Source organism: Vicia villosa, linkage group LG3 (genome assembly GCF_029867415.1).
Source record: "Vicia villosa cultivar HV-30 ecotype Madison, WI linkage group LG3, Vvil1.0, whole genome shotgun sequence".
Taxonomy (NCBI): Eukaryota; Viridiplantae; Streptophyta; class Magnoliopsida; order Fabales; family Fabaceae; genus Vicia; species Vicia villosa.
In genome coordinates, this window is record NC_081182.1 from 125,526,633 (window position 1) to 125,598,721 (window position 72,089).

The 72,089-nt window shown below is 34.6% G+C and overlaps 3 protein-coding genes across 3 annotated transcripts; 2 read left to right on the plus strand and 1 right to left on the minus strand.

Annotated features, from left to right (window-relative positions):
* Positions 1–13,856: 13,856 nt before the first annotated feature.
* LOC131662421 (calcium-dependent protein kinase 2-like) lies at positions 13,857–18,174 on the minus strand. Its single transcript, XM_058932207.1, has 8 exons — positions 17,099–18,174; positions 15,906–16,049; positions 15,656–15,808; positions 15,458–15,570; positions 15,213–15,380; positions 14,996–15,123; positions 14,219–14,339; positions 13,857–14,131 (listed from the first exon to the last, which is right to left on the minus strand). Exons 1-8 carry the CDS (start codon positions 17,868–17,870, stop codon positions 14,057–14,059), a joined length of 1,674 nt encoding a protein of 557 aa, XP_058788190.1. The 5' UTR covers positions 17,871–18,174; the 3' UTR covers positions 13,857–14,056.
* Positions 18,175–31,761: 13,587 nt separating this feature from the next.
* Positions 31,762–33,231, plus strand: LOC131656627 (xylose isomerase-like). Its single transcript, XM_058926291.1, has one exon. It carries the CDS (start codon positions 31,762–31,764, stop codon positions 33,196–33,198), a length of 1,437 nt encoding a protein of 478 aa, XP_058782274.1. The 3' UTR covers positions 33,199–33,231.
* Positions 33,232–55,523: 22,292 nt separating this feature from the next.
* On the plus strand, positions 55,524–56,993 carry LOC131656628 (xylose isomerase-like). The gene has a single exon (XM_058926292.1). It carries the CDS (start codon positions 55,524–55,526, stop codon positions 56,958–56,960), a length of 1,437 nt encoding a protein of 478 aa, XP_058782275.1. The 3' UTR covers positions 56,961–56,993.
* Positions 56,994–72,089: the final 15,096 nt, after the last annotated feature.

Below are 72,089 nucleotides of genomic sequence, written 5' to 3' on the forward strand. Positions count from 1 at the left end.
GTCGACTCTAACAACTCTATTGACAACTCTAACAACTTTATTGACAATTATATTAAATTATTATAATTTATTTATAAAGAATATTTGAACCAAACACAATTTCAGTCGATTCGTAAAATATCACAATTTCAACAAAATAACACCACCATGTTAATCTACTAATTAAATTTAGCTACCATGTAAATTTCCATCAAAATCCGGACAACTAATTATACCGTTTAATTTAGCTATTTCGGTCAAACGAGACTATTTTGTGTTCCATTGTAGCATACTACTGTTCCAATCTAACTTGATTTCCGTTTCATTTCAAGTTTAATACTAATATATCTTAATCCTTATAACTATTATATATATTATATATACTATAAATATCTATATATATTCTTTAATGAAAGAAAAGTATGTATATTTTCCAGTGAAATAGCATCAAATGAAAAATAAAAGTCATCAATATTATACTTTATGTTATTAAAATAATGTTATTATATACTAGTAATTAACCATATACTAGTAACCAAACCACACAAAATGAAGGAAGTTGAAACGAAATAAAAAAAACGTGTGCTGGTCATCATCATTGGTTTGACGTCATCGTGGCATGAGTCTGCCGTCCGTGCAGCAACATTAATGAACAACAAGCAGAAACTTTTAAACATTGGAATCCAATATTTTCAATTTCCAGAAGTAATTTAACATGGCAACTTCAAACAACAGTAGCAGCAATTAACACAAAATATCTCACAGGTTCTTAATTTTCCAGCAGCAATTTAACACAACAATTGCAATAAATTCACACATCCAATTCTCCACATACAAAATTTCATAAGCCCCATTATAGGAAGAGAACCCCACCCTTACCTTATCAATAGAAGCAACTCAATGGGTCTCTAATTGCATCTTTACTTGACACCATGGATGAAAATCTTCAAGCTTCTTATTCTTCTCCATAGTCTTGCCTCTTTCTCTTCTATTATTGTTTCTTCATTATGACAACTCTCTCTTTCCCCAAATCTCTAAAACCCTAATATAAAACCAATTGGGCTTAGTGTTTAAATCCTCTCTTTGTTTAATATTTCTTCAAAATCAATTTAGGCCCAATAAGAGATATAACTCAAATAATCAATTATATCACTTATAATAATAATTCCTTCAATATAATAATTCCGAATCATAAATAATATTATTCTTAATATTATTTTCCGACTATCCGACTTTAATTTAATAATTCCAAATATGCCCTTAAAATAATATCGGCCATCCAAATTCCACTAAATCCATATTTAAATCCTTCAATAATTTAATTAACCAATTTAATTAAATTTGGGGTGTTACACCGAGGGCCCAGGATTGCCTTGCGAAGCGCCATCACAATTAATTTTTATCCAATCCCACGGGGGCGGCTTCCAAATGACTTCAACAATCTTAGGAGCGGGAGGAGGTTGAATAATGACTTTGAACCTCTTCAAAACCTCAAACTCTTGAATGGAGATGAAGGAAGGAACTTTAAAGATATTGCCGGCCATACTACAAACCGAAACAATGCTCGCAATAGAAGAAGCGGTTAAATTAAACGATCTTTAAATCTCACACTATTGCGTGCATGCCAAATTGCATTCAACAGGTGAATAATAGCAACATTAAGAATAGCCTTACAGTGGGTGTGCCAAGATCTATTACCAATGCTCTAAATGTCTTCCCAAGACGAAATACGGGAATTGAAGTTGAAAGCGGAACTAAGCCAATTCCAAATTTTCGAAGCATAAGGACAATAATAAAAAAGGTGATGTATGCTCTCTTCAGCCTTGCTGCAGAGACTGCACATAGAAGGAAAAATAAAGGACCGCCGCTTAAGCTGATCGTCGGAAGGAACTTTGTTCAACAGAATTCTCCAAACTAAAAAGGATTTTGAAGGAGGAATGAATTTAGACCAAATCCATCTCCACCAACTAACAACAGTACCGTGACTTCTCTTGAAATCGTACGCCTCCTTGAGCGATAAATCTCCCGAAACCGAGTGGACCCAAACTCTCTTATCCGGCCTCAAGTCAAACGGAATGTGACAGTTCAAAATTCTGACTTGGATAGAAAAAGGAACAACATGATTACTAAAGGACCAGCCGGTATCCGATATGAAAGAGCTCACGAAAATATCTTCGGGCACGAAAGAATTTCCCATCTCCAAGCACAACGGCTCCCCACACCAAGAATCAGACCAGAACCGAATGGAAGCGCCATTCCCGAGCAGCCAAGTAGAATTATCAAATATCATTGGAATTTCCGCTTTGACACTAGACCAAACCGATGAATGAATATGATACTTTATTACCTTAGAATTCCTCATCACTCTATTCCTCAGGAGAACAGCCCAGGATTCTTCAGAAGTAACCAATTCCCAAGCAAGTTTCAAATTAGTCGCCGCATTCAAATCCAAAAGAGACCGAATGCCTAGACCTCCTTCCGAAAGCGGCTTGCAAAGGCTGTTCCAAGCGACCGTGACAGAGTTACACTTGGAGACATCCCCGCTCCAAATGAAATTACGCGCATCCCTCTCAATACGCTTTAAAAGAGAAATCGGCCAAGAGTAAACCGACATAGAGTGAACCAGCATACTTTGCAGAATACTCCAATGAAATTTCCATTAGAAAAAGACTATTTTCTCATTAAAGTACTACACCCAATATTAATTGTATAGCACCTCTATCATATGCCTTAAATAATACTGCTACTATTACTAATTTATTTATGAGTTATAATTTATTCATAAATAAAACTATATAATTAATTACTACACAGTGTATATATATATATATATATATATATATATATATATATATATATATATATATATATATATATATATATATATATATATATATATATATATATATATATATATATATAATATATATTAATAAACTGAAACTATATAATTAAGTTATAATTTTATATATAACTTATGTTCAAGACTTACTCCAAATCATAACCATTGATTATCATTAATCCAACGGTTTTAATTAAAATTTTATATAAAAAAATATTTCCAAAAATAATTAGATTAAATGATCAATTAAAACCGTTAGATTAATGAAAATCAATGGTTAAGATTTGGAATAAGTGTTCAACACTTACTCTTGGAGTAAATATATCCCTCCTCATATATATATATATATATATATATATATATATATATATATATATATATATATATATATATATATATATATATATATATATATATATATATATATATATATATAAAAAAAAAATTTATTCTCATAAATATATAATTTTATTCTCACAAATAAACTGAAACTATTTATAAATATTTAAATATTTAATAGTACAAGTAAATTTTAATATTTTATTTTACTGTATATATTGTCAAAAATAAAACTCAAAAGCATTTTAATATTAATTTATTATTAATATATCAAAAAAGTTTAATCATGTGATAGTATGTCAAAACAATACGTTTCTGAGCAAACATATCTTAACATGTGATGAACTATAATGAAATACAGCTTGGACTAGTGGTGAAGTGATCCCTTTAGAAAGCAAGGCTTGTGTGTTTGAATCTATCCCTAAGCAACTTTTTTTAGTGTATTTTAGAATGTTTTCTTAATTTAAGATTAAATTAATTCAAAAATAAAATGAATATTAAAATAATTCAAAATAAAAAATTATGTATTACATGTCAGCATAAAAAAAATAAAAAATCCATGTGTCATTTAAAAATAAAAAAAAATCCGGTCAGCAAGCCAATATGCATTGGGCGTCTGTCATTTTCTTCCAAGATCTAAACAAACGGAATCTTGAAATGGCAAGGGTGTTTTTTACAAAAATTTTTTTTAAGGGGGGTAAACCAAAACTCGACTATATAGCAGAGGGTGAAATGGTATTAACCCTTAATAGTATTATAGATTATTTTAAAATAATATATAGTATATTTTCTTATTACTACAAACTTTATTAAAAGTATACCAATCCCCTATGATTTTAAAATTTTATTTACACTGTATAACAATATAATATTAATATTATTATATTAGTATCATATTTAAAGAAAAATTAAGTTAACTAGAATAAAAGTTAAAATGATGAAAGAGGCAACGATGGTAACGTTTATGTTTGTATCAAAGTTTCTTTCAATAAATATAGTTAACAACTAGGCTTAATTACACTTTTAGTCATCGGGTTTTAAGCAACTCACGAAAATGGTCCTGCCTCTTTGAAATCCACGAATTCGCTCCTAACCTCCACTCCCCCCTTCCAAAACGCTGATGTGTCATTAAAAAGGCTTATGTGGCATGGCTGACATGGTTTTTTACAATTTAAATCACTTTTCATTATTTGTAAAAATTCTGAAAATTTTTTTAATTGAATTAATGCTCAAATCCCTAATTCACCTTGCCCTAACTCAATTTCACGCCCTTGTTCCAATTCATCTTCGTTTTCCCTGTTTCCTTCAAGTAGTTCGTTTCACTCCAATCTCTTCATTTCTCCAACATCTTTGTCTTCAATCGTTTGTCCATAATCATCAATGTCACAAGCTAGTTACATGTCGACCTCTAGCTGTGCGTCACGAAGAAGAGAAGTATGTTGCTTCTGTGACCTTGACTCACCTCTCACTACTTCATGGACGACTGGGAATCCTGGGAGGAGGTTTAATGGGCGTGGGTTATTCAAGGCAAGTGAATTTCTCTTTCTGTTTGAATCTGTTTCAAGGTAAATGAAGTTCTCCTTCTCTTTCTGTTTTAATGGGACTGAGAAACCTTATTGTTTGTCAATGCAGTTGCAGGGAAGAAAGGGATGTGATTTCTTTAGTTGGTATGATGTTGAAATGTCCGTTCGTGCAAAGGAGGTTATTTTGTCACTAATAAAGAGAATTGATGAACATAAGCAGAAGGACAATACAAAGTTGAAACAAGATGAGGATTTGAGGAAGAAACTAAAGTTTTGGCAAGGAATGTTTGTTGCATCTGTTGTGGTCATAATAAGATTGTTCTGTTTTGTCAACTTCAAGAATTGAAGAATGTGATGAAATTAGTTGTTATGTTTAGGAGGTTATTTTGTCTTCTTTGTTAGGTATTATGTAAGGATGTCATGTTTTAGTGGTAATTTTCGGAATTGAAGGATGTCTGCCTTGTTGTTTTATTATCACTATAAACTTAATATGTTGTGGTGTACTACATATTGTTTGAATGAAAATGAATGTTGTTTTATTGTCATTGTAAACTTGAACCAGTTGTATTGAAAAAGTGTGTACTTAATTGTGTAAACATATAGCTGCACCAATTGTTAAAAATAGAGAAGCATAATATAACAGCACATATCCAAGAGATTGTAATTGTAATTGTAATTGTCATTACATATAGCTGCACCAATTGTTAAAAACAGTGAAGCATATAGCTGCACCAAGAGATTGTAATTGTCATTACATATCCAACACAGTCATTACATATCCAAAAAAGTCATTATATAACCAAGATGATTGTGGAGCATATCATACAGCACAACACAGTTAACAAAAAGTTGCTACCACACAAAACAGAACAAAAAGTAACTTAAGCCTAATCTACTACTGAGATGGTTGTGTTTGTGGAGCCTGTGATCCTTGAGGAATAACTTCAGCATCATTTGCCTTCTGCTTCTTATTATTCTGCTTGTTTCCTCCCTTTGGAATCTGCCTGTCAGCAGAACTTTTGCCTTTACAGGTCCTACTATTATGCCCATACTTTCCACAATGTGTGCATTTTACAGTCTTCAACTGCCTTGGTAGCACACCAGAATTTTTTGGCTCATCATTGCTCTTATATCAATATATATACAACTAATACTACACGTATAGTGGGGCATGAACCCACACTATGCATAACGTGGGTCCTTCCCACAGTGGCAGTCATTATAAAAGGGATACTTATACGTGATTTGAAGTTATGAGTATGTTTGTTTCAGTTTTAAAAAATGATTTTTTTTTATAATTTTAAAAAATGATTTTTTTAAAATTGATTTTTAAAATATTATAAGTTTTTTTATATTCGTTTTTTTAAAATGAAATATTAATTTTGACATCTTATAACATAAACACACATTATTGAAGACCAAAACTTAGTAAAAATCGCAATTTTTCAAAATGTTGTATTTCAAAAATGATTTTTATGAAAATCTATTTGAAATAGTTTCAAAATTAAGTGATTTTTTGAAATTTTGATATCCAATTTTTTTTCTCATAAATAGATGAAATAATTAAAATCACATTTTAAGAATATCTATTCAAACAAAATTTTTATTTGAAGTTTTTATAAAGAATTTCTTTGTAAATTTTATTTCACAAAATTATGTAACACTATAAAAATCATTTTTAAAAAAAAGCAAAAACAAACGGGCTCTATATACCCTACAACATAGGAATGGCAATAAAATCCATTAACACAATATCCATCTAATATATTCTATAATTTATTCATCCAATCCACCCATTAAACAAAAGAAATGATTTAATGGACTTATTCAATCCATCCATTAAATCATATGAATGGATTCAATCCATCCATCTCATTTTATAAATCCATTGGATATTATTTTATCATTTATTAAGTAAAACTTTTTAATAAAAAAATATATTAAACATTTAATTTCTTTTGTTAAATCACAATAAGAAAAAAAATTGAAAATTAAAAAAACATCTCAGATTCAATTTCTTGTTTCCAAATTTCTTCTTCCCCCAAACTTCACGAATCACGTTCTCTCCAAATGAAGAACCCTAATTTCGTATTCCCCCAATTTCTTGATGAAACCATTTAGCTAGCAATTCAACTCAATATTTTGGGGCTACGATCGCCATTCAACTCAATGTTTCGGTGCAACAATCTCAATTCATCTCAACATCGCAAATTTAAATCAGCATCGCAACTCAACGATGATATAGGTATAAGTGTGTCAGAGTACCTAAAAAAAACCTATTGTTAAATAATAATCATACAAATAATAATAAAAAAAATACTATATAAAAATAGTTGATTGGTCTTCAATTTTTTACATGACCTTAATTTACTTGCAAGCGGTTGTGATGAAGTGCTTTTTCTGACACACGTCAACTACTATATAAAAGGACTTTTGGCTATTTTTTTAGGGGTTCCAAATTTGAGAGAGAAAGTGAAGGCAATGAGTTTTGGAGCGCGAATTTGGAGAGCATATTTTCCATTGATTTCGATGAATAATTCTTATTAACTAATTGTTAATTTCATTACGAGTAGCTAAGTTTTTTTTTTGTTTAGGTCTTTTGATATGAACCTAATTGTACTCTATTGGATCATATGATTGTTTATTTTTTTTTTGAAATCTTGATATCCGAACTTACGACCGACTAATCCAAGGGGACAAATCCCACCGTTCACTTGTGGGGCCTCGTTTAAAGCTAGAGCAAAGCAATGTATGGACTTCCCCAACACATGAATTGTTTACACCCAGCAGGACTCAAACATAAGAGCTTGAGAGGAGCACACTCTCAAGACCCAAGCCTCAACTACTAGGTCAACCCATGCGAGTTATGATTGTTTGATATTATTTGAATTCCGTTATGTTATAGCCATTATTTATTTGTTCTCATGCTTAATATTGTTTGTGTTTTGATGAGCGCATAAATTGATATCAGATGAGTAGTGAATATTGATTATAAGTCTACCCTATCAAAATTAAGACAATTATTCAACTTAGTAATTAACTAAGAATAGTTAGTTATAAGTTGTGGCTTTTGAATTAACAAACTTAAAAACACTTGATTTAACTCTGAATTGACCTAAGGAATTGCGAATTATTGTGAAAATTAGTGAGTTTGTACACCAAAGAACTGGGTACATCGATCTTGTTAATTTATCGTTAGATTATAGCTTAATTGTAATTCATTTGACACACAATTTATCAACAGGTATAATATAATTAGGAGATTCAATAAAAAAAATTTAATCACTTTTCCGTATCAAATTTTACTCCAATAATTTCTCATCTTATTTGGTTCCAAATCACTATTAAAAATCACCACTTATTTAATTTAAATTGAATTGTAATTACCTTATTTTAATTCACAATATTTTATTACTTCAACGAATCTAATACACTTGCTAGTTTAGTCCATAAAATATATCGTTTACAACCATTTGAATTTAAATAACTCATTCAATCCATCTTTTTTAATTGAAGATGAAAAAAACAAAGCATCAAAATTGACTTAGGTGGACTTGCATACACAATTTTGATTTTTTTTTTATGAATCACCATGAATTCAATAGATATTCAACTTATCTCTTACACTAAAAGGTCCTATTCAAACTCAAATCTCACTTTCAATGTATTCGACATTGTTAGAACATAGTTTGGTTCTATATCTTCGAAAGAGTTTTGATGATAAGAAACACATAAATTTATATAAGAACAAATATGCACTCTAATCTTATGTTTTACTTTGCAGAAGTTTTGAAGTAGATAACAGTGATTTCTTAGAAGCAGAAGGCTGCACTGAGAAAAGCTTATAAGAAGAAGATGCTCTGAACCGTGATTTCTCAGAAGCAGAAGGCTGCATTAAGAGAGGTTATAAGAGTAAGAAGTTCAGAGATATTGAAGGGAGTATTCAAGAACAAAAAGTTCCGAAGACGAACAAGTTAGTCTCAAACTTCGAACGCTTCAAGCACCAAAGCTGCATCTAATACTCTAAAGATCAAAAGATCGAAACAACATTACAATAATCAAAGCACGATCATCATTGCAACGACTGGAAATTAAATTCAATGGACACAATCTCTATTTTTGGAAAAATCTTTAATTCAATTCATCATCCTTCCAAAACAAACAAACATGTCTCTCAACCGATAAAAAAACTCACTCTATATAAAGGAGACATTATTGAAGAATTTAGAAACAACTCTCACGCACGCACGAATTTGCAAGAGCTCTATTATTTTTCTATTATTCGCTATTAGAAAATTGTGTAAATATCACAGTTGTGATATAGCTTATTAGAAGCAAATTCTTAAACACATCAAAGTTGATATTTGTTAAAAAGTTGCCTTGAGATCACCGGAGTGTGGTGGTTCTTGAGAAGACTTAAACGGTTGTTTAAGTGGTTGTAATCAAAGTTTTGATTTAGTGGATTAAGACCTCGTAGGAGATAGGCAAAATCACCTTAGTCGGGTGGACTGAGGTAGTTTGAGTTAAAAGGAACAGGATAATCAATTGTGTATTTAATTTTTAATTTGTTTAAAAATCCAATCTAACTCCCCTATTGTGTTTTTCGTGGATTAAGACCTCTGATAAAGAATACTCATAAAAGAAGGGTGCACCAATAAAGAAAGATAAATTATGTCAAATAGCAGTTACGAAATCAAAAGGCAGCATTTATTATCATTACTAGAGTAACCATTATTATTAGGGGCAGTAACAAAACTTAGGCAGAATAGGGTTAAATAAGTTTTCGGTCCCTTTAAATATTGCAGTTTTCATTTTTAGTCCCTCCCTGCCTTTAGGCAACAATTTTTACAAAAAAAATCGTTGCCAAAACCAGCTAAAATCGTTGCCTAAAGGCAGGAAGGGACTAAAAATGAAATTCCAATATTTATAGGGACCAAAAACTTATTTAACCCAAGAAGGGAAATAGAGATGTGAGTGTTAGATACTTGGGAGGGAGAGAACTAAGTTCTCGAATCTTGGTATTAGGGAGGTGTAGATATTCGAAGTTCTGCGATACTATTTTGTAATTCAAGGGATTTTCCCTATCTACTTCTTCTATATCAATTGGTTTCTATCAACTGGGATCAAAGCACTTCTGATCTGGGAGAGGAAATAAAAAAAGAGAAGAAAAAAAAGAGTTATCATCAAGAATGGAAGGAATGTTTGACTTTGTTGATGAAGTGCTGAAAGAAAATAGATATTGGAGAAGAGAACTCAAAAAATTATGATTAAATACCAATCTTTGAAGGAAGCAGATATTCCAAAGACAACCATTATAACTCATTCAGTTCATTATGAGTTTGTTGTTATCCGTGGCGGAGTCAGAAATTTTAGACAGTTTAGACAAAAATTTTCCACTATTGATTATTTATCTGTTTTAATTTTCACACCATGTTTTTATTAATTTTGTCCCTAATTATGCCCCTGATTTTGTCTAAAAATCAACTATTAAATTGGGAGAGTACAAAAAAAAATAGGGGTCGAGCCCGGACACCTGCCCGGACTAGCTGGGCCTTGGCTCCGCCCCTGATTGTTATGCCGTTTGGACTTACTAACAATCCTTCTACATTTCAATCGTTTAATGAATGAAATGTTGAAGCCATATTTAAGATTTGTTTTGATTTTATTTGATGATATATTGGTCTATAGCAAATCTAATGAGGAACATCATAAGCATTTGCAAGCTATTCTAGAGCTACTGAAGGAGCACCAACTATTTGCGAACATGAAAAAGTGCACTTTTGGCCAAACTCAATTAGAGTATTTAGGTCACATTATTTTAGAGGAAGGACTAGCAGCTGATAAAAAAAACTAATTGTTATGATGGAGTGGCTCATTCCTAAAGATCTCACAGGTTATTATAGAAGGTCCGTGAAGGATTATGGCAAGATAGTTAGACCACTTACCCATTTGTTGAAAAAAGATTGTTCCCTTTGGAATGACGACGCCCAGAACGCTTTTGAGAAATTGAAGAAATTGATGGTTGAATTACCCATACTAATAATTCCAGATTTCTCCAAAATCTTCACTATAGAAACTGATGCTTCTAACAAAGGATTAGGGGCTGTTTTATCGCAATAAGATCGAAAATGGCTTTTCATAGTCAAACTTTATCAGATATAGCACATTCCAAGTCAGTGTGCGAGAGAGAATTGATGGCCATTGTGGTGCGTATTCAAAAATGGAGACATTACTTGATGGGGGGGGGAATTTCATCATCCTTACGGACCAAAAGAGCCTCAAATTTCTTTGGACCAAAGAGTTCTAGGAGAGACAAAATTCAAGTGGACTTCTAAGCTAGTGAGATTTGACTTTGAAATTCAATAGAAATCTGGACAACAAAACAGAGTGGCTTATGCACCGGGAAGGAATGAGGAAAGAATTCAGCACTATGTTGCCACTTGTGACGTTTGCCAATTGAACAAATATAAAACCTTGTCTCCTGTTGGTCTACTACAACCACTGCCAATTCCTACTCAGGTATGGATGATACCTCAATGGATTTTATAGAAGGGTTGCCTAAAGTACATGGCAAAAATGTGATTTTGGTCGTAGTAGATCGTTTTACCAAATATGCTCACTTCATGACTTTGTTAGACAACGTCAACGTATAGATCACCAAGCCAAAAAACACCAAATAAAATTTAGTTTTGATAGTTAATTGAAAAGAGTGCTAGTGGAAGGTATTCCTATAGATCGCACAAGTCGTCTATACGAACTACGTTATTGGAACTCATATATGCAATAAGTGATATGGAATTGATCAACACAATAAGATGAACTAATTGACTTTAATCAAGTAACACAGTATTATTTGTTTATACCAAGTTATTTGCAAGGTTATTTCCAATTCTAATAAGCAAAATGGTTAAGTTATGTATTTTATCAAACACTGGTGTGCGAACGAATTTCAAAAAAATTCTTTTGGTTTGTGTTTATATGAAAACCACTTCTAACTAAAGTGATTATAAGCTAATCAACACAACAATTTAAACAAAAAAAATTGCAGAAAAATTCTTACGAGTCAATCGATAAATCAATGATATCCAAAAAATTACGTAATAAAATTAAGCAAGTAAAGAGATAAAAGAGAGAGATCAATACGAGAATTTGTCTCGGCAGTTCCGCACATCGTCCTCCCGTGTGGGTACTTCGGCCCCTAATTCCAATTTCGAAATTAGGAAATTTCTTACTATGCAAAAAGTTGATTACAAGAGAAGTGTTCAAGAGCAAGCCTACAAACCCAACCATTTGATGTTGATTTAACCCCTTCTCTTCTTTTGATCTTGAGCAAGACCGAGACACAATAGATGCCAAATTATTATCAACTATTACTACTCCTTTGTGTTCTTTATCTCCAAAGCTTCCGCGCTCGATCAATTTCACCTACTATAACACAAGCTTTCAATTCGACTCGCCGTTCTCTCGCTACTCCTTTGCGAGTTACCAAAACTCCAAAGCTTTCACTTGGCCGTAATCCTCTCTTGATAGTCTTGCACGGAAACTCCAAAATCTACGAAAGATCTTGGAGGACAAACCCGCGGTTATTCTGGATGAAACCCCCTATAGATCTCATCCTAATATTATCGGCTACACGAGAACCTAATCTGACGTTATCAAACCTCATCTAGAGGCATCCCAACAAAAGATGATTATGTGTGATTTATCAGTGTGTATATGCATAGGTTGGAGGTTAAAGTTGAAGAGCAAATGCAGTAAGTGGTTATAGTTTCATCAAGTTGGAATGATATATTTATAGTTGTGGAAGTTTGGTGGCAAAAGGGAGAAATTCATAATTAAAAGAAATTAAAGAAACTGACTTATGAAACAGTATGTGTAGGCCTGTATGTCGCATGTGTCCACACATTGTGTTAAAAATCATAGTATGTGTCGGCCTGAATGTCGTATGTGTCTTTATATAAGCATATTTCTTTCAGTATGTGCCGGCCGAAGACGATGTATGTGTTGGCCCATGAAACAGAGCCTACAAGCTTCATTATTGAGTTTCATGAGCCGGCCTGAAGGTCGTATGTGTCGGCATGAAAACACATTTCTTTCGGTATGTGTCAGCCTGTGATCATGTATGTGTCGCCCTATGAGACAAAAGCTACAGGCTTCGTTATTGAGTTACATGTGTCGGCCTGAAAAGCGTATAAGTCGGCACATGCAATGCATTTTATATAAAAAGTTGTTTTCAAAGTGGTTTTTGATGATTCCTAAGACCTCTAATGCAATGGTGTCACGCAAACTCAGAGACACTATTTAGCATACATAAATACTAAATTTTCCTATAGTTTTGACATCATGCAAAACATCTAATAATAGGATGCACTCACAGACTTTAAGTTACCCTTTTTCTGCTAAGGAAGATGCTGAAATTTTCATCAAATTAGTGGTAAAGTTACATGGTTTTCCATCAAGCATTGTGTCTGATAGGGATAAAATATTTCTCTGCCATTTTCTGGTCTGAGTTGTTTAAAATGGATGGTATTGAGTTAAGGTTCAATTTCGTATATCATCCTCAAACTGATGGTCAAACTGAAGTAATAAATCAGTGTTTGGAAACCTATTTGAGGTGTCTCAGAGGGACTCAACCAAAGTGGTTAGGGTGGGCTGAATTTTGGTTCAACAACAACTATAACAACTATACTAGTTCCTTGAAATTAACTCCCTTAATTGAGGGAGAAGTTAATGAGTTAACTAAAGAGAAAGGTCAAATGTTACGTGAGATCAAGTCTAATATAGTGAAAGCCCAAGTTCAGATGAAATTATGCAGATCAGTCGAGAAGACCAATTACTTTCTCTGTCCGTGATTGGGTTTATCTTAAGCTACAGCCTTACCGATTGAAGTCTCTTGCTAAGAAGAGGAATTCCCAATATTCTGTACTATTTTCCTATAACTATTGTAAGCATAATATTATGGTCTTTTAATTGTCCACCAGAATTATTATCAGTGAAGTATTCCTATTCTACAAATTATTTCTGTTCAGTGCCACTTTCTATCACAATGTTCCTACAAAGACATGGTCATTTCCAGAATCCAACCCATTTAACTACTAGCATTTTGGTGTGGCATAGTCATAATCAATATCCAATCCTTTTGCATCATATTCTTAATAAACAACAGAAGCTGATGATTTCAAGTGCAAAAACTTGTCTAATCTTATTGAGGTATCAACTTTGCTATATGAGTTTATAATTCATGTCCAAGACAAATTTGAAGAGGACTCAGAAATAGAATATCTATGGAGAAACAAAAAGAGAATTCCAAAATCAAAAACTTTACATGTCTATCAAATTATATGATATTTCAGAAGCACTTCTCAGAAGTATTTTAGAATATCTTTACTTGTTGCTGGTTTCCACTTCTCATCATTGCACAGAATTCTTCATAGTTGATTCTACCATCCTGTGGAACCACAAAACTGAGTATTAAACTATTGAAATTGAAGAAAAACATGTAATGTAATGAGTGACCCCAAAAAAATAGGCTTACATGATCTGTGTCAACTTCAGATATGATTGTATCAACTTCTGATATGATTTCTTTGATTGTGGCATCATCTCCCATACCATATTCTTTCATGGCTGTTTCCAGTTCATCTCTTGTTATAAACCTATATTGAGATCAATTAGACTCTTCATCAATATGAATGACTCTTTGGTACGAAAAAACAGTCAGACACGAACACCAGACACGACACTAACACCCTGACACAGATAATAATTTGAAAAAATGAATAAATTGAACGTTATCACAAATGTCGGTGTCGGTGTCTAGCCCTGACACTGATACTGATGTCTTTTTTCAAATGTTTCGGTGCTACAGAGTGTTTGAATCAATAGTGAATTTGGCTAAGAAAAAATGGTAAATCGGGCATGAGGTCGGAATATTGACATAGGCAATGTCGTCAAGCATGAGATCTTAAGTAGGATCGATCGGCTTGTGAAAGATCGTAAAAATCAGATCGTTAGCACTTAAGGTCCTAATGAAGGGAAAAATGGTAATTTCATATATATTTATACAGACATACACAAAAACATGAAAAATATAATTCAGGCCCAAAAACAAAGGCCAAACACATTTTTTTTTTTACGATTTTGCTTCAAAAAGCTCGATCTTGACCATATCGGCCACAAAAACAATCTCAGGCATCCTTGGCACGTAAGATCATCTTACGATCCAGAACTTGGTCTTGACTACACTGGACATAGGTAAAAACTAATGGAGGAAGTAATTAGGATGGAGGAGAATGCAAAATGAAGGACTTACCCACTGCTGTCTTTATCAAAATATTGGAAGGCCTTGTAAAGATGATCATCTCTTTCTAACTTGTGTCTGTGCATTGTAGCAGTGATGAATTCAATGCAATCAATTGTGCCATTTCCATCTACATCAGCCTACATTTCATGCCAGGGAATGTCTGTTACGAAAAAATTTCGAAAAGAAAGAAAGAAAATATAGTGCACAAAACTTAAGAACTGCTTACAGCTTCCATGAGTTGCTTAACTTCAGCTTCTGATAGCTTTGAGCCAAGTCTTTGCAATCCTGCTTTAAGTTCTTCATAGGTGATTGTGCCACTGTTGTCAGTGTCCATATTCGTAAACATCGACTTCAAACCTCGGATCTCTTCTTCCGACATATTCTCAGCAATGACCTTAAAGAAGATTATAAAAGTTTATACTAAAAGTGCTTAATTAGTATGTTTATCCAAACAGTGTCTAAGAGGAATACCTTCAATGCAACTTTCTTTAGCTTATTCATAGCTCTGAATTGCTTCATTCGAGAGAGAACTGCACTGTCTATTGGCTTATCAGAAGCATTTCCATCTTTAATCCATGGATGCTCTAATCATTCATGCAACATATGAATCAGATTGCGAAGAAAATAAAATCAACTAATCAAGAAAATTCATATAAGAATGTTACACACCTAGAACCTGCGCGGAAGTGATGCGTTTCTTCGGATCCTGTATAAGCATTTTACGAACAAGATCCTTGGCGCTGTTCGATATTTTAGGCCACGGTTCACTTTCAAAATCGATATGACCTTCCAATATTGCATCAAATATTCCCTTTTCGGTCTCTGCGGAAAAATATGTGTCCAAAATATTAGACAAGCCTGAAAAACTAATTTCGATTTTCAGTTGTTCTATTGTATGAAAATCATAATCATAGTTTACCAGCCCAAAATGGAGGAACACCACTAAGTAAGATGTATAGTATTACTCCTGCACTCCATATATCTATTTCCTTTCCGCATCTGCGACGAAGAACTTCCGGAGCCACGTAATAAGCACTTCCAACTATATCGCGATACACCTTTCCTGCAAAGCATTAGTTTTGAGAAATTTAGTCACATGGAGTTGCCAAACTAAGTCTGATTTCCTACAAATCCTATTTCAACTGACGAAAACCTATATTGTTAGGTTGAACACAATACCAGGTTCGAACCCTGTACCTCACGGCTGAGTCTGAGTTTCTATTGGTTATTACTGTTTCGTCTATGTATTAGGCAAAAAAAGTCGGATTAATCCTTCATAAATGCAAGAAGGTCCATCGCATTAAAGGGTGTAAATTTCCATATCCATGCTAGTATTAATATAGTTCATTGGTGGTCATAGTTCAAATTTGATATAAAAGATGTCATAATTGCATACACATGGGAAGAACAAAAAACGTCATATAAAGCTACTGTTAAATTAACTGGCAGAAGTAAATTTCAACTTAAATCCAAACCAGCTTCTGAGAAAACAAAACTACCAATAACAAATATAGCCAATAACTCTACCAGAACTAAGGTATCTCGTACAACTGCATAGACTAATCCGTATTACGTATCAGTCAGAGATTCCAAGTCAGGTTTATACAAAACTAAGCTAACAATAATAAATATGGCAAACAAATCTACCAAAATTAAGGTATCTCGTGCAACTGCGAGGCTAATCCGTCTTACATATCGGTCCGGGATTCCAAGCCAAGTTCATACAAAACAGATTTACCAATACCAAATATGGCCAACAAAACCACCACAACTAACGTATCCCGTACAACTGCATAGGCTAATCCATCTTTCGTATCAGTCAGGGATTCCAAACCAGCTTCTGACAAAACAAAGCTACCAATAACTAATATGGCCAACAAATCGGCCAAAACTAAGATATCTCGTGCAATGCATAGGCCAATCCCTCTTACGTATCGGTCAGGTATTCATACAAAACAAAGCTACCAATAACAATTATGGCCAACAAATCTACCCGAACTAAGGTATCTCGTACAACTGCACAGACTAATAGACAAAAACAGAAATAGACAAATGGATGGATGGATCAAAAACAAACAAAAAAAAGACAAACAGATGGATCAAAAACTTTACCTTCTTCAATAAAAACAGACAAACCAAAATCTGTGGCCTTAAGAAGAGCACTTTCATCTTTACTAGACAACAAGAAATTCTCTGGCTTCAGATCCCTATGCATAACCCCCATAAAATGACAAATATGAACAACATTAACAATCTGTCTACATATAATAGCAGCAGCTTTTTCACTATAATGTCCTTTAGCAATAATCCTATCAAAAAGCTCCCCACCAGCACAAAGCTCCATAACAACATGAACCGAATTCTTATCCTCATAAGCTCCTTTAAACTCAACAATATTCGGTTGACCACTCAAATGCTGCATAATCTGAATCTCCCTCTTTATATCCTCCTTATCAGATTTACTCACAAGCTTCCTCTTCGAAATCGACTTACACGCGTAAAGCAACCGAGTCGAATTCTCAGTACATAGATATGTTACTCCAAATTGGCCCCTACCCAATTCCTTTCCAAGTGTGTAGAAATCTCTCACATCTTCAAAACCTTTTCCTAGGATTGTGTTTGTGTCTTGCTTGATCACAGGCTTTGGACTTGGAGCAGAAACTGATGAAGGCTTCAAAGGTGTCATCTGAGGAATCACATGAGATGATGCAGGTTGTTTTTGTTTTTCAGGTTGATGTGGTGTTCTTGAATGGTTGACTTGTTCATGGTTGTTCTTGTTCCTATGATTGTGTTGACCAGAAGATTCAGCATATCTATAACCATTGTTGTGTTCTGGTTCTGAATCTTTATCTTTATCTTTATCTTTACTTAGTAAACAACCCATTTTTTCAGAATCTCAAATTCAACTCTTGTAACTAAGAAACAATGAAAAAAAATGATTTTTTTTTAATCACTGTTTGGGATTGATTAAGGCAAAAACATAATCTTTTGATCATAAATATGTGAAAAACATTGAAAGAAAGGAAAAATGAAATGACCCTGATGATGATATTGAAGAAATATGTGCAGAGAATGTGGAAAATGGAAAGAGAAAAGACAAAGTTTGATAGTTTGATGAAGAAATGAAAAACCTATTAATATTATTATTGTAAAGGTAGAGAGTTGAATGAAAGAGTGTGAAAGAGTTGAATGAGGATTTAAAAAATGGGAAGTGTAGTTGTAAATTTGATGGAGTAATAATTGTGGAAAATGAATATTTATACAATTGAAAAAATGTTCAAAAATTAAAAAGAAGGTTTTTGAAGGAAGTTTTGTATCTTAATTTTTAAGAAACTTTGTGAGTAAGTAATATTTTAATGTTTCTATAAATGTTTAAAATATTAAATTTTGTCAGAAACAAATTCTTAAAATAAATTTTGTTTTCTTTTTCAAAAATTTATATCGACTTTTTTCTAGTAGTAAAAATTAAATTTAATATTTTGGAAACTTAAAAAACATATGTTTCATATCAATCATTTGCGATACATTTTGAGATATTACTCGCATTATTTTATATGATTAACTTTTTTTTTTAAGAAAAAAGAATGATTGATTTTTTAAACAAATTTAATATAATATTGAATATTTATTTTATTTATATTATTATTTTTTATATTTTTTAATTTATATGTATACTAAAAGTGAATATATAAAAATTATTTAATAAAAGATTATATTCCATATTTATTTTTAATTACATAAAATATTAAGCTAAGTCATTTTTAAATGGTAAAATATTACTTTTCTAATCCAACCCACAAGTTAATATTGTTTGGATCACTTTTGGAATTATTATAAATTTATCACAAAGATCACAATAAAAATTTTATTATAAAATCAAACACTCTTTAATTTATTTATAGTTTTTTAATCTATATAAGGAAATAAAAAAGCTATAATTATTTTTAACAAAAAGATAGAAGAAAACAAAAAAGGAGTTGGTAATGAAGAACAAGTCAACAAGATCCGTGTATTTTATTTATGGATTTTAAAGTTGAAAGTCATTGGTTTAATGGTTTTCACAAGAAAAGGAACAAGAGGGACAGTGAAGAGAAGCTTCCTTGACAAAGGGAGGGACAGCTTTCTCATCAAATGATGTTGAAAGCGTGTATCCAATAGAAATATGACACGTCATTCTTCTTTTTGACTAATGAAGTCATATTGATAAAATATTATTAAATACATAAAATAAAATTTTTAGAAAATATTTAAAAGGCTGTTTTTCCAAAGTTGGATCTTAGTGGCCACTAATCATTTGAAAAAAATTAGTATTTTAGCATTTTTTTTAATATTAAAAAAAATATTTGTCACAAATGTTTGTCTCCTAATAAATATTGTTGAAATTTGAAAATTGATATTTGTTGACGAATTTAAAATCAATTTTATAAATATTTTTCATAATTGTTTTAGTAAGAAAAATGTCTACTGTGAATTACATAACTGTTTGGAAATTTTTTTATGAAATATAGTTGAATAGTTAATAAGTTGTATGTAAAAAGTATTTAACCAATATTAGAAAAATAATTTATTTTGTTCATTTTTAGTAGTTGAGAAAATGTAATTGATTTTATACATATTTTAGTTAAAAAAATATTTTACTGAATTTAATTATAATTATTTTAATAAGAAAAGTGTAGTAAATAAATGTAAGGAAACAATATTTATGAATAATATAGTTAATTAGTTAGTAAAGTAGCTAACATATAGTAGAAAAGATTTAGAAATTTATTTAATTGATTTTTAATAGTTAGGAAAATGTAACTAGTTTTATATATATTAGTAATAAATGGTACTTAATTTAGTCATATTATTTACACCAAGTAATGTATCTGTTTTGGACTAAATAAATGTTAAAGAACAATTTTTATGAAATATATTTAATTAATAAATAAGTATTATTAAATAAGTAGTAATAAATATCAGAAAAAATAGTAAGTTATTTAGTTTGTGTATTTACAATAAGTGACAACCTATAGTGAGAAGTCATGTAAGTGATATTTTTGTAATCACATTGGTTTCTAAGGTTGGCATATTTATAGAAATTCCTAGGCTTACATCGGACTCCTAGGAAGTAGCAACTACTTCTAGGAGCGTCGGAAAGGGGGGCATTTAATCTATATTATTTAGGAGAACATGAATAATTTCCCCTTACTCCTTCTTTACATTTGTAGAGTGAGACATGTGACCTCCCACGTTCCCACGATTCAGAAGACGCATTTAGGGAGTGGGCAATGTATTTGAGAAATGGGCGTAATATGAGAATGATGGACGCTTGATCTAGTAAACAGTTGATTAGGAAGATGTTGTAGGTGACGTGTTACGTTGTTCACCTTCCACAACGGTTAGACAAACTTCACCTCAAGCACGTTCAGGACAAGATACTAAGATAAGCATGGCACATACTAAGTCAAGAATGTGAGAGTTCTTTCTTTAGATGCAATCGTTATATTGTGACTTATAAGGACAAGAAAAATCAGATACCCCGCTCACCAAGAAAAGGTAAGATTTTAGAATTATGATATTCTTTGAATTATCTCGGCGAAAAACCTTAATTGTTTCCGAAAAGTGAATTTTAATTATTTGTTAAGAGTTAATGTAAATTTGGGGAAGATCATGTCGATTTTCATCCTGAATATCCAAGTAAGTGAGAATAATCATCAGTAAATAGTACAAAGTATTGAGATCCTTCGATTATAGGGGGTGTGAACAGGACCCCAAAATATCATAATGCACAAAATAAAATGACGAAGGTGAAATAGAGATGATGTTATTAAATGATAAAGTTATTTATTCAGTAGTTTAACATACGGTAAAATCAAGATTCTCTTTTGTAATATATCATAAAATATCATAAGATGCAATAGGATTCATTTTTCTAATAGAACCATGATCAAGACGATGATGCCAAAGTCCAATGGAAGAATCTTTGGAAGTGGCACATGTGTTAGGCCTTTGAGGAACATGAAATTTAGTGAGCTCAAATGATCTTCTAATATTACATCCATTCCCTATTACTTTCCCTGTCTATGGATCTTGCACACAACATTTAGAGGAAGAGGAGGTAGCTTCGTAACCAAGACCAGGTAATTGGCCAATAGAGATAAAGTTAAAACTTAGTTTAGGAATGATATATATGTTAGGTAACCTTAAATAAGACAACAAGAGAAAACTTTTATGTTACTATCATAAGAGACCGCCAGCATTGTGAATAAAATGAGTGAAATGCATATATCACGTGATTACATAAAAAAAGACATTGTTATGTGAGAATATAAATACAACTTAGAATCATTTGGTGTGGTGGAATAAATGGTGGGATTATTACTGTTACCATCAGAGACATTATCTAACAAGAGGTTTAAGATCAACGATAAAGAAAGCATATTAAGCATATTCTATAGAATCATTGGCAACAACAACAATTGTAAATGCATGATTGAAAAAGTTGGGACACTGTATTCTTACTTTGATCAGTTTGTGAAGGACGAGTTCAAAAATTTTGAATAAAGTGTTTGGGTGTCTTACAGTATCAACAACAATTTGAAGCAATACGACTCTTTTTCTTGCAATTATGACATTCCACAACGAGACACTCAAAGAAATAATTTCTAGACTTACAATACCGACGGCAAGAACTTGTTGTTGTATTTGTAACTTTGAAGGCAAAATCATCTTCCTGACAAAGAATTTCTAATCTAGTTTCTTCATGCTTGAGTCAAGGAAGGGAATTTTATAGTGTAGGCAAAGGGTTTTACTGCAACAAAGATGCTCTAATCAATTCATAATCATTAGTGAGAGCCATAAAAATTTAATAAGCTGAATATGATTGTGATAAGTCTTATATGTTTTTAAGCCAGTTGTATCATTCAGAGAAGGCTCACACGAGACTAACTAATTCCATATTATTTCCATTTATGCTAAAACTCATAAAAAGGTTGATCAAATTATTGTTTGAAATCACTAAGATATTTCAACTATTGATATTGATGAGATAAACCAATGATATTATAATGTTGTTTTAAATGATCCTATATCTCCTTGGAATTTTTAAATCACCTAAATTGCATTTGGATACTTGGATTTCAACTATTGTGAAAACCAAGTAATGATCTGATGGTTCTTACTATATCGTTCCTCTAATTTATTTGCATGGGCTTATGGTTCTTCATTATCACCTATTGTGGGACACTTTTTATGACATGTCAGTTATCAAGAGAGTCGTCGACCTTTCAAAAATCCCCATATTGATTCAACTTATTGGTTATAATTAGAGCCATTAAGAGTTACCGTAATAGGAATCATAACTTCATACTTCTCCCTTGTATGTCAAAAGTTTCAATGTAAGCAATCACCAAAAAAGGATATGGTGGTGCCTTAATAAATCAGTGAAGCACCGATTAATAACAATAGTAATAAAATAGAATATCCGGAAGAAAAAATAAAAATATTGCAAAAAAAAACCTAAGCTCTTTATGCCATATAGAAACCTATAAGATATAGGAAAAAGCTTTTCATATTTTATATTTGTATCAAGTACAAGCATGTGATCCTTTTTATAATAATCATAACATAATAACAATATAAATTACAATAATGAAAAAATCAAAAAGTATCATAACATATGGTAACATCCTCTTTCATCATTATTTGGTAATAGAATTTTTAAATTTTTTTTTATAGATATAGGATCACGATAATTTAGTATAATAGACCAAGACCAATCCATTTATTCACGATAATGAGTGTGGTATCAAATTTGGAAGGGTAAAAAATATAAGGTGAAAAGTGAAAATAATATGCATACAAAATTGATGTCGGATTATGATGGCAGTCGTGATTGTGTGATTTGTACGAGCAATCTTGAATGAAATCAAAGGAACAATGAGAAAAAGTCATACCAAAGTGTGAAGAAGTGAGAAAAAATCTATCAAGAGGAAGAAATATGGACTTAACGGATTATTGAAAAATCATGAAGAAATTGTGAGTATTTTTCATCACAATTTAAATAATGACATATGTCCAGTAAATTGATCATATATGGAGTTTCGTAGATCATATTGAGATGGATTTTTTGCAAAAGAAATCTAAAAATGAGACTTAGCCACTTGAAAAAATGTGCCTGCATTGCTCCTCAACGTGCCTGTGTTTCATCATCATTACTCAGTGCGACCGTGTTGCTTTTTAATGCTCCCGTGTTGGGACACATGTCTGACACAAAAAATTGATTTTTAAAGGGCTATTTGGCTACTTTTTCAAGGGGGTTTAAATACGAAGTCCTGAAAGTAATATTTTAGAGCTTTTGGAGGCCATTGAAGCTATTGGAGAGCTTTTTATTCAAGGATTCTTCATGTTCTTCAAATCTACACTATTGGTATTGATTAATTTCAACATGAGTTGCTAGATTCCTTTTAGGTTAGGTTTTATTTGATGATGAACTTGTTTTTACTTGATTGGGACATATGATCAGATGATGTTAATGTAATTTCTTTGAATCTTTATTATGATTCAATTAACGTGCGCATTGCCTTTTGTTTGTATGAAATTCAAATTGATCTTGATAATAGTGACTATTAACCCTGAGTTTATTTATCTGACATACTTTAAATGTTTAATTCTCTATTTGACTCAGAATGGTATAATTGGGAATTTTGATTTAGGAATTAACGAGTTTTGTTGCCTAGTCTGGCGTGACAATTGGCCTGAGGGATCGGGGAGTTAACTTTTAGGATAATGAACTACATGCCAAGGTGTTGGGTGTAGTGGTAATGTTAATCCATCATGTAACTATGTATTAACAGCATTTTTGTTAATGCGTGTTTCATCAATCAAGTAGAAATAAAGGATTCTTACAATAAAACCTAATTAATTTTCTCATCATCGTTATAAAACTCTTTTCTCGCGTTTTCGACTAAATAATCTGAAAAACCTCTTGTTTACTAATTTTAAATTCAATCGCACAACGTACCTTGTTTTAATTTCGCAATCCCTATGGAGACGAATTTATTTGTATTACTTCGATAACAACGCTAGTACACTTGCTTGTAAATTGTCCATCAAGTTCTTAGTGTTGTTGTTGCAAATTATTGATATTTTCAACAAGGCATAGCGTGCGAGTTATTTTCTTTTAGTTCTTACTTTATTTTTATTTTTGGTAATTTATCGTTAATTTTTCTATTAATTGATAGTTTATAATTTATGTTCAATTATTTTCAAACATGTTTGCTTTGTGTTAAGTATTCTCTGTTTGTAGTGTATTTTGAATTTTCAATTGTTACGTATATATTTATTCTGTTAGTACATTACTACTAAAGTATTGTTGTTTGTGTTTGTGCGAGGTTTAGATTTGAAGCTTCTCACGTGGGATCTTGAAATCAAAGAGAAGATATATCACAAGGATTCCAACTGCGAATCCAGTGACATTTGACATCAAAACCTCGGTATTGTTAGGATTAAGAAAAAAACAGTTTGATGGATACACCATCAAGGATCCTTGGGACCATCAAGGCTCCTTAGGTTCTAAGAAACATGATCAATGTTCAACTCGGATAAGGTCACATCTTATCATATGAAACTACAGTTGTTCGATTTCTCTCTAATTGACTGGGTAAAGGAATGGTTGCAATGTATACCAAGGTACATAATTCAGAATTGGAAGGAGTTATAAGAGAGATTCCTTGGAAGATACTATTCAAATGATTAGTTTATGGAAAGAATAAATGAAATGAAAAATTTTAGTCAGGAGGAATATGAGCCATTGTCAGATGTGTGAGAAAGATTTAACTACTACTCTGCAAGTGCACTAACCATGACATGAACTACATGGTATAATTGACACACTTCAATAGCAGACTGATAACTCTTATGCAGATGTTTCTTGATACCTCGGATGGAGGTACATTGAGAACCAAAACAAATAATTAGGTCAAAACACTAATTGAGAATGCATGCCAAAATGAATATCGTTCTAGAAAGCAAGGTATAAAAGAAAAAAAATATATTCTTGCTACAAAGTCACAGACAACGCTTCTAGCTCAAATAGAAATGCTAACGAAGCAATTGATGGAAGCACAGTTGGCTCAAGCAAGTGTTAATTAGGTACAAACCCTTCGACGTGATTTATGTGGAGGTGACCATGCAAATGGGGGTTGTGTGCCTAAAGTGGAGAATGAGGAAGTACATTATTTAAACTTTCAGTCGAGTAACCTTTGCACACCAAGTTGGAGAGACCAACAATGCTTTAAGGTGGGTAATAATCCTACTTCCAAAGGCAGCCAAGGAATATCACCTCTAGAAGAAGCACTGACAAATTTCATGCAATACATTAAATCAAGTTTTAATAAAATGATTAAAAGCCAGAGAAAGATGAATCGGGGCTAGATCACCATAAACCAAAGTATTGCAGCATCAATCAAAAGTTTGAAGATGCAAGTAGGTCAGTTTTTTCAACAAATGGCGGCTCAGGCTAATTTGGAAAGAAGATTCAATGGTAACATTTTGGATAACCCAAAGAATGAAAATTGTAGTGCTATTGGATTGAGGAGTATATTGGTAGGTACACCCACACAAGCTTGTGGGGAGAAGAAAATGAGTAAAGATTATAATAAAGAGAGTGACAAGAAAGTGGTTGTTGAAGGTGATGCTGAGAATAAGAAAAATGAGAGAGAGAAAGGTGAGATTGAGAGTCATTATATGGTCAAGGGTTAGAATCTTGACCAATTTATATATAAGAACTCACTATGGAGGAGGACCAAGAAACATATTCTTAATGATCCTAACCCTGGGCTCACCGATTATATCAAAATACCATACCCTTTCTTGAAAAAGAAACATGAGAAGAGAGATGAAAAAGAAGAGAAGTTCAAAAATTTCAAGGAGATGTTGCAAAAAATTTAGGTCAACGTCCCCTTTTGTAAAGCCATGGACCGAATTTCGGTGTATGCTAAGTTTAAGGAAGAGCTACTCTCTAAAAAATGATGATTGAGAGATGATAAAAATGTCATTTTGGCTGAGGAGTATAGTGTTTTCATTCAAAGGAAGCTTACACCCAAACTTATCGATCCTAGTAGGTTCACTATCTCTTGTTCTACTGGGCCTGTAAAAGTTGACTAAGCCGTTTGTGATTTGGGGGAAAGCATTAATCTAATGTCGCTCTCAATGATGATAAGGTTGTGTCGTGGAGAGCCTAAGTCTACCCATATGAATCTCACATTAGTTGACCGGTCTATAATATATCCCTATGTAATCTTGGAGGATGTATTAATTAAGGTGGATGACCTTGCTTTTTTGGCCGACTATGTAATTCTGGACATGCCTAAAGACGCTGAAACCCCACTGATTCTTGGAAGGCCATTCCTGGAAACATAAAGGGCTTTGATTTATGTGGAGTTGGAAAATTTAGAATTGAGGTTCAATAAAGAACAAGTGGTCTTCAATTTGTTTGAAGCAACAAAGCACCAACATGAACCACTTTAATGCTACAAGGTGAGCAAAATGAGAAAACCACCTGAAAAGCAGAAGCTGACAATAACAGAATTGAAATTTGGACAGAGGGTCCATTGGTTGAAGTCTAGGATAAATGGATGGTTGGGCAAGTTTAGGTTTAAGGCATATGGGCCTTACACAATTCAAAAAAATTATGATGATGGAACTGTTGAAGTGAAGGATCCTGGAGACTCAAAGGTCTTCAATGTTAAAGGCAAGGAGCTTATAGCCTTTCAACCTACTGATAAATCATCGAAGAGGGTGTCTTTGGTGCTCATAGAACCTTAGACTCTTGATTCAAGCTCATAACCTTAAACAAGCGTTGGATGGGAGGCAACCCACGATTTGGTAAAACATTTTATATCTAGTCGAGTTAATTTAATTTTTGTCAATTTTAAATTTTAGCATGTTTTGAGGTTTTAGTGTTATGGTATTTTTAATGTGTGAAAAATGTGTAGAAACTCTAAAGGGAAGTGGGTGCAGCAATCGACGTCATGACTTTTGCCGCCCAAACGATAGTTTCTTATTTAGCAGTTTTAGTTGTATATCTTTTCATTTTGTTATGTGTCCCATATGTACCAATCTAATGAAGATGGGGAGCTCCTTAAAAAAATTTCTCTGCCTCAATTTTTTTACTTTCTTTCACCCCTGATTAATGAATTTGTTTGTGTCTATTTCTTTTTCACTTGAGTTACTACCTTACCATTGAATAGAAAAGCAGACACATAAAAAAGTGAATAAAGTGATCGAGGTTGAAATTTGCGAGGAGAGTGATGATTGATGAAGAAAAAGGACACCACTACTTGTACTCAACCTCCAAATATATAAGAAAGATAGGTTTGAGCCCAAATATTACCATTGTTTACTTATTTCTTTTTCTGGGTGTTTCCATGCAATTGTAATATCTAGAATTTGCATTTTATATGTTTTAATTAGTTGATGTGATAAACATACATAAAGGAAGTTGTTTGTGAAAACTTTACGGCCTTTTAAACCACCCTTGCATTACGATCCTTTGTTAACCATTTTGAGTCTTAGCCTTTCCTTCGGTGACTTAGCTTATTTTAAACCGTTGACTTAAAAGAGAAAAAAGTTTCCACCTTCCTTGAAGTTAGGTTGATGGGTGTTATTTTCAGTATAACCTAATCACTAAGTTTAGGGGTTTCTCTTGGAAGTTAGCAATATTTAAGTTTGAGGTTAGGGGTACTAGAGAAATTGGTCATATAAAATGAAAAAGAAAGAGAAATATAAGATGTCAAAAACATGACATTTTTAACACATAAAAAAAAAGAATAAAACCAAAAGTAAGAAAACTCTCTATTATCCAATATGAAAGGAATAAGATAACAAAAGAACAAAGAGGTACCTAAACCCAAGATTTAAGACGATTATCTAGAAAATTATCCAACCGTGACGTAAGCCAAGAAACAACCTTAAAAGTCCTCAAATGTATGTGTTTAAATATGATTTGATTGATTCTGCAGATTGATTACAGATTCACTTATTTCTACATTGGTATGTTGATTAAGTGACATTCATTTGGTAAAGTTTGTAATTTATTTATAACAAAGTTTTAGTGTGCAGACAAGTTACTTGAGGACAAACAACAGTTCAAATTTAAGGTTATGTTGAGAGTCATTATTGTGTGATTTATACAAGCAATCTTGAATGAAATCGAAAGAATAATGAGAAAAAGGCATACCAAAGTGTGAAGAAGTAAGCAAAAATCTAACAAGAGGAAGAAATAGGGACTTAGTGGATTATTAAAGAAATCGTGAAAAAATTGTGAAGAAACGAGTTTTCAGCATAATTTAAATCATGACGTCTGTCTGACAAATTAATCATATCTGGAGTTTCATAAGTTGGATTGAGACAAAATTATTTGAAAAGTAATCTAAAATAGAGATCTAGCCAATCTAAAAACGCGTCAGCATTGCTCCTCAGCGAGCTGCTATTTCCACACTATTACTCGACACACCCTCGTAGATTTTCATCGCGGCCGTGTTGGGACGCATGTCAGACACAAAAAATTCTTTTAAAAGGAATGTTTGGCTACTTTTTCAAGGGGATTTGACTACCTATACCTGAAAGTGACGTTTTAGAGCGATTTTGGAGCTTTTGGAGGCTATTAAAGTCATTGAAGAGCTTCTTCTTCGAGGATTCTTCATGTTTTTCGAATCTACATTATTGATATTGATTAATTTCAATATGAGCCACTGGATTCCTCTTAAGTTAGGTTTTATTTGATGATGAATTTTTGTTTAACTTTATTGTGACAATTGTAACACCCCAAATCTACCCAACATTTATATAAAAATCATAGTGCCAAAATTCCGACTTAACTTGAGGTATTACATTCAACTTTAAAACCAACAACTGAAACAACAATTTTTTTTAAACAGATACATAGCACTATAATAAAATAAAGAATTTTCAACAAGTATTTAGTCTCAATGATTCAACTTAAATTAAGTAACTGCAGCGGAAAACAAATCAACTTAAACTGCGAGTAATCATAGCATCTACCCAAGTGACCTCTTCACTTGCCACCTCCAATCTCTGGCGAGTCTCTAGCCACCAATCATCAGCTTCGACTGCTAGCATGTGAGTACCATAACGAACCTTTTGCGCTGGAGTGCAATCCATCACACGGAAGATCCTTTCAATCTCCTTCAACCATTCCAATGCGCCATCAGGGTCATGATTTCCTTTGAAGACCGGCAGATTCTCCCTCTAGAAGGTCACCAAACTACGCGATCCAGCATTCTCATCGGCATTTGGTTGATTTGCCAGAACCTGAGCCATAGCCTCCAAAGTAGCAGCAATCGCGACATCGTTTGTGAGTTGCAGGTACTGTTGGTTTTTGTCCCGAATGTGGACAAGTTTTGGTTGTAGGCTCAAATAGCCAAGGTTGAAAATTGTTTAAGTTGCGGTTAAGTTGCTGTTTTTATTGTTGTTCTGATTCCATTGTGATCTTGTTGATTTGATGTCGTTCATGTTGTTGCATAACATTTGCATTTGTTTAAGTTGGCCTGAATTGGCACCTGATTAAGTTGGCCTTGATGGCACCCTGTTAAAGTTGTTGAAAATGCCTCGATAACCTGGCATATGATTAAGTTGGGAGTTATACTCCGATGGATCCACATGCATTTGCATTAGTCGAGTTTTCTGTTGAGTTGCATTTTGTTGACGTTGTTGTTATTGCTCTGTTGTTTGGTTGATGGTTGTATTGTAGTTGTTTCTGAATGTGGTGAATATTGTATGACTCTATGTCTAATATATCAATTATCATACTCTTGCTTATGCTTTTCGATATCTCACCCTTTCTTTGTTTTCGTCGTTGCCTTATATTGGTAACGTGCAGGTAACGAGGAGTAAAGATTTAGTAGCTTTTGGGTGTCATTGCTCTGATACGTAGCACTCGGGGGGAAACGAACGCTTTTTTTGATTTATGTTGTTATTTAATTTCAAGTCGAATTCGGTTGTTATCTTGAGGATTTTGTTGTTGATTTAAGTTGTTGGAAGATGCTATGATTACTCGCAGTTTAAGTTGATTTGTTTTCCGCCGCAGTTACTTAATTTAAGTTGAATCATTGAGACTAAATACTTGTTGAAAATTCTTTATTTTATTATAGTGTTATGTATCTGTTTAAAAAAAATTGTTGTTTCCGTTGTTGGTTTTAAAGTTGAATGTAATACCTTAAGTTAAGTCGGAATTTTGGCACTCTGATTTTTATATAAACGTTGGGTAGATTTGGGGTGTTACAACAATGATCGGCTGATGCTAATGTAATTGCTTTGAATCTTTGTTAATACTCAATTAATGATTATGTACATAGCCTTTTATTTGTTACGGCATTCAAATTGATCTTGATAATTGTGACTATTGACCCTAGGGCTATTTATTTGACATACTTTAACTAATGAATTCCCTAATTGACAAGGGATATTATGATTAAGAATTGTGACTTAGGGATTAACGAGCTATGCTGTCTAGTCTGATATAACAATTGGCCTGAGGGATAGAAGAGTTGACGTTTAGGATAGTGAGTTACACGCCAAGGGATTGGGTGTAGTGGTAGTGTTAGTTTATCGTGTAGCTCTGTATTAACTACATGTCTGTTAATGCACGTTTCATTTATTAAGTAGAAATATGGGATTTTGACGATAAAACATGTCCGCTTTTCTCATCATTATTACTAAACTATTTTCTTGAGTTTTCGACGAAACAATCTGAAACACCCCCCCCCCCCCCCCCCTCATTTATTGTTTTTAAATTTCATGATACAATGTACTTTGTTTTAAGTTCGCAATCTATATGGAGACGCATTTATTTTTATTACTTCCATAACAAGACTAGTACACTTGCTAGTAAATTGTCCATGAAATTATATGTCCAAACTATATATTTTTGGTATTTTTTTGTCTATTACCATGATGACGATCATAATTTTACTCCTAAAGGGTGAATAAGTGAAATATTATAAATTCAAACTCGCGCTCGGCATTTAGATGTCTCTTTAATTATCAACTAAGTTGGATTAATGAGACAAAAGAAACACTTTCATTGGTTTAACAATTATAACTACTGTAGTTATTTTCTTAACTAAATACTATAATTTCTTACATAATTTTCTTGATTAGAAATAAATATTATGACCAAATATCTTTTATTTCTATTGATTTAACATGGAAAATAATTAAAATTTCAACAAATTTATTATTCCTTAATAACTAATTATAATTCTTGTAATTTAGTCAACGAATTTTATTGAAGAACAAAATCAGTATTATTTTGAAAAATAACATATAATTAATTTACTATTTAATATTTAAAAAATATTATATTCTTATTTTAAATTAAATCTAATAAATTGAAGTTGAGAAATTCAATTAATTTTTTTGATAATATGTTAATTTTTTTTAAAAGAAGGTGAGATAACTGATTTTGTTTTCTAAAAAAACAAACAGTTTTTGTTTACTAAGAAAAAAGATTTGTTGAAAAATCTTACCAAATAATCTTATTTGGAAACGCGTTTAGTTTTCTTTAAATGGAAAAACTGAAATAAACTTCAACGAAAATCGCGTAAACTGTTGGTTTTAAAAAGCACTATTACTAAATAAGGCTTGCATGCAGATTTCGTGTTATTTACTTCTAAAACAAACATATTATTATTTATTATTTATGGGAGCAGTATATCATAGTTTAGATTTCAAACTTTATAAAAAAATCTCATAAGGAGTTTCGTAAATCTATGAAGATGAAATTTGGGAAAATATCACAGTTTATTAGTTTCAGTGTTTTATGTTATGCAGTGATTGTTATACCTGAGACTTGTCCTGCTGCTAATGTCGGTAATTGCGGTGATTCGGATGATTGGGAAGGGGAGTTTTTCCCTGGCATTTCCAAAATTAAGTATGAGGGGCCTTCGAGTAAGAATCCACTTTCATTTAAATGGTATAATGCAGAAGAGGAAGTTCTTGGAAAGAAGATGAAGGATTGGTTCAGATTTAGTGTTGCATTTTGGCATACATTCCGTGGAACAGGCGGTGACCCATTCGGTGCACCTACCAAACATTGGCCATGGGAAGATGGTACCAATTCATTAAGCATGGCTAAAAGAAGGATGAGAGCGAATTTTGAGTTCATAAACAAACTTGGTGTCGACTTTTGGTGCTTTCACGATAGGGATATAGCACCTGATGCGCCTACTCTCGAGGAAACAAATGCAAACCTAGATGAAGTGGTGGCTCTTGCTCAAGAGCTTCAGACTAAGGGTAAAAAGAGCGTTTTGTGGGGAACAGCTCAGTTGTTCATGCATCCTCGCTATATGCATGGTGCTGCTACTAGCTCGGAGTTAGAGGTGTATGCATATGCTGCTGCTCAAGTGAAGAAAGCCATGGAGGTGACACATTATTTGGGAGGTGAAAATTATGTGTTTTGGGGCGGCCGTGAGGGTTACCAATCTCTTTTGAACACAGATATGGAACGAGAGCTTAATCACTTGGCTAGATTTTTTGAAGCTGCTATTGCACACAAAAAGAAGATTGGATTCAATGGGACACTTTTAATTGAACCAAAGCCACAAGAGCCTACAAAACACCAGTATGATTGGGATGCTGCAACTACAGCTAATTTCTTGCGAAAATATGGACTTATAGGGGAATTCAAACTTAACATTGAGTGCAACCATGCCACCCTATCTGGCCACAGTTGTCATCACGAGCTCGAAACTGCAAGGATTAATGGATTGTTGGGTAATATTGATGCAAATACTGGTGATCCTCAAGTTGGTTGGGACACAGATCAGTTTCTCGTAGATATCCAAGAGGCAACAATGATTATGCTCAGCGTTATCAGAAATGATGGAATTGCACCAGGTGGATTCAACTTTGATGCCAAATTGCGGAGAGAGAGCACAGATGTTGAAGACCTATTCATAGCTCATATTGTTGGAATGGATACAATGGCTCGAGGCCTCAGAAATGCTGCCAAGCTAGTTGAGGACGGTTCTCTAGCCGAGCTTGTCCGCAAGCGATATCAAAGTTTTGATACAGAAATTGGGGCTCAAATAGAGGCTGGAAAAGCTGACTTTGATTTCCTTGAGAAGAAGACCAAGGAATGGGGAGAGCCAGAGGTTGCTTCTGCAAAACAGGAGCTAGCTGAGATGATCTTCCAGTCTGCTATGTAGAAAGCATCATCTAGCTTTGCGTGGAAGTTGTGTTTCTTGCTTATGTGCTATATGAATGCGTGAGATTGTGACACATGATCATTTTAAATGAGCCATGCTTTGTTTACATCTGTAATTGACACAATATGCTATTGACACCGTATATATGAAAATGATTTAGTGATGCACGAATTTTAAAGTGTGAAAAAAACTATTAAAAAAAGGGTGAGTATGCATGCATGATATTTTATACGGTGTAAGTGTAAAATTAAGTGTCAAAGTAACATTTTCTTTTAAATTAGAGTTTCTCTAAATTACTAATTTTACATGGATGATATATATTGTAAGAAATGAGTTAATAATAAATAAAGGATACCCAAACAATAAGTTGTGCCACTATTTTTTTTAACGATAAAGTCAATCCTTTTAAAAATTATATTTATAAACCTAGAAGATATAACATTGTTATTCATAAATTTTTAGACTCTCTATAAAAGATCAACTGCTTCTTGTGATAGAAAATCAAAAGTTTTAAAAGCAAATGGATGAATGTGTGTTGATTGTCGAAACATGTATTCTAATGTTGGACCACTTTACTTGAAGCAGCTTTGAGAGCTGCTAGTCTCATAGTAAAAAATACAGTCCTCAATCCCATCAATGGAGAAACTCCATTCAAGTTTACACAAATATGTTTTCTTCCGACTCAGTCATACACTAGAGCATCTGGTAGCTTAAGTGTCGTTCGCCTCTCATTTGGATCAGTAAAAAAATTCATAGACGCATCTTTCTTCACAATACTCTAGCCCGCCGAAATATATCACACAAGACATCCCTAATAAGGCCATGTCAGTATTTGAAGCTTGGAAGCTCCCAACAATGAATCACGTGTTTCCCAAATGTATTCAAATACGCATTACGACAAACAGGGAAAATCTCATCGATAAGAAATAAAGGAACCATGATACTCCACCAGTGACATATGTTGGGTTAGCCCATCAATAGGAATATCAAGGAGAAAGTCTTGAGCATGTGCGACTTGCAAACGACCAAAAATTGCTTTTTGTCTAACGGTCATGGAAAAATTTATATCCATGTCCTTAATAGGTCTACTAAAAAGTTTATCGTCAAAGCATATTGTGCTTTAGGAGGGACGATGTCCTTGCTAGTAAAATTGTTAAGGTCAAAATCTGGAATCGCAAACCTAAGACCATCCAAAGCTCTATTGAAATCTGAGTCCATACCATATACAACATTGTCTCTCAATATATGATCCTGTAGCACGCAAGATGGGCCATAGAAGCCACAAAAGCATATGAGATAGCCTCAAAGAAGCAATGTAGATATCAAAGTGTTGTCGACATCAAAGTTGGATGATGATGATAATGCTCTAGATGAGGTACATGCTAAGGTAATATTTTCTTGCTTTGTAGATTGTAATGTGGTTATGAATTAGGTGCTTTATGTAAAAAAAATTGCCACATTGCATTTTGAAAATCTTGTTTATGTTTGAATCAAAAGTAGGATAAAACCATAAATGTGAGAGGACTTCCATTGTGTACAAAAATTGTGTGTTCTAGCAATTGGTGTTAACTCAGATATTTCATGTTTAATCTTACTTTATTGTGAAACTTTAGAACTTAGAAGTGATCGAGGCAAAAAAAAATTGTGTAGTGAGAGAAAAACCACCATCCAAAAGGCTACCCGTGAGAGTGTGATCATTTGAAACTAATTTTGGCCTAAAAAATTTTTGTCAAGTGAATCAAGTAGAAATACAACAAATTAATAAGTACACCACTTATTTAGTTTGTTGATGAAAAAGAAAAAAGTTTGATTCACTTGAAAGGTTTTCTTTGGTAAACACTTAACCCAATGATAATTGAACCTTGAATGGAGAGCATAATTGTTTGGATAGAATGAAATGTTTAGAGTTGGGGAGAGGGGTATACTAAAGAAAGAATATGGTGGTAGAATGCATTCTTTGAAAAAGAAAAGAAATGAAAAAGAAAAAGAAAAGAAAGAAAGAAAGAAAAAAGAAAAGAAATCAAAGTGATGTAAAGAAAGAAAAAGATGCATTGTGTTGAGGAACAAAAAGGTAACAAGAATGTATAAGTTTTGTAAGTAAATGAATGCTTTCCATGATTATTCACCCTCTTCATTTCAATGGCCGTGTATTTATTGCCACTTGTTTGGATCCCGAGCCAAGTTACAACCAGAAAAAGGCCTCTGTGATCTTTGTTTCTATTGTTTCTTGTACAAAGTATAGATGAATACATGAATTGTTTTGGATGTGCACAATTGCTAGCGAGTGTGATTGATCCTTTGTGCTATCATTGCACTTTGTCCGTCATGAATTGTGAAGTAAGATTAGGTGATTCAAGCATGAACATTATTTCACTAATGCATTTGTGTTGAGATGTTTTGTGTTTAGAACTTGATTCATACTCATGTTGTGATCTTGTACAAGCAAGGGATGGTTATCATGCATGCATGTAAGTCAAGTTTGAACCATTCACTTTGTGTTGCTAACCTTTTGTAAATACTAATTTTTGTGCTTGTGAGCTAGCTTTGTTTAAGGACAAACAACGGTCAAAGTTGGGGAGAGTTGTTAGAATCCAATTTGTATATATTTTATTCATACTTTTTGTGGTATTCTTGAACTCTTTTACCAAGTTTTGATTCAATTATGCATAATAATTTTGTAAATAAATAAAATTTTGTTTTGATTGTTAATATTAAGTTTCTTGACTTTTTAATTATTTTTTTAGGTCTTTAAGCTTTGGGAAAGATTGTAATGGAAAGTGTGGAAGGAATGCACTTAGGAGAGGTTTGGAAGCATAATGAAGAATTTGGAGATCATAAGGTCTGCTAAGCGAGCTCCAAGCGGGCTAATTGGAAAATGGCAGAACTGAAAGCAATTTAGAAGTTCGCTTAGCGGACCAATCCCGCTTAGCGGAGGTGAAGTGAATTCAACAACTCAGCTTCAAGCGCGCTAATTACAACATAAAACAGAAGCGAGCCAAATTTTTGTGTCCGCTTAGCGGACCAATCTCATTAAGCGGACGCTATTTACTTTTCAGATATTTTGTGTAGTCCGCTTAGCGGACCTAGTTTTTAGGAACTTGTAATTTTAGGCACTTGGAAGATATTTTGGTGATCTTATCCTCTTTTCCACCATACTTTCTCATAACACACATCTAGGGCAAGAAAAAAGAGAAGAGAAAAAACTAAGTTCAAGAGAAAACTTCAAGATATTACAAGCATCTTTCTTCATCTTCTTTGAAGTTTCCATGGCTATGGAGAGCTAAACCCCTTTTTGTGTAAAGATTAGAGGTAGTTAGTTTGTAAATATGTATTTCTTTTAATCTTTTGTGTATGAACTTGGTTGATGATTAATATATGGTGAATATCTTGTTATTCATGTTCTATTTATTATTTTGAATCACTATTGAGAGATATGTTTCAAACCTTGACCTAAAAGATATTCATCTATCAATAAACAAACTCTAGAGATAGATTTGTGAGTTGATAATCACTTGTATCAAGCTTTTAAGATTATCATGTTGATTATTGGCATGAGAGATCATCTAATGGTTAATATGATAATATTCACGATATTGATTTAGAGATAAACGGTATCGAGAGGATGCGTGGTTATATTAATCATTAATAAGTTCATATGCATGGTTAATCGAGTATATATGAAATAAGCTAACGAAAACTAATCTTGGCACAGTCTTCTCAAATCATTTTAAAATCCTAGTTTACTATCTTTGTTACTTTTTATGCAATCTAAATTTCATGTCACCAAACTCTAAACACATTTAACTGTAGAACGGCGGTAGTATCGCACTAATCCTTGTGGAAACGATAAAGGAAATACTTACCCTTTTAACAGAATGTGACTCGTTACAATCCACCTGCATGTGGTACCAATGAAGTAAAACTCCCAACTTAGAAACGGGGCAGAACTCCCAACTTAATAACTGCCAATTAAAATAGGCATTAACAAGGCATAAGCCTTCAACTTAAAATTTGCCAATCCAGGCCAACGTATTTGCCAATCCAGGCCATCGCAAATATGCAGCTATGTGACTCGATGAAATGCGACATCACAAAATTCAAGTTCAAAAACAACAACAACAACTTAACATCAACGAGGCAAAACCTCCAACTTATTTCTGCCAATAAATAGAGGGAAAATCATCATCATCACATCGTCGCAGGTTTATTATTATAAATTATTTCATCTTCTTCATAGCATCATTACAACAACAACACAATAATATAATTGCATCTCAACAATCAAAACAACATCGCAACAACTGATATACACCAATACGATTATTGACCAAATCTTACTAAGTTATTTCTACTAAATTATTCCACTAATAATCCTTATTAATAGTGTTCTACTAATTAATCAAACTACTAATTTTCTTATGCTATTTTCTTCACTTATTCTGTTACGTTAATATAAACTCTATTATAAATCAATTCTGCTATTTATTAATTCTCCCTTGTTGTTTTATTACTAATAACCTTATGCCAATATTCCCCATCTTAGTCTCTACTTACAACAGTTTGAACAATACACCGTATCAACCAAAGTAAATTACAAACACTCTGCGAAATTATTTGGACAATTCAACTAAAACCGTATAATTATCCGTCTACTAAAATTACTAATGTTTCTACTCTGCATTAATATTATTAAGACCATTATGATACTGCTATTATAATATTGTCTCATATACTACTTTTATTTAATTCCTACTAATATATATATATATATATATATATATATATATATATATATATATATATATATATATATATAGAGAGAGAGAGAGAGAGAGAGAGAGAGAGAGGAGGGTTATATTGACTCCAAGAGTAAGTTATAATAACTTACTCCACATCTTGACCATTAATTCTTTTCAATTTAATGGTTAAAAATAATAAGTCATTAAATGTGGAAAGAGAGAACTATTCCTTATTATTTTTAACCATTAGATTGAAAAGAATTAATGGTCAAGATGTGGAGTAAGTTATTATAACTTACTCTTGGAGTCAATATAACCCTCCTCATATATATATATATATATATATATATATATATATATATATATATATATATATATATATATATATATATATATATATATATATACACACACACATTAGTATATTATAATTGTCATTATATTAATGTTCATACTAAAGGAATTATGATACAAGCGTAACAGTAACATTTCTAGGCATACTGGGAGTGCCCCTCGGAACAAGAATGATTTAAATGCTAGTCTTTACAAGTGTGCCACTCGGCACACTTCTTTTTATGATGCCACTCACAGGGTTGTGCCACTCGGCACACCCTCCCTCGAAGCATGTGTCGATCGGCACCTATTCCATGACTCTGAACACACCTTTCCTTTGTATGCCCCTCGAAACACACCCTGTGTCATCGGGAACGGAATTTTCCATAACCTTTAACTTCCAGTCTGTTACGAGTTCAACATAGAATTCTTTCGGTCACCGTTTCAGACCAGCACAACATAATTACACAACAGCATAACAATCATATTAACCATGGAATAATTCCCAACAACAAATTCATCGATTGAATCGTTGCAACTTTAACAACAAAATATGACAGTGGCAACACAATTTCAGAAACAACAACTTTTCACACATAATTAAACATACAAACACGATAATCTCATTTACACCAATCCCCACATACTATTCATCAAATACTCTATTATAGAGTCAGAACCCCATCCTTACCTTGGATTGAAGGTTGCTCTATAATTTTTCTCCGATCGAATTTCTAGCTTTGCCTCTTTCTGCAACTTCTATGTACCTCTCTTCAAACCCTTATTCCTCTTTGATAGTAACCTAGCCATTCTACTGCTATCTCTAATTTTCTTTTTATTCTAATTAACCAATATAATATTACTTTACTACATTATTCTTATTGGTCCTAATTTCTACACCTCCACTATTACTACTTCCAACCATTAAAAGCCCATATAAATAACATAGTAGTATTCTAATACTATCTCGACAACTTAATCAACTAATTAATTCAACTAACGACAACACAACTCAAATCAACAATTCACAACTCGACAATTTAATCATAAATAATTCAAAAAAATTTATATTAATATTATTTCTAATATTAATAATACTAAATAATACTATTAGTAATCAACCGACTAGTCGACTAAATAATCAACTTAGCAACACAACGCAACATTTAACAACTTATCAACAAATAATCCGAAAATAATTTAATTAAATAGTTAATTAAATCACGGGTGTTACAGTTCCTATGGAGTACCATAGATTTGAGGGGTGCTTAAAACCTTTCCCTTGCATAAAAAATCCCCCTTACCCAAATCTCTGATAAGTTTATTAGTTTTGATTTTAAAAACTTTTGTGGGTTTTTTTCGCACTCTCTCCCATTTCCTTTGGAAACAATAAAGAGAGGTGGCGACTCTGTTAAAACATATGAGCTAAGTCAATTCAATTACTTTAGTCTCATAAATTTCAACTTTACAATGTTTCTCATTTGTTTCAATCAATTGTTCAGCTCCTTGTGGGCCATGCCTCCTCGACAACACTGGAACTCCTCGCGGTCCTTCCTTCTTGGGTAACCCAAAAAATGCCACATCTTCAGAACACAATCATCGTACCCGAACACTCTTCTTTGAATCAGGGCCTTCTCTTAAATCATCACTCCCATGCTCGAAGCAACGACTTGGGAGGCTCCTGTTCTAGACTAGCCTGATGGCTGAGCGTGGCCCAATCCATTTCTGCATCCAAATGGTCCAATAGCCCTGACCTAATCACCTAAGGGAAATGGTAACACCGTCTCTCCTGACCCTTTATCGAGAACGCTTATACCTCTGGTCCGAGGATAGTTCACCATCGCTGCACTCGACCAGATCAGTCTCGGTGCCAGCAGCAAGACATCCACCCTGCTCCCCATCGAGGACAAATGGTTCCTCTGCTTGCTAAGCACCCCCGTCTACCCGACCAACGAATAGTTTCAGGAAGCCTCCTAGGATTCCTAACTTTACTCCTAGAATTCTAGCAATCACGCGTTTTGGGCCTAGATCCACGTTCCAACCCAATGTTAGAACATAGTTTTGTTCTACATCTTTGAAAGAGTTTTGATGATAACAAACACATAATTTTCAATAAGAAGAAATATGCACTCTAATCGAATGGTTTAACTTGCAGAAATTTTGAAGCATATTAAAGTGATTTCTCAGAAGCAGAAGGTTGCATTGAGAGAAGGTTACAAGAATAAGAAGTTCTAGACGTTGAGTGAAGTGTACAAGAATAAGAAGTTCTAGAGATTAAAGGAAGTTTACAAGAACAAGAAGTTCTGAAGACAAACGAGAAGGTCTTAAACTCTGATACTTAAAACGCTTCAAGCACCAACAAAACAATAGCTGCAAAGCATACTCTGATGATCAGAAGATCTATAACGTTACAATATTTAATGTAAGATCAATTTGTAACGGCTGAAAATTAATTACAGTGGACAAAATCTTTATTTTTGGAAATAGCCTTAATCAACAATTCATCAACATTCCAAATCAAGAACACATGTTTTTCAACGGAACAAAAATCTCATCTTATATGAAGAAGTCACCGCTGAAGAAAACGTAGAACTTTATCTCACGCACGCACGAATTCAAAGAGCTCTCAAATTTTTATTATCATTCTATCTTATTCGTATTTGTATATTGTGCTAAAAATTGTTTACACATCACAATTGTGATATAGCTTATCAGAAGCAACTCTTTAAACACACAAAAGTTGTAATCTAGTAATAGTTACCTTGAGAAAATCAGATTGTGGTTGTTCTTGAGAAGATTTAAACAGCTGTTTAAGTGATTTTTTAATCAAAGATTTGATTAGGAGACTAAGACCTCGTAAGAGAGAGGCGAAATCACCTTAACAGGGTGGACTAGAGTAGTTTGAGTACAAACGAACCAGGATAACCAAACGTGTCATAAGTTTTTGATTTGTTTAAAAACCCAATCCAATCCCCCTTATTGTGTTTTTCGTTTCTTCACCCAAAGCGTGGGCCAATGGCCAAGCGCTGGGGGCAATATAAAAACCCTCTCATTTGAGAGTACCAGGTAACACAATTTTAGACCCTTGAAACACTAAAACATATCTGTGCGTCTACTTACTTGATCGTCGGAGTACCTTGCAAGTACACCCTATTCTTCCTCATCACCTATATTGTGCAAACATCTCTGACCCATTTCTAGTTATAATCAATATGTCAAATCAAAATCTATTATTTATTATCAATTTTTGTATTTGGCTCTACTTCCAATTCTATAAACTCAATATGGAAAAGTCTATAATTCTTTCGCACCTAACATTTCAAAGGCGTTTTACTAAATCATAATGAAAATGTGAAAATTTTGAGAAGATCCAATTGTAAATATGAATTATATATCATTATATATTTTAATTTTAGTTAATAAACATTAAAAGTAGTAGTTCTATTTAGTTTGATATATTTTTCAGTTAATTTAAAATTCAATTTTGCAATGATATCAAATGCTCCAATATATATGAAGAAGAACATCCTACTAAAATTATGATTTTTTTTTCTTTTGTTTTTTGTTTTAAACACTTGATTAATTGCCATTATTATAAAATAAACATTAACTAATAACCATTATTATAATTTAATTATACAATTAAAATAATGTTTACAATTATTAAGTTTTAAAGAAAAGGATATATATATATATATATATATATATATATATATATATATATATATATATATTAAATTTAGTTGAATATTAGTACGTTCTTTCAATTAAATGAAAATATTCTATGTCAAATTATTTTTTAATTTAACTAGTTGTTAGTTATAGTGGATATTTTAAATGGCTTACGAGTTCTGTGATTTTTTATTTTGACGGAGATTTTTCTATGCTAAAATTGTGTTGTGTTATTTGATGTATTTTTGTTGATTATTGTTGCATGTCATGTTAACGAGAATTTATCTTATTGAATTTTTTCGATGCGTTTTTGATTTCCTCCCAAACTCTTCTCATTAATATGTGAATTTTTTAATAGACTTACACATGTGTTGTATGATTATATGTTAAGCAATATATACAAATGTAAACCCTAATATTAATAGAAAAAAATTATACCTCACTCAAGTTTAAAAAAAAAGTCTGAAGGTAATATTTCTTAAAATCATATTTTATGAATGCTTGTAATGTATCCATCATATTAAAAAAACTTACATTATATATAAAATTTAATAATAATACTAATAATAAAATTATTTAATTTTATATATCACTCAATTTTATAATATTTATGACTAAAATACAACTTAATATTTATGATATATTTTAATTTAGTATTAGGAATATGCACGTTGAAGTTACACACAATTATATACCAGTGTAAATTATAATTTTTTTTAATGATAAAATGATAATATTTATATTGAAAATAGCTGTAAATATATGTTTTAATAAAAAACATGAAACACTTATGATATATGAAAAAAACCAATTTTCTAATGAAATACAAATTTGTCATTCTTTTTATTCAATTTATTTTATTATGTATTAAATATTTATAAGAAATATGGATAAATTATTTAATTTATTATTAATTTTTCAAATAGGTATTAGGTTATACAATTTTAATAATTTTTACTATTTTATTATATGATTAATAAATTTATTCATTTTGAAAAACATCTAATATTTATATCTTCACATATTTTGTTTGTCTTTTTTGTTAAATTATTTTTATTTATTATTATTATTCTTCATATTACTCGACCCATACGTTCATACGAGTCTATTAGGAGACTAAAATTGATAAACAACATTTTTCTTTTATTCTAATTATAATTCATCACATACTAACATAGAAAGATATGATATACTTTTAATTGTACTTCTTTACCCAAAGTTACAACCACATATCCAAAGTTTCATAACAGAAAGATAGAATGGTATATTTCTTTGCTCATAAGCTCCACATAAAGAAAACAAAAATCTAACAACTTCACACACAAAAACAACAATTTCTTATGTTTTTAATAGTAGATATATCAGTTTTGATAGACAATTGCATATCAACAACCATTTTTGTAATACCCCGTATTAAATATGCTCTAATATTATTAGCTGACACCGAGGTTTTATAAATTGGTACATTAGAGATACTTTTGGACATTCAGTTAGTAGTGTGACTTAAGATATTTTCTTATATCATTTTCCTTTTTGCTTTTCTTCTTCATTTTGCAACAAGAAGAGAAAGATAGAGAGAAGAAGTAGAGAGAAGGAAGAGCAAGAGGAGAAAAGAGGAAAAGGCTTGGATCTTCATCATCTCTCCGCCGAATCGACTCATCTTCGATATCAACGACTCGTAATCGAGGTGGGTTCTAGTTAGAAACTTATAGTTTTGATTTATGGATAAAATCATAAGTTTGAGAAATTGGGGTTTTTAGTAAAAATCTTAGGGTTTGACTCAATATGTGAAATTGATGTTTGTTGCTACTAATAAATCCTGAGTAGAGATCATATATGTTGTTCTATGCTTCAGTGTGAGTCTGGAACAGGTTTGAGTATGGAGATGATTGGTTTTATACTTTGTTGAATCAAAAACCAGAGCTGGAAATTCTGTTTTCGCGCACTTTGCGGCGCGAACAAGGGGGTGGCGGCGCGAACCTTGCAGATAATTCTGAGGCTTGGTTCTGCCATCAGTACGCGGCGCGTACAAGGGTTCTCGGCGCGAATACCATGAGATTTAGGTGAGGGTTGCTACTGCCAGAGGGTTCGCGGCGCGACCTAGCTGTTGCGCGGCGCGAACTGAAGCAATTTCTTAGCCAATTCTTTAGTTTAATGAGATAAACCGTTTCGATCATTGAAGGATAGAAAAACACTTAGAAAGGGGGGGGGGTTTGAATAAGTGTAGTCTTAAAAACTTGAACGATAAAAATAAATTGCACAGTTATTTTTATCCTGGTTCGTTGTTAACTAAACTACTCCAGTCCACCCCCACGGAGTGATTTACCTCACCTGAGGATTTAATCCACTAATCGCAACAGATTACAATGGTTTTCCACTTAGTCCGCGACTAAGTCTTCCAGAGTATCCTGATCACAACCTGATCACTCCAGGAACAACTGCTTAGACACAAGCTAAGACTTTCTTAGAGTATCCTGACCACCACGTGATCACTCTAATTACTTACAAATTAATGTAATCAATTCTAAGAGTATTACAATGCTTCTTAAAAGCTATAATCACAACAGTGATATTTCTCTTAACGTTTAAGCTTAATCTCACTAATATATTACAACAGCAATGTAGTGAGCTTTGATGAAGATGAAGTTTCTGAGTTTTGACTTGAACAGCGTTTCAGCAAGTTAATATTCACAGAATTTGGTTCAGAGTTGTTAACCTTGCTTCTCATCAGAACTTCATATTTATAGGCGTTTGAGAAGATGACCGTTGAACGCATTTAATGCTTTGCGTGTTCCGTACAGCTTTGCATTTAATGTTTCACGCTTTTGTCAACTACCTCGAGCCTTGTTCACGCTGTGTCTACTGACGTTGCCTTTAATAGCTTCCAACGTTCCTTTTGTCAGTCAGCGTAGCCTGCCACCTATACTTTCTTCTGATCTGATGTTTGAATATAATATTTGAATATCATCAGAGTCAAATAGCTTGGTGCATAGCATCTTCTTGTCTTCTGACCTTGAAGTGCTTCTGAGCGTGATACCATGAGAACTTCAGTGCTTCTGCTTCTGACCTCAAGTTCTTCTGATGCTTTCATAGACCCATGTTCTGATTCTGCCTTGACCATCTTCTGATGTCTTGCCAGACCATGTTCTGATGTTGCATGCTGAACCTTCTGAGACAAAGCTTCTGAGCGCTGATTTGTGCATACTCTTTATATATTTCATGAAATGGAAATTGCAATGTATTAGAGTACCACATTATCTCACACAAAATTCATATCCTTGTTATCATCAAAACTAAGAATATTGATCAGAACAAATCTTGTTCTAACAATCTCCCCCTTTTTGATGATGACAAAAACATATATAAATGATATGAATTTGCGATCAGAAAGAGCAGACGGCTAAAGACAAATTACACAGCTATAGCATAAGCATGTGAATATGTCTCCCCCTGAGATTAACAATCTCCCCCTGAGATGAATAATCTCCCCCTGAAATAAATACTCGAAGAACTTTAATAATCAAAGACTTCCCTGATTATTTCGGTAGAGACGATCACATAAGCTTCTTGCTTTTGATAATTCATAGCTTCTGACTTCTGCTTCCATTGGACAACTTCAGAACTTGAATTTCTTTAGATCCCTAGAACACTCACAGCTTCTGATTCCTGCTTCCATTTAGGACAGCTTCAGAACTTGAATTTCTTTGATCTTCAGAACATTCACAGCTTCTGATTTCTGCTTCCATTTAGGACAGCTTCAGAACTTGAATTTCTTTAATCTTCAGAACATTCACAGCTTCTGATTTCTGCTTCCCTCGGATAGCTTCAGAGCTTTGAATTTCTTCTTACATCACTTCATGCTAGATTGTATCAGAACATTGTTGAATGTACCAGAGCATCATCAGAGCATCTCTACATCCTGAAATGTTACAGAACAAAACTAAACGACAAAAGTCAGCATGAATGAGTTAGAACATAAGATGTGTATCAGAACACAAAATATGTATCAGAGCCATATAAGCCATATAGACTATATCAGATCTAATAGACAATGTATTAGAGCAAATAGACAATGATTTGGATCATATTCTACTATCAGAATTTCTGATCATTCTTCCTTCTGATTCTGAAGTTTCCTAGCACTCAGCTTGCTTCAAGAATCCAAGAGCTATCTCTCTAAAGAGTTGCTTCATTATCTCATTGCTCATCTCGTTGCTTCTTATGTTGATCTTGAATCTTCGATTCCTGCAACAACACAACTTAGAAACATAGAACTTTGCAAGTTCTGTTAGTAAAGCAACTGATTAAATCAAATCATTTATCACATATTTCTCCCCCTTTTTGTCATAACATCAAAAAGCATAAAAGATTCAGATGCAAAGCAAGAGACAAAAGGAAAGAAACACAAATAACTTTTCATTGATTTCAACAAGAAAGATTACAAAAGAGGAATACAGGAAAACAGATGCAACAAGGAAAGAAAACTACAAAGACTTAAGAGCTACAACCCTAGCCTAAGACTCTATCCTACGCAAAGACTGCGCAAACAACTCAAGAACCCTCTGGTCTTCAGTTTGTTCAGCCATGAAAGCTTGAAAACTCTTCATGCCTGTCCAGACTAGAACCTCCACTGTAGGAGAGATCCAAGAGACCAAAGAGGAAGTGAGGGACAGTTCATAGACAGAGAGCTAATGTTGCAAACGGGCTCCAGTGACTCAAGAAGGTCTTCTTCCTTTGGATAAATGTTGATAACAGCATTGAAGAAGAGATCTGTCTTGAAAGAGACTTGGAGAGCCATCCCAAGATATGCTTCACATCCTGTAACTGAATAACCCTTCCATCCGTTCTCATTGAGTTGAAAGGATTCATGATGAACGCTAGGTTAAAGATGAATGAACTAGGGTTTATGCCAAAGAAAAACTTTGTTGGACAAGAGAGAAAAAGAAGGAGAAAGAGAGCCAAGACTTATTTGAAAAAATGCAACGAAATGACGGAATAAATAGAGGAAAAAGAAGTGGAAACGTTCGAGGAATATAAAAAGAAAAGAAGGACAATAAAAGAAATGATGAATGGCGTTTAATGTTGCGTGACGTGAGGAGAGATAATAATGACAAAAGACGTGATTTTCACAGTTACCTAAGTAGACGTCCCCTCAACTGCACACACGCTTGTCCAAGAATAGTGAACACGTGTTTACCATCTGGATAGCCAGTTACAGCTGTTTTGCTTTTAAAGAGATTCTGAATCAACTTAGACAATGAAACGTTAGTAATAACTGAATCACAATTTCTAATTGATTTCAATCAGAACTTCTTATAAACAAAAAATCCAATTTCATTTCAGAAGATACTCATACATAAGATCTTCTCATCTTCTCATTCTGGGCATAAATCCATACTGATATTCTTCAGAATGAACTTAAACCTATCTTCAGCAAGGGGTTTTGTAAAGATATCAGCCCATTGATGGTCTGTATCCACAAAGTTTAAGGATATAACACCCTTCTGAACATAGTCCCTTATGAAATGATGTTTAATCTCAATATGTTTAGCTTTTGAATGTAAAGTAGGATTCTTGGATAAACATATAGCAGAAGTATTATCACAGAAAATAGGAATGTTACTCTCATATATCTGGTAATCTTCCAGCTGACTTCTCATCCAGAGCATTTGTGTGCTACAACCAGCAGCAGCAACATATTCTGCTTCTGTTGTTGAGAGGGCAATAGTAGCTTGCTTCTTGCTGTACCATGAGATCAGATGACTTCCAAGAAATTGACAACTTCCAGAAGTGCTCTTTCTTTCTATTCTATCTCCAGCATAGTCAGCATCACAGAATCCTACTAAGTTGTAATCTTTAGATCTTCTGTAAACTAAACCAACATTAGTAGTACCTTTCAGATACCTTAGAATTCTCTTAACCGCAGTTAAATGAGATTCTCTTGGATCTGATTGGAATCGAGCACACAAACAAACACTAAAGAGAATGTCAGGTCTAGAAGCAGTTAGATATAGAAGAGATCCAATCATACCTCTGTACAACTTCTGATCTACCTTCTTACTTACCTCATCCTTACCCAGTACACATGTTGGATGCATAGGAGTTTTGGCTTCTTTGCTTTCAGAAAGATTAAACTTCTTCAGAAGTTCTTTCACATACTTCGTTTGATGAACATAGGTTCCATCGGAAGTTTGGTTAATTTGAATCCCAAGGAAATACTTGAGTTCTCCCATCATGCTCATTTCAAATTCAGCCTGCATAGACTCAGCAAACTCCTTTCCAAGTGTAGCATTAGATGTTCCAAAAATAATATCATCAACATATATTTGACAAATTAAAATATCCTTTTTAAATGTTTTACAAAAGAGAGTAGTGTCCACTTTTCCTCTAGTGAAACCATTTTCCAGAAGGAAAGAACTCAAACGTTCATACCAAGCTCTGGGAGCTTGTTTCAATCCGTATAATGATTTCTTTAATTTAAAAACATGATTTGGAGACATGGAGTCTTCAAAACCAGGAGGTTGATGGACATAAACTTCTTCATCTATGTAACCATTTAAGAAGGCACTCTTGACATCCATCTGATAAAGAGTGATGTTGTGTTGAGTGGCAAAAGAAATTAATAGACGAATAGATTCTAACCTGGCCACTGGTGCAAAGGTTTCTGTGTAGTCAATTCCTTCTTGCTGACTATAACCTTGAGCAACCAGCCTGGCTTTGTTTCTTACCACTTCTCCTTTCTCACTTAGCTTGTTTCTGAAAACCCACTTAGTACCGATGATGTTAAATCCTTTTGGTCTAGGAACCAAGTCCCATACATCATTCCTTGTAAACTGATTTAGTTCTTCTTGCATGGCAATTATCCAGTCTAGATCTTCTAGAGCTTGGTCAACAGAAGTTGGCTCGATCAAAGAAACAAAACCTAATTGACATTCTGCATTGTTCTTAAGGAATGCCCTTGTTCTGATGGGATCATCTTTCTTCCCAAGGATCACATCTTCTGAGTGAGCTGAAGCAAGTCTAGGTGATCTTCTGACTGTTGGTTCTTCAGAGATTCTCAGATTCTCTAAAGATGCAGCAACTTGATCTTCTGATCCATTGCTTCTGAGACTGCCAGCTTCTGCAGCTTTGCTTCTTGGTTCTTCAACTTCTGATATATCAATATCAAAATCTGCAAAATTCTCAAACTGCTTTGGTTTTTCAAGACCAAGCTTATCATCAAATCTGATATTGATTGATTCTTCTACAATCAGTGTTTCAGTATTGTATACTCTGTAGCCTTTAGAGCGTTCAGAATATCCAAGAAGGAAACACTTTTGTGCTTTGGAATCAAACTTACCAAGATGATCTTTAGTATTCAGAATAAAACATACACATCCAAAAGGATGGAAATATGAAATGTTGGGCTTTCTATTCTTCCACAATTCATAAGGAGTCTTATTTAGAATAGGTCTGATAGAGATTCTATTCTGAATATAACACGCAGTGTTTATTGCTTCTGCCCAGAAATGCTTAGCCATATTGGTTTCATTGATCATGGTTCTGGCCATTTCTTGTAGAGTCCTATTCTTTCGCTCTACAACTCCATTTTGCTGTGGAGTTCTAGGACAAGAGAAATCATGGGCAATACCATTTTCTTTGAAGAACTCTTCAAAGAATCTGTTCTCAAATTCGCCACCATGATCACTTCTGACCTTTATGATTTCACACTCTTTCTCAGATTGAATCTGAGTGCAGAATTCAAAGAACACTAAATGAGACTCATCCTTGTGTTTCAAGAACTTTACCCATGTCCAGCGGCTATAATCATCAACGATGACTAATCCATATTTCTTCCCTCTGACAGATGCTGTTTTGACTGGGCCAAACAGATCAATGTGCAAGAGTTCTAACGGCCTTGAGGTAGAAACAACATTCTTAGACTTGAATGCAGGTCTGGAGAACTTGCCCTTCTGACACGCTTCACAAAGAGCATCTGATTTGTATTTCAGATTTGGGAGTCCTCTGACTAGATTTAGTTTGTTAATCTGAAAAATCTTTCTCAAACTAGCATGACCTAATCTTCTGTGCCAGACCCATTGCTCTTCAGAAACAGACATAAGACAAGTCACCTTCTGCTTCTCAAGATCAGAAAGATCAATCTTATAAATGTTGTTCTTCCTCTTGCCTGTAAATGGGATTGAGCCATCCTTCTGATTTACAGCCTTGCAAGACTTTTGATTAAAGATTATATCATAACCATTGTCACTTAATTGACTTATGGACAATAAGTTATGCGTTAATCCTTCTACAAGAAGTACATTCGTTATGGAAGGAGAGTTACCAAGACTTATGGTTCCAGAGCCAATGATTTTGCCCTTCTGATCTCCTCCAAACTTGACTTCTCCACCTGGTTTAAGCACCAGGTCTTGGAATGTAGACCTTCTTCCCGTCATGTGTCGCGAGCACCCAGAGTCCAGGTACCATGACATTTTGCTTTTTGTCCTCTTTTCCGCCAAGGATATCTGCAATAGGAATAATCTTTTCCTTAGGTACCCACAACTTCTTGGGTCCTTTCTTGTTAGTTCTCCTCAAGTTCTGATTGAACTTGGGTTTAGCAAAATATTTAACAGGAGGAACAACATGATATTTCTTATTCTGAGTTCCATGATATTTCTTAGGTTGTGTCACATGCTTCTTGGTGTGTGTTATGTGAAAACTTTGTGCATGTGATGTGTGCTTAATATCATGGGAGTGGCCAAATTTAAATTGGTTATACAGAGGCTTGTATGATATTTTCATATCATCCACAGATTCAAGCTTGTATGGGATTTCACCCTCATAACCAATGCCAACTCTCTTGTTTCCAGACACAGCATATATCATAGAAGCTAGCTGACTTCTGCCAATACTTCTAGATAAGAACTTCCTGAAACTTAAATCATATTCTTTCAGAATATGATTCATACTGGGAGTGGATTTTTCTGAATCAGAAGGAGATCCAACATTATTGGATAATTTTAAAACTTTTTCTTTTAATTCAGAATTTTCCAACTCAAGCTTCTTAGTTTCAAATTCAAATTGCTTTTTCAGCTTTTTGTATTTGATACTAAGATGAGCTTTTAATTCAAGAAGCTCTGTTAGACTGGAAACTAACTCTTCTCTAGATAGTTCAGAAAATACCTCTTCAGAATCTGATTCTGATGTAGATTCTGATCCATCATCTTCTGTCGCCATCAGCGCAAAGTTTGCCTGCTCTCTTTCAGAGTCTGATCCTGATTCTGATTCAGAATCATCCCATGTTGCCATAAGACCTTTCTTCTTATGAAACTTCTTCTTGGGATTCTCCTTCTGAAGTTTCGGACACTCATTCTTGTAATGTCCAGGCTCATTGCACTCATAGCAGACAACCTTCTTCTTGTCAGATCTTCTGTCACCAGAAGATTCTCCACGTTCAAATCTCTTTGAACTTCTGAAGCCTCTGAACTTCCTTTGCTTGCTCTTCCAGAGTTGGTTCACCCTTCTGGAGATCATGGACAGTTCATCTTCTTCTTCAGATTCTGATTCTTCAGGATCTTCTTCTCTAGCCTGAAAAGCGTTAGTGCATTTTTTAATATTAGATTTTAATGCAACAGACTTACCTTTCTTCTGAGGTTCATTAGCGTCAAGTTCAATCTCATGACTCCTCAGGGCACTGATCAGCTCTTCCAAAGAAACTTCATTCAGATTCCTCGCAATCTTGAATGCAGTCACCATTGGGCCCCATCTTCTGGGCAAACTTCTGATGATCTTCTTCACATGATCAGCCTTGGTGTAGCCTTTGTCGAGAACTCTCAATCCAGCAGTCAGAGTTTGAAATCTTGAAAACATCTTTTCAATGTCTTCATCATCCTCCATCTTGAAGGCTTCATACTTCTGGATTAGTGCAAGAGCTTTAGTCTCCTTGACTTGAGCATTTCCTTCACGAGTCATTTTCAAGGACTCATATATGTCATGGGCCGTTTCCCTGTTAGATATCTTCTCATACTCAGCATGAGAGATAGCATTCAGCAAAACAGTCCTGCATTTGTGATGATTCTTGAAATCTTTCTTTTGATCATCAGTCATTTCGCTTCTCGTGAGCCTTACACCAGTAGCTTTAACAGGATGTTTGTAACCATCCAACAGAAGATCCCATAGATCAGCATCTAGACCAAGAAAGTAACTTTCCAGTTTATCTTTCCAATATTCAAAGTTTTCACCATCGAATATTGGTGGTCTAGTATAACCATTGTTACCATTGTATTGCTCAGCAGAGCCAGATGTAGATGGAGTTGAATTTGTTGGAATTTCACCAGCCATCTTTTACTGAAGCGTTTTTCTCTTCCTGAATCTTTTCTAAACACGGTTAAGTGCTTGCACCTTAGAACCGGCGCTCTGATGCCAATTGAAGGATAGAAAAACACTTAGAAAGGGGGGGTTTGAATAAGTGTAGTCTTAAAAACTTGAACGATAAAAATAAATTGCACAGTTATTTTTATCCTGGTTCGTTGTTAACTAAACTACTCCAGTCCACCCCCACGGAGTGATTTACCTCACCTGAGGATTTAATCCACTAATCGCAACAGATTACAATGGTTTTCCACTTAGTCCGCGACTAAGTCTTCCAGAGTATCCTGATCACAACCTGATCACTCCAGGAACAACTGCTTAGACACAAGCTAAGACTTTCTTAGAGTATCCTGACCACCACGTGATCACTCTAATTACTTACAAATTAATGTAATCAATTCTAAGAGTATTACAATGCTTCTTAAAAGCTATAATCACAACAGTGATATTTCTCTTAACGTTTAAGCTTAATCTCACTAATATATTACAACAGCAATGTAGTGAGCTTTGATGAAGATGAAGTTTCTGAGTTTTGACTTGAACAGCGTTTCAGCAAGTTAATATTCACAGAATTTGGTTCAGAGTTGTTAACCTTGCTTCTCATCAGAACTTCATATTTATAGGCGTTTGAGAAGATGACCGTTGAACGCATTTAATGCTTTGCGTGTTCCGTATAGCTTTGCATTTAATGTTTCACGCTTTTGTCAACTACCTCGAGCCTTGTTCACGCTGTGTCTACTGACGTTGCCTTTAATAGCTTCCAACGTTCCTTTTGTCAGTCAGCGTAGCCTGCCACCTGTACTTTTTCTGATCTGATGTTTGAATATAATATTTGAATATCATCAGAGTCAAACAGCTTGGTGCATAGCATCTTCTTGTCTTCTGACCTTGAAGTGCTTCTGAGCGTGATACCATGAGAACTTCAGTGCTTCTGCTTCTGACCTCAAGTTCTTCTGATGCTTTCATAGACCCATGTTCTGATTCTGCCTTGACCATCTTCTGATGTCTTGCCAGACCATGTTCTGATGTTGCATGCTGAACCTTCTGAGACAAAGCTTCTGAGCGCTGATTTGTGCATACTCTTTATATATTTCCTGAAATGGAAATTGCAATGTATTAGAGTACCACATTATCTCACACAAAATTCATATCCTTGTTATCATCAAAACTAAGAATATTGATCAGAACAAATCTTGTTCTAACAATCTCCCCCTTTTTGATGATGACAAAAACATATATAAATGATATGAATTTGCGATCAGAAAGAGCAGACGGCTAAAGACAAATTACACAGCTATAGCATAAGCATGTGAATATGTCTCCCCCTGAGATTAACAATCTCCCCCTGAGATGAATAATCTCCCCCTGAAATAAATACTCGAAGAACTTTAATAATCAAAGACTTCCCTGATTATTTCGGTAGAGACGATCACATAAGCTTCTTGCTTCTGATAATTCATAGCTTCTGACTTCTGCTTCCATTGGACAGCTTCAGAACTTGAATTTCTTTAGATCCCTAGAACACTCACAGCTTCTGATTCCTGCTTCCATTTAGGACAGCTTCAGAACTTGAATTTCTTTGATCTTCAGAACATTCACAGCTTCTGATTTCTGCTTCCATTTAGGACAGCTTCAGAACTTGAATTTCTTTAATCTTCAGAACATTCACAGCTTCTGATTTCTGCTTCCCTCGGATAGCTTCAGAGCTTTGAATTTCTTCTTACATCACTTCATGCTAGATTGTATCAGAACATTGTTGAATGTACCAGAGCATCATCAGAGCATCTCTACATCCTGAAATGTTACAGAACAAAACTAAACGACAAAAGTCAGCATGAATGAGTTAGAACATAAGATGTGTATCAGAACACAAAATATGTATCAGAGCCATATAAGCCATATAGACTATATCAGATCTAATAGACAATGTATTAGAGCAAATAGACAATGATTTCGATCATATTCTACTATCAGAATTTCTGATCATTCTTCCTTCTGATTCTGAAGTTTCCTAGCACTCAGCTTGCTTCAAGAATCCAAGAGCTATCTCTCTAAAGAGTTGCTTCATTATCTCATTGCTCATCTCGTTGCTTCTTATGTTGATCTTGAATCTTCGATTCCTGCAACAACACAACTTAGAAACATAGAACTTTGCAAGTTCTGTTAGTAAAGCAACTGATTAAATCAAATCATTTATCACATATTTCTCCTCCTTTTTGTCATAACATCAAAAAGCATAAAAGATTCAGATGCAAAGCAAGAGACAAAAGGAAACTATACATATAACTTATTCATTCTCATAAGATATGATCACAATAATTTAGCATAATAGACCAAGACCAATTCATTGACTCGCCATAGTGAATGTGGTATCAAAAATGGAGACCAAAAACATATAAGTGAAAAGTGAAAACTATACGCATGCAAAAGTAATGTCAGAATATATGTCCAAAAATATATATTTTGATAATTCAAACTCGCTCTCATATATTGGAATGTCTCTTTAACTATCAACTAAGTTGAATTAGCAAGATAAGTAAACTACTTTCATTGTTCTAAAAATTATAACTACAGTAGTTATTTTCTTAACTAAATATTATAATTTCTTAAATTATTTTCTTGATTAGAAATAAATATTTTGACCAAATATCTTTTATTTCTATTGGTTTAGCATGGAAAATAATTTAAAATATCAGCAAATTTATAACTCCTTAATAACTAATTTTAATTCTCGTAATTTAATCGACGGAATTTTACTGAAAAAATAAAATATAATTAATTTACAATTTAATATTTAAAAAATTATAATTTTATTAAATAAATTCTAAAAAAATTAAAGTTAATAAATTTTTTTGTTAATATGGTAATTATTTTTTTATAAAATGTTAGATAACTGATTTTGTTTTCTAAAAAAAAACAATTTTTGTTTTCTAAAAAAACAAACAGTTTTTGTTTACTAAGAAAAAAGATTTGTTGAAAAATCTTACCAAATAATCTTATTTGAAAACGCATTTAGTTTTCTTTAAATGGAAAAACTGAAATAAACTTCAACGAAAATCGCGTAAACTGTTGGTTTTAAAAAGCACTATTACTAAATAAGGCTTGCATGCAGATTTCGTGTTATTTACTTCTAAAACAAACATATTATTATTTATTATTTATGGGATCAGTATATCATAGTTTAGATTTCAAACTTTGTAAAAAAAATCTCATAAGGAGTTTCGTAAATCTATGATGATGAAATTTGGGAAAATATCACAGTTTATTAGTTTCAGTGTTTTATGTTATGCAGTGATTGCTATACCTGAGACTTATCCTGCTGCTAATGTCGGTAATTGCGGTGATTCAGATGATTGGGAAGGGGAGTTTTTCCCTGGCATTTCCAAAATTAAGTATGAGGGGCCTTCGAGTAAGAATCCACTTTCATTTAAATGGTATAATGCAGAAGAGGAAGTTCTTGGAAAGAAGATGAAGGATTGGTTCAGATTTAGTGTTGCATTTTGGCATACATTCCGTGGAACAGGCGGTGACCCATTCGGTGCACCTACCAAACATTGGCCATGGGAAGATGGTACCAATTCATTAAGCATGGCTAAAAGAAGGATGAGAGCGAATTTTGAGTTCATAAACAAACTTGGTGTCGACTTTTGGTGCTTTCACGATAGGGATATAGCACCTGATGCGCTTACTCTCGAGGAAACAAATGCAAACCTGGATGAAGTGGTGGCTCTTGCTCAAGAGCTTCAGACTAAGGGTAAAAAGAGCGTTTTGTGGGGAACAGCTCAGTTGTTCATGCATCCTCGCTATATGCATGGTGCTGCTACTAGCTCGGAGTTAGAGGTGTATGCATATGCTGCTGCTCAAGTGAAGAAAGCCATGGAGGTGACACATTATTTGGGAGGTGAAAATTATGTGTTTTGGGGCGGCCGTGAGGGTTACCAATCTCTTTTGAACACAGATATGGAACGAGAGCTTAATCACTTGGCTAGATTTTTTGAAGCTGCTATTGCACACAAAAAGAAGATTGGATTCAATGGGACACTTTTAATTGAACCAAAGCCACAAGAGCCTACAAAACACCAGTATGATTGGGATGCTGCAACTACAGCTAATTTCTTGCGAAAATATGGACTTATAGGGGAATTCAAACTTAACATTGAGTGCAACCATGCCACCCTATCTGGCCACAGTTGTCATCACGAGCTCGAAACTGCAAGGATTAATGGATTGTTGGGTAATATTGATGCAAATACTGGTGATCCTCAAGTTGGTTGGGACACAGATCAGTTTCTCGTAGATATCCAAGAGGCAACAATGATTATGCTCAGCGTTATCAGAAATGATGGAATTGCACCAGGTGGATTCAACTTTGATGCCAAATTACGGAGAGAGAGCACAGATGTTGAAGACCTATTCATAGCTCATATTGTTGGAATGGATACAATGGCTCGAGGCCTCAGAAATGCTGCCAAGCTAGTTGAGGACGGTTCTCTAGCCGAGCTTGTCCGCAAGCGATATCAAAGTTTTGATACAGAAATTGGGGCTCAAATAGAGGCTGGAAAAGCTGACTTTGATTTCCTTGAGAAGAAGACCAAGGAATGGGGAGAGCCAGAGGTTGCTTCTGCAAAACAGGAGCTAGCTGAGATGATCTTCCAGTCTGCTATGTAGAAAGCATCATCTAGCTTTGCGTGGAAGTTGTGTTTCTTGCTTATGTGCTATATGAATGCGTGAGATTGTGACACATGATCATTTTAAATGAGCCATGCTTTGTTTACATATGTAATTGACACAATATGCTATTGACACCGTATATATGAAAATGATTTAGTGATGCACGAATTTTAAAGTGTGAAAAAAACTATTAAAAAAAAGGGTGAGTATGCATGCATGATATTTTATACGGTGTAAGTGTAAAATTAAGTGTCAAAGTAACATTTTCTTTTAAATTAGAGTTTCTCTAAATTACTAATTTTACATGGATGATATATATTGTAAGAAATGAGTTAATAATAAATAAAGGATACCCAAACAATAAGTTGTGCCACTATTTTTTTTAATGATAAAGTCAATCCTTTTAAAAATTATATTTATAAACCTAGAAGATATAACATTGTTATTCATAAATTTTTAGACTCTCTATAAAAGATCAACTGCTTCTTGTGATAGAAAATCAAAAGTTTTAAAAGCAAATGGCATGAATGTGTGTTGATTGTCGAAACATGTATTCTAATGTTGGACCACTTTACTTGAAGCAGCTTTGAGAGATGCTTGTCTCATAGTAAAAAATACAGTCCTCAATCCCATCAATGGAGAAACTCCATTCAAGTTTACACAAATATGTTTTCTTCCGACTCAGTCATACACTAGAGCATCCGGTAGCTTAAGTGTCGTTCGCCTCTCATTTGGATCAGTAAAAAAATTCATAGACGCATCTTTTTCACAAATACTCTAGCCCGCCGAAATATATCACACAAGACATCCCTAATAAGGCCATGTCGGTATTTGAAGCTTGGAAGCTCCCAACAATGAATCACGTGTTTCCCAAATGTATCCAAATACGCATTACGACAAACAGGGAAAATCTCATCGATAAGAAATAAAGGAACCATGATACTTCACCAGTGACATATGTTGGGTTAGCCCATCAATAGGAATATCAAGGAGAAAGTCTTGAGCATGTGCGACTTGCAAACGACCAAAAATTGCTTTTTGTCTAACGGTCATGGAAAAATTTATATCCATGTCCTTAATAGGTCTACTAAAAAGTTTATCGTCAAAGCATATTGTGCTTTAGGAGGTGTCGCTACCGCGAAAAAAGGAATCAGAGTCGCCACTAATATATTCATCCCATAAGGGAAAGGAATACCAGGAAACCTAACTCAGAATAAGAACAAGGTCTTGCGACCAGAGAATCAAGGTACGGGAGTCGGTTACGCAAGGGGAAGGTGTTAGCACCCCTCACGCCCATCGTACTCGATGGTATCCACCTATGTTTGTTTCTATCTAAAGGGTGTATCTATGTCTAAACCTAAATGCGAATGAATGCAAAAGAAAAACGGGGAAAAGAAGGAATTATTTACAAGTGGGTTCGCTTAGGCCCCGCGACCCAATGCCTACGTATCCTTTTCAGGAATCAGAACGACCGTAGTTCGGCTCCATAGTTTCCATTTGTTTTGTGTTTTTTAGTTGAACAGCGGTTAAGGTCACAATCCACGATGCTCGACCTTTGGAGACTTATACGCCTAATTTTGGAAAGGACTTAACTTGTTCTTAAGCGCCTAACAAGGCAAAAGAATGAACTTGGGTTTGTGTTTTTTTATGTAACTACATGGTGAACAAAACCCAATACAAGGTTTCGCACCACTTCGTCACTTTGTTTTAATTCGAGCCTTTATTAAGTATTTTAAATGTTTTTGGTTGAGTGTTTTTTAAGGGGAATTTACTTTGCGATTAGAATCACATAATAATGTATAATGATCGAGAAGAAGATTAGGGAATGAATCCCACTCACTTCTATCCCATTATATAATGTTCAAGAAACAGATTAGGGAATGAATCCCACTCATTTCTATCCCATTAATTAATGTTTGAGAAACAGATTAGGGAATGAATCCCACTCATTTCTCTCCCATTAAGTAGTGACCGAGAAATAGATTAGGGAATAAATCCCACTCATTTCTATGCCACTAAGTGATTGAGAAACAGATTAGGGAATGAATCCCACTCATTTCTCTATCACTTTCTTAATGTGATTCGCCTCTTTATTTATTAGTGTTTTAAAGTTGAAAAGAAAAAGAATGAACAAAGGGGAACTAACCTATTCTCTAATCTAAGTTATTCTAATTCCTACTTCTATTTCTAAAGGGGGCATTAAAATGGTATTAACAAGGTAGGCCAAAAATATGGCTAAAAACAAGTGACAAAAATCACATGACAATTACACAAAAATGACATGGAAATAGTACAAAAGCAATTCAAGCATTAGTGCAAAATTAAACTAAAAAATACTACTATTTTTATGGGTTTTTGTGAAGGAATTTAAATGTCAAAATTAACCTAAAAAATCTACTATTTTTATGAGTTTTTTAGTGTGTTAAGGGAATTATACTAAAAGACCTAAATTTTAACAAGACTAAACTAGTATTTCTATTGTTTTCTATGTCATTTTCTATGTATCAAAGTCTAAAAGATTTTAATAATTTTATTATCTAAAAAGAGATAGAAAAACTAATCAAAACCCAAAGTTATTAATTAAACAAAAAAGGAATCAGGGGGGTGCAAAGTGAAATTGGGGGGATGAATAGCAAATAGGCGCTGGGCCCAGGCAGGGAGGCCCACGGATATTTTTGTTATCAGACTTTGTTTACCAAAAAGGAACTATGGGCCCTGGGGGCGTAGAGGATTCAGGCCCAAACTAGTGTTTTCGTTGCTAGCAGAAAATGGAAGACTTGTGCTGGGCCAGGTGGTGTGTGATTAGTGATTTGTGGCCCAACGTTTGTTCTTGTTGCCAGATTTTTGTTCATACAAAAAAAAAGAGGATGGTGCGATGGGCCCTCGAGGGGAGAATAGTGAAGTTCGCATGGCCCAGGAGTATTGATCCATTTGATTTTATTATACAAAAATGATAAAAAAACAAGTAATTAATTAAAAAAAGAAAATAAATTGAAAGAGGGATTAGGGTTTTAGTATGTGCCGTTTCAACTCCTCTCACTCAGCTTCGTCCCCTTCTCGTTCTCTCACGAATGCGATTTCCGGCGAGCGATTTACGCCGCCGACCACCGTGAGCCACCATCTCTGACCTCTTCGTACCCCAAATCAAACTCAAACTCAAACTCTCTCTTCACAAACCTAAACTCGATCTCACCGAATCTACATGTTTAGAAACCCTAGGTCTGACACAAGTTTGATTAAATGTATATAGCGAAGGTTTTCGCCACGATACCTTAGGGGAAAGACTCAGGAACGCCTATTCTGTGCGATGCTAACAAGAACAATCGAAGAAGATGAAGAAATGAAAGCTCATAAATCTTACCTGAGGTGCAGATCGCGGTGGTGTAGCTGACGAAATAAACGCGTGGGGAACTTCAATTCAGGTGCATCTCTTTTCTTTTCCGCTTGCGCTATCTTCTTCTCCTCTTCTTTGATTCCGAACCTTTCTTTTTGCGTTTCTTGTGCGATGTAGTTTTATTCGGATGGTGTGAATTGTTGCGTTGAGCGGAGTTGTCGCGTTGAGCAGTGTTGTTGATTGATTGCAGATGAATTGCAGAGAAGTTGATTGAAGAATTGATGATGAGGCGATGAAGAACGATGAAGACGCTGAACGGCGGAGAACGATGGTTCAGAGAGAGAGGTTCTGAGATTGCAAAGTTCTTGTGGATTGGAGATAGGTCATTGGTGAAGATGAAGTGAGTTGAAGATGATCAGAATGAAAGAAGGTGAGGTTCTGTGTGGAGGTGGAAGATGAATGAGGATGGAGGAGTGGAAGTGAAGGGAATGGTTGAAGGGGAGATGATGATAAGAATGGAGAATGGGAAGAGTGAAGAGATTGAAGAAAAAAAATGGTTGAGAGCTTGAATGAAGGTGGTGAAGGGAATATATAGGTTTCAGGTTTGTGCTCCTCTGAATTTCTGTGGTTAGATTTCGGTTACAAATTGGTTAGAGGTAGTTAGGATTCTGTTTGAAGGTTAGTTGTGGAGCTGTTATAGGTAGTTGGAGTTAGTTGTTTATAGGATAGTTATGTAACTGATTTTCAGAAGTTAGTTAGAAAATAGGTTGGTTAGAACAGTTAGGTGGTTATATATGATATCTTTTTCCCTTTTTGAATAGCAGCCTCGTATGACTTGTTGTAGGTAGTATTGGTCAGTGCGAGTCTGCTGCGTTTTTATTGAGTAGAGATTCCTTTAGTGAAAGTAACTGGTGCTGAACTGGTTTGTTGTATGTAGACTTTTTGTGAAGTGCAGACTGGTATGCTTTATGAACATGAAATATGATGGCTGAATGTATGTGTTTGGACTGTGTAGAATGACTTTGTTTATTGGTTTAATTGAGGTTAATGATATGGAATGCAGGGACTGTTATGGGCTATATAACTGAAATTGGTTTTCTTTTGTTGCATTGCAATGTGTATGGTTCTGAATTTTGTATAGCTTTCTGTGGAATGTAGGTGGTAAGCTTGCATTATCAAGGATTGATTTTTTTGCGAACCGATTCCTTTTTGGTGTCATACTGAATTCGTTGGAACTGTTTTTTTGGTGATGCAGGGCTGTTTGAAAGGTATGTAAGGGAGCTTGTTTTGATGGTTTGAATGTTTGATGTACTGTTTCTTTATGAGCATGAACTGAGCTTTTTTTATTTATTTGCAGGGCTGGCATATGTGGGTAGCAGGCTGTTTTAGTGTGTTGCAGTGTGTATGTTCTGGCTATGCAGGTGGTTTTGAATAAACAATATGGTTTTGTGCCGTTGATTGACGCAAGATGGAGACAATGCAGTGGCTGTTTGAAGTAAGGTTTTGGTGGATGCTTGGCTTAGACAAGTGTGGATTCAGAATTAAGGTCTCAGTCAACAGTTGACTTTTAGTCAACTGTTGATTAAAAGTCAAATGTAGCATTTTTGTGTAATTCAATGTACTTCCAAATTCTGACTTTTTGTAATGATTTCTTTGAGATGTAATACATTTGAAAACTTCTAATGAACACTTGCATAAGATCCTTTTATTTGAATGAAATGGGATTTTCTCTTATGATTCTTGTTGAAAAAACCTTGTCCTCTTATATATTCATTGTACTGGAAGCAAATAAAGCCTTCTTAATCAATACAACTTTGAATGGATCTCCACATACTTCAAAGAATTAATCCCATTTGGAAGCATAACCCCAAAGATATCATTGAAAGAGTTTTGTCAAAAAGTCAATTTCTTGAGGTTGATTTTGATCAAAAGTCAAAGTTATTGTAGATAGTTTCCTATCTTGAAAACACCATGTTTCACCTCAACATCTGTACTTGAAGCTCAAAACAAATAACTTTCCACACAACTAGTCACATGAATTGCCTAATGCATGAGCCATCATGATGATAATAGTCAGAACATGAACCATAGAATCAACTGATGATCGTAAGCACAACGAAGTGAACTTCCATCTATGGTTCATAGGTCCTCTGGTTGAAAACAAACCCTGATAGATGAAGAAATTTCGATCCACCTAGGACCTTTATTGAGAATATAATTCTGACATACGTTGATCACCAAAGGCCTTGGAACACAAACCTTATTTCTTGATTTAAAAGATCAGGAAAATAAACCCCTAATCCATGGCCAAGGAGAACCTCAATTGAAACAAGTCCACCTGAATTCATATGAAACCCTAGCTCCTTTCACGACCCTTGATCCCTTGCCTGATTATTGTTTAATGATGCATGATATGTTGTATGATCTAATGGAAGTATGCAGATGAAATGAGATGTCTAAGCCAATTATGTGGGCAAATTTTGGGGTGCAACAGCTGCCCCTATTTAATCGTCTTAAACCTGAAGGTGAGATTGGCGTTAGCCTTTCGAACATTCGAGGTAGAAGAAGATTAAATATCAAAGTACCACAAAATTTGCGCTCAGAGTGACGGATGGATACCATTTTTTTATTTTTTGGACGCCTCCACTTAACAAGCTTCAGCAAGTAACAATATGATATTCCCGTAGGATTTCCTTAAAAGAAGGAAGAATTTGTGATGCCTGTTTGCAATAGGCAAGTGCAAGAGATTGGTTTGCCATTACACTTTTTTTTTGGGAGTATATGACAAACGTCCACAACTCGAGGGTTAGGACACTCACGACTCGAAGTCGGAAACTCAGAACTCACAACTCAACGATTGAAAGACTCACGACTCGAGATCGGAAACCCAAAACTCACAACTCAACGGTTGGAATCTCAGAACTCTCAAATCGACGGTTGGAAAACTGACGACTCGAAGGTCGAAAAGCAAAGGATTCACAACTCGAGGGTTGAAAAGCTGACGACTCGAGGGTCGGAAAGCAAAGGATTCTCAACTCGAGGGTTGAAAAGCTGACGACTCGAGGGTCAGAAAGCAAAGGATTCTCAACTCGAGGGTTGAAAAGCTGACGACTCGAGGGTCGGAAAGCAAAGGATTCTCAACTCGAGGGTTGAAAAGCTGACGACTCGAGGGTCGGAAAGCAAAGAATTCTCAACTCGAGGGTTGAAAAGCTGATGACTCGAAGGTCGGAAAGCAAAGGATTCACAACACGAGGGTTGGAAAACTCAACTGGATCTGAAGGGGTATGCCGATAACCACCGGACTTGAATGGGGAGGACTAATCAAAATTAGCCCTGACCGAAGGATGCCCATAACCACGGGACTTGAAAGGGATGCCAATAATCATTGGACTTGACCAAAGAAGGCCAGTAGTGGCTAGACTCTATTGGGGATGTTATTAAACACTTGGTTTGCAAGGAGACATTGATGCTCGCGAAGCATAAGAACTACATGGATCCCACAGGCTGAAAGGCGGGGTGTAATTCTACAAGAGTGACAACCATTCGAATTGCCACACACCAAGTATGGATCATCCAAATGATTGAACTTGACAAACGGGAAATAACCACAGCTAATGATCTTGACGGAAAAAGACATCGTATCCAATCCACTCTAGAGAGAGAATGTGAGACTTCTTCTGGGAATATATTACCTTGTGCTTTTGGAGCACATACAAACTTGGCTTATGCATTGATGCATGTTTGATTTTTCCATGGCGTAATGCTCCATATTCATGGAAATGCTACGCATTTTTGTAGATGCGATGTGAATGCAATGAAACTATATGCAAAGCGCCAAATAAAGGCATTGGTGTGATAGAGAGCAAAATAATTGGGGTCCCTTCAGGGAATATTCCATTATCTTTTCAATCGAATATCATCTTTGACCTCGGGCGAGATAAACACCAGGGAGAATTCCCTTAGAGTTGAAAACTCTGTGGGGGTGCCAATAGACATTGGACTTTAACTTGCAGGATGTACTTCTGATTGTTGACTTGAAGAATAATCTCTGACTTCTCACCATGTGCTATAACTCGGAGGATTTCCAGCTTGAGGAGATTCCTTCGTTTTACCATGTTGGGAATGGGAAATCCTGATGAGGAGACTTTGTTGATCGATCGGGACAACTCCGAGGAGAAATAAACTCCTATACTTGGGGAGAGAACAAATTTCAAGGAGAAATGAACTCCTATGCTCGGGGAGAGACTTTTTCCAGGAGAAATAAACTCCTAAGCTTGAGAAATGGAACCAACTCTCAGGAGAAATAAACTCTATGCTTGGGGAGAGAGTAACTTGTTGGGGAAAAGCATTGTGATACTTCTCTATTATGTGATGGCCAACCGCACCTTACAGGTTAATGGCGATTTCTTCAATACAAACCAAAAGAGTATGCCCCGGGCTTCCTGACTTGTGGAGATATATGATTTAACGAAGACATTTGCCTCGAAAGGATCCTTACATCACAATTACTTGAGAAAATTCTGCCCCCAGCATATTCAAGCGTTTGAAATATTCTTTCTCTTGATTCACGGATCCTTGAAGAGGTTTGTCGAATCTCGAAGTAACTGCCCCAGATTGAGTGAGCTTGAGAGATTCCTCGACGTCACTACTTCAGATTGATTGAAATCAAGAGAGAGATTCCTCGACTTGATTAACCCTGATTGGTCGAATTTGAGATGTTAAACCTCGAATTAATTGCCCCAGGTAGGCTGAACTCACGAGAGAGATTCCTCGTCGTGATTGCCCCTGATTATATTCATCTTATCAGACTCCTTAAGTTTACTTCCCTTAAGATCCCATAAATCATGGAAGTAACTTTACCGTACTCAGAAGAGTATTCAAAACTTTTAGGGTAATCAAACAAATAGAGTATCCACTGCTCCTGCTCAACGGAGTATTCAAACAACTTGCTTTGATCTCTGAAGTGATAGCTTTTTACTTTACGGAATTCTCAAGTCTCTCTTACTTTGACATGATCAAACTCTTTATGGATTCTCATCATGGAAACTTCCTTGATGTTTAAGCAAATGTTTTGTATGCAAAAGAATGTTAATTCTAAGAATGACAATTCTAATACAAAGCCTATGATAGTCTTGAAGTTTAAAACTTTTTATGAAATGAGGTTACAACCTCTTGTGAATGGAATGCAAAGCGAGCATACAATACCAACATACATGTGTTACGCTTCATTGAGAGTCAGTAAACACTATCTCATTGGAGTGCGTTTTCGAAATAAACCCTACTTCAATTAGGACTTTTAAGGGTTGTAACTTGGCCGGGTTCATGGTTTTTTTGAAACAAAGGATTTTTAGGCTCAAAAATATTTAGTGCCCACCCCCTTCGTGATGTTCTCCACTCCTAAGTTCCGTCAACTCAACATGAGTGCTCGTCCCTCACCAAGAATTCTGGAATGGTCGAGGAATCAATGAATTTTTTCGGACATGGCAATCGCTCACCTTTTATTCTTTTGATTCATTGTCACACGACCTTGTTCTTTCTTTATTTTCACCATCATTTTTCTTTTTATCGCTATATTCTTTCATCATTTCTTTTTTCTATTTTCTATTTCCTTTTTCTTTTTCTTTTTTTTTTGGACAAGTCGTGTGACCTCGTATTGTCTTTGATTCGTTAGAAGTGATTGCGACTGCCTCATTCCATGATTGATGAAGAATTACCATTGTGGTATCGTCATCTTTTAACCTCTTGGTAGGTGAAGGATGACCATCACGATTTTTGATTTTCCTCAACCTTTGGAAGGATAACCATTGTTGTATCCTTGAATGTATATCATTTGGTGAGTTTTGAACACTCGATCAAGTTAAATGAACACTACCCTGCCCCAGGGTTAAAAATACGGGTTTTTTCTGATCAGAAAAGAAACTCCTACTTCAAGGCTCAAAGGGGTTGACGAGGGTCTATCTCCCTTATATCTCCAGTGTTTGGGGATTTGAAACAATGCCTGTACATCATCAGCAGGGTTTTATTCAAAAACACACAATTAGGGATTTTGCATTTTTTATCATCATTCTCCCTCCGCTCGTTGCCTAAGCAAGAGATTGGTAAATGTTGGTATCGTAATGCCAAAAAACCCTTTTTTTTTTGAGTGAAAACGAATGGATTACTTCAAGACGAACATGAACAATGTATTATGGTTTTCATTCAAAAATTAACAAGTTTTTACATACCAGCAATGCTTAAACAAACAAAGAAAGATTACAAATGAAAATGCAATAGAGAACTAAATGAATGCCATTGTTGAGGAGACTTGACTCCGTATGGACTTATTGCTTCAGAAGATCCACTGAGTCAAAGGAGAACTTCAAATTTGGCACTCAGGTGTGAAAGCGATAGCCTTGGAATCAATCAGGTCTTGAACCTTGTCTTTGAATGGCTGACAGTCTTCAATCGAATGCCCAGGTGCCCCAGCATGGTAGCCACAACTAACATTAGGGTCAAATCCATCAGGATACGGGAAAGAAACAGGCTTCAACTGCTTTGGTTTTACCAAGGAAAGATTGATCAAGTGAGAAAACAACTTATCACGAGTCATAGGAATGGGATCAAATACTCTTTTTGGCCTTCTATGCTTCTGTTTACCTTGTTGGTGACGAATCTGCTGATAATTCTGCCTTTGTAGCACATATTGACCTGATTGATCATTTGGGATAAGCCTCTGTTGACCAAACTGAGTGTGAGGCTGACTGAGAGTTGCAGCACAAATTTGTGGGTCCTTCGGAATAGGAGTTAGTGCCACTACTTCTTGACAAGAGATATGATCAGGAGAATAATCAAGAGATTCCTCTTCATAATCGGACACTTCATTGGTCTCTTCACCCATTTGCTTAGGGACTTCAGAAGGAGTATCAACAACTTGGACATTACCATTCCTAATACCACGCTCCATTCGTTCTCCGACAAGAACCAATTCTGCGAAATCAGAAGCTTTACATGCAGCCAAACATTGGTAGTACGGACTTTCCATCACATCCTTAAACATATCCATGAGCTCTTTCTCTAAGAGTGGAGGTTGAACTCTAGCAGCTAATTCTCTCCATCTTCGGGCATATTCTCTGAATGATTCGTCAGTTTTCTGAGTCAAAGCTTGGAGTTGCATTCTGGTCGGAGCCATGTTACTGTTGTGCTTGTAACGCTTGACAAAGGCTTCTGCTAGTTCTTTCCAAGTTCGGACATTGGTTCTTTCGAGTTGATTATACCACTCAAGAGATGTGCCACTGAGGCTATCTTGAAAGAAATGCATTAACAGCTTGTCATTCTCAGCATAAGGAGCCATTTTGTTGCAAAATGCCTTAACATGAGCTATTGGACACGTGGTACACTTGTACTTCTCGAAGTTGGGGACTTTGAACTTAGCAGGAATCTTAATACCAGGCACTAGGCACAAACTAGCAGCATCCAGGTCAATGGAGTCACGACCTTCCATGGCTTTCAACCTTTCATCCAGGATGTGGAACCTTTTGTCAAACTCGTCAATCGGGAACCTGAAGGCTTCAAGTTCTGAATTATTCTCATGATGCGAAGTCTCCTTAACAGGAATTGGAATCTCAACAGTATTTCTAACATTCTGATTCACAAGACCTTCTTCTGTGTTGAGATTAACATTTGCATCCGGTCTCTGAAGAACCTGTCTCAACTCTTCGTGTCTAGCAGCAAGGGCTTGAATAGCCTCCATACAATGATTCAGGTTAATCCCCATTTCTGTTCTCATTTGAATTAAGTCCTCACGGAGTTGTTCCATTGTTAATCTTTGAGCACGTAGCGGTGAGAAGTCAATTTGTTGTTGAAATCAAAATCTGAGTAGAAAGGGCCCCCATAAGCTTCTGATAGAACCATGAAATGTATGACAGTGCGAATGCATGTTTCATTTCTAAGGGATCCTAAAGTCTTTTCATCAACTTTTGTTTCTCTTTTATTCTCTTTTTTTTTTTGCATATAGTATCTTTTCTTTTTTTCTTTTCCATCTTTTTTGTTTTTCTACTTTTTTTGTTTTTTTTTCTACTTTTTTCGTTTCCTCTTTTTTTTTGGAAATAGACCTTAGAATCCCCCACAAATGAAATGGATAAAGTAATGATGCTATGCAATGCAAAAGCATGGGATCAAGGTCCATATAATCCAAGTAACCACTATACAATCCTCTGAATAACTGTTATAGGTCAGATGTCATGAGATCAAAGTTCCGACACCTTTTTGAATACCAGGAGAACCAATAGTCACCAACAGAATAAAATAGTCACCAACGGTACCTGTCATGTATATCCCTCCCCACTCACAGGTGAATCTAGGTCAAGGTAGGTCAAAAAGGTCTCCAGCGTTAACAACTCTCCTGAAACACCATCATTGTTGCAAATACATGCCAACAACGGTATCCCATTCGAGTCTCGGCTGGTCGTGGGTCTCATGATCACAATCAACAGAACCTGACATTCTGTTGGCGTCATGACTATCCACTCTATCCTAGGTATCCTATGTGTCAACTCTGGCCTGGGTATTGGGCCTTTTACCTCATAGAACAACCCACCCAACCTGCAAAACAGAACAGAAGACCCCAAGGAACACAGAATATAATCCATATGCATGATGTGCAAACAGAAATAAACATGATATGCAAGCAGAAAAGTAAACATGTAAACATATATACAAGGTATAGACATAAAAACAAATAAACACCCAGTAAATAAACAAACAAACGCAGGCTAGGATCGACTCACTAAGGATGGACCAGCAACAGGTCTATCAACATCCCCAGCAGAGTCGCCAGCTGTCGCTACCGCGAAAAAAGGAATCAGAGTCGCCACTAATATATTCATCCCATAAGGGAAAGGAATACCAGGAAACCTAACTCAGAATAAGAACAAGGTCTTGCGACCAGAGAATCAAGGTACGGGAGTCGGTTACGCAAGGGGAAGGTGTTAGCACCCCTCACGCCCATCTTACTCGATGGTATCCACCTATGTTTGTTTCTATCTAAAGGGTGTATCTATGTCTAAACCTAAATGCGAATGAATGCAAAAGAAAAACGGGGAAAAGAAGGAATTATTTACAAGTGTGTTCGCTTAGGCCCCGCGACCCAATGCCTACGTATCCTTTTCAGGAATCAGAACGACCGTAGTTCGGCTCCATAGTTTCCATTTGTTTTGTGTTTTTTAGTTGAACAGCGGTTAAGGTCACAATCCACGATGCTCGACCTTTGGAGACTTATACGCCTAATTTTGGAAAGGACTTAACTTGTTCTTAAGCGCCTAACAAGGCAAAAGAATGAACTTGGGTTTGTGTTTTTTTATGTAACTACATGGTGAACAAAACCCAATACAAGGTTTCGCACCACTTCGTCACTTTGTTTTAATTCGAGCCTTTATTAAGTATTTTAAATGTTTTTGGTTGAGTGTTTTTTAAGGGGAATTTACTTTGCGATTAGAATCACATAATAATGTATAATGATCGAGAAGCAGATTAGGGAATGAATCCCACTCACTTCTATCCCATTATATAATGTTCAAGAAACAGATTAGGGAATGAATCCCACTCATTTCTATCCCATTAATTAATGTTTGAGAAACAGATTAGGGAATGAATCCCACTCATTTCTCTCCCATTAAGTAGTGACCGAGAAACAGATTAGGGAATAAATCCCACTCATTTCTATGCCACTAAGTGATTGAGAAACAGATTAGGGAATGAATCCCACTCATTTCTCTATCACTTTCTTAATGTGATTCGCCTCTTTATTTATTAGTGTTTTAAAGTTGAAAAGAAAAAGAATGAACAAAGGGGAACTAACCTATTCTCTAATCTAAGTTATTCTAATTCCTACTTCTAATTCTAAAGGGGGCATTAAAATGGTATTAACAAGGTAGGCCAAAAATATGGCTAAAAACAAGTGACAAAAATCACATGACAATTACACAAAAATGACATGGAAATAGTACAAAAGCAATTCAAGCATTAGTGCAAAATTAAACTAAAAAATACTACTATTTTTATGGGTTTTTGTGAAGGAATTTAAATGTCAAAATTAACCTAAAAAATCTACTATTTTTATGAGTTTTTTAGTGTGTTAAGGGAATTATACTAAAAGACCTAAATTTTAACAAGACTAAACTAGTATTTCTATTGTTTTCTATGTCATTTTCTATGTATCAAAGTCTAAAAGATTTTAATAATTTTATTATCTAAAAAGAGATAGAAAAACTAATCAAAACCCAAAGTTATTAATTAAACAAAAAAGGAATCAGGGGGGTGCAAAGTGAAATTGGGGGGATGAATAGCAAATAGGCGCTGGGCCCAGGCAGGGAGGCCCACGGATATTTTTGTTATCAGACTTTGTTTACCAAAAAGGAACTATGGGCCCTGGGGGCGTAGAGGATTCAGGCCCAAACTAGTGTTTTCGTTGCTAGCAGAAAATGGAAGACTTGTGCTGGGCCAGGTGGTGTGTGATTAGTGATTTGTGGCCCAACGTTTGTTCTTGTTGCCAGATTTTTGTTCATACAAAAAAAAAGAGGATGGTGCGATGGGCCCTCGAGGGGAGAATAGTGAAGTTCGCATGGCCCAGGAGTATTGATCCATTTGATTTTATTATACAAAAATGATAAAAAAACAAGTAATTAATTAAAAAAAGAAAATAAATTGAAAGAGGGATTAGGGTTTTAGTATGTGCCGTTTCAACTCCTCTCACTCAGCTTCGTCCCCTTCTCGTTCTCTCACGAATGCGATTTCCGGCGAGCGATTTACGCCGCCGACCACCGTGAGCCACCATCTCTGACCTCTTCGTACCCCAAATCAAACTCAAACTCAAACTCTCTCTTCACAAACCTAAACTCGATCTCACCGAATCTACACGTTTAGAAACCCTAGGTCTGACACAAGTTTGATTAAATGTATATAGCGAAGGTTTTCGCCACGATACCTTAGGGGAAAGACTCAGGAACGCCTATTCTGTGCGATGCTAACAAGAACAATCGAAGAAGATGAAGAAATGAAAGCTCATAAATCTTACCTGAGGTGCAGATCGCGGTGGTGTAGCTGACGAAATAAACGCGTGGGGAACTTCAATTCAGGTGCATCTCTTTTCTTTTCCGCTTGCGCTATCTTCTTCTCCTCTTCTTTGATTCCGAACCTTTCTTTTTGCGTTTCTTGTGCGATGTAGTCTTATTCGGATGGTGTGAATTGTTGCGTTGAGCGGAGTTGTCGCGTTGAGCAGTGTTGTTGATTGATTGCAGATGAATTGCAGAGAAGTTGATTGAAGAATTGATGATGAGGCGATGAAGAACGATGAAGACGCTGAACGGCGGAGAACGATGGTTCAGAGAGAGAGGTTCTGAGATTGCAAAGTTCTTGTGGATTGGAGATAGGTCATTGGTGAAGATGAAGTGAGTTGAAGATGATCAGAATGAAAGAAGGTGAGGTTCTGTGTGGAGGTGGAAGATGAATGAGGATGGAGGAGTGGAAGTGAAGGGAATGGTTGAAGGGGAGATGATGATAAGAATGGAGAATGGGAAGAGTGAAGAGATTGAAGAAAAAAAATGGTTGAGAGCTTGAATGAAGGTGGTGAAGGGAATATATAGGTTTCAGGTTTGTGCTCCTCTGAATTTCTGTGGTTAGATTTCGGTTACAAATTGGTTAGAGGTAGTTAGGATTCTGTTTGAAGGTTAGTTGTGGAGCTGTTATAGGTAGTTGGAGTTAGTTGTTTATAGGATAGTTATGTAACTGATTTTCAGAAGTTAGTTAGAAAATAGGTT

What these genes read in the sequence shown, in the direction of transcription:
- LOC131662421 (XM_058932207.1), bottom strand. Translation starts at nt 17,870, where the DNA reads ATGGGTTGTTTACTAAGTAAAGATAAAGATAAAGATAAAGATTCAGAA. An exon ending in GTCTGTTTTTATTGAAGAAG is followed by an intron (nt 16,050 to 17,098) that starts GTAAAGTTTTTG and finishes AATGCTTTGCAG; the next exon opens with GAAAGGTGTATCGCGATATA. An exon ending in TAAAGAAAGTTGCATTGAAG is followed by an intron (nt 15,381 to 15,457) that starts GTATTCCTCTTA and finishes ATCTTCTTTAAG; the next exon opens with GTCATTGCTGAGAATATGTC.
- LOC131656627 (XM_058926291.1), top strand. Translation starts at nt 31,762, where the DNA reads ATGAAGATGAAATTTGGGAAAATATCACAGTTTATTAGTTTCAGTGTT.
- LOC131656628 (XM_058926292.1), top strand. Translation starts at nt 55,524, where the DNA reads ATGATGATGAAATTTGGGAAAATATCACAGTTTATTAGTTTCAGTGTT.